Here is a 72,089-nt window from a genome sequence, read left to right on the forward strand (position 1 = left end):
TGAGCTGGCACTGGGAAACCAAGTTCATGTGGGATAAAAGGGAAAGTATAGCTTCATGGTGTTCTGGTTTTTGGGTTATGAACTCTTGCAGATATGAAGGGATGGGAAAAGTATTGGTTTGGCTGATGCTAGGAGAGGCACAGGGATTGACACGATGCATATCATTGGAAAGGTAACGTCTCTCTGCATTCTCATTAAATGGAACCAAATTTTTCAAAGTCTCTCTCTGGAGGCCTGCCATCGTTGTTACTGTCAGCGGGATTAAGGGCGGCTGCTCCCTCGTCCCATCAAGAAAAGTTCTGCACCTACCACCGCCTCGCCTCTTGCTACCTCCGGCTAGTCTCCGGTCATCTTGCCTCTGCTGCCCTCCTTTGTCCCTGTTGCCTCCGGAGCTATCACAGCAACTCCTTGCATCCTCCTTTGGTTTTAGGGACTCAGCTGCTCCATCCTCATAGTCCTGCTTCTGGAATAGCATGCCTGCTTGCCGTATAAGTCTATCATCTGGGGTTGTCCCTCTTATCTCAGGACCGCAACTGGATGTTTTCCTTCGTCCTCCTCTACTAGGACCACTTTCCATAGCTACCTGTCCAGAAGTGTTAATACATCTTTTATCTTCATGTCCCAAGGTGCTACAAGTGTAACAGATCATGGGTAACTTCTCAAACTTCACCACAACCACCTCCGAACCACCACTGTCTCTTCTACATTTAATACGAGTCTTAAGAGGCAACCATATGTCGACATTAATTCTGGCCCTATAGTAATGAATGTGCTCCCCGAAATGCACCCCTTTCACTTCCATCAAAGTTTCAATGTCGCCAATACTACTTGCTAGCTGAACCAATGAGTTGGTTTCTCTCATCTCCAACGGGACTCCATGCAGCTGTACCCAGAATCTGCGGTGAGAGAACGTCCAATTTTTCTCCTTATTCCATTGTTCCAAAATTAGAAGGTTGCCGGAGACTGCCCACGGTCCTTCCCTAAGTATATAGTCTCTATCCACCTCCTGTTCAAATTGAAAGAGATAAATTCGCTCATGTAACATTGATATGTCGACAGCATATCTGGTATTCCATATACGGGGTAGACCTTCCAATACAACCTGCTTTCTATACGGCCTTCCCTCCAAGATGAAACCTACCAGAGCATTTCTTTTCTGCCGTGAAAACCTATCCTCCGTTTCTCTGTCTATCACAAAATCATCGTCTGAGTCGGATGAGTCTTGGTCCGGTGTATGTATCTCTTCAGTATATCGCTGATGTGAAATGGATGGAAGGGATAGTTGCTTCCCATCACGCTGCCTGTTTCTTTCCATATCTAAAGAGGAGTCACCGAGAGAAGAGGATCAATACGCACTCACAACCGGTAGGAAAAACACTTACTCAGGAGGAGACTTCACGCACTCAGGCGGAAATAACAAGGATTCTCTAGCAACTGCTTGTACACGCAACTGCTTGTACACGTGATAAGAAGCTCTAATAAATGTTATATTAGCCACGCACATCCGGCGGAGGTGACACGCACACAGGTGGAGAGTTCTTCGTAACCTGGAAAAACTTCTCGGATTATCAGCAACAAAGAGGCTTCCCTGACCGGGGAACCTACTCTTTCAGCTTCAAGAGAACATTACCGAAATCTCACCCTGTTCTTTTCTCCGATCAAAATGCCGTAGCTGACAGAATATCTTCGAATCCATAGAGAAAAACCCAATAAAATCAATCAATCAATCTGAGTCAATTTGGATCGAATGGCGAAAACCCTCGTCCACAAAGCAGAGAAAACCTTTTCGATGCAAACAGGGGAAAAAAAAGCGGGAACAATATCCATTTCGAATTTTTATGTCGAAGGATGACATAGCAGTTCCAACCTTAGCTGACACAATCTAGAGAAATGCCACTGATTTGACATGGGTCCTGGCTTTCCCTCTCACTCACTCAAAGTATTTTTAGGTAAGAAAACATTAGTGAATTTCAAATGGCTTTCTAAAAGATGCATCTGATAGATTAGAATCCATCATTAAGATTTCTTCCCTTCTTAATCACTAATATTCTTACTAACCTCAACTTATGTTAAATAAATAAATATATAATTTTTTTCTTTTCAAACTAAGATTTGTTGGAATCAGCTTACGCATCTCACCACATCCACAAAGGGTATCATTTAGAATTCAGAGCTCTCTCATTTTCTACTTTTAGTTGAGTGCTTGAATTCAATTTCTCGATTATCTGAATACGACACTAAAGCTCTAGTCTTATTGGTTGTGGTTATCTTACTACACCCAGTAAATAGTACTGGCATTGTCCCTTCTAGCCAATTCTGTAAAAAGGAAAAAGGATTAAAAAGTTCAGGTTTCTCTTTCCCCCTCACACTCCTGATCGAGCTTATACAAATTTGGTTTCTCTATCCGAGAAATTGCACTAGTTCTACATAGGAACATGAACAACAGAAGAATTACACCCATATTAGAAGCTCAAGAAGCCAGTAAGAAAAGTAATCCCCACAACCAGAGAGGATGACCAATTGATACAAAGTACTTAACAATCAGAACCTTGCGGACATTTTTATCTAAACACTGCACCTCTAAACCTGGATACACTCTTCTGTACCTCTCCTTGATATAATAAAAGCACATCCTAGCTAATTCATTTCCATGTAGGCCACACTCCTTGCAACAACTAGACACCTTGTTATGCCCATGGTGTGGTGCCCCCTAATGGAATCTTGCCACCTATCCTTGCTTCCTTCAGCTAACTCCATCCCTACACATCCAACTGGGCCTGATCCCCATTGCCCCCTCTATCTCCTGCAGAGGGCACCCTACAATTTTTCTTGATTCAATCTATCAAAAAGGCAACAGGTTCAATACTATAGGAAGGGTCCACCAACTAGAATACAAACATTCTTTTAGTTAATCAAGGTGATGCGTCCAAAATCTGCTCAGCCCTTAAATATCCTCGTGATGACCTGCAAAACGAAAGCGTCAGATGTGGCCCGACCGTTGGGGTCGGGAGTCCACCTCCGAAGGCTAAGTCAGTTGATGAACTTAATCACAAACGGCTCTGCTAGAAGCACAGAGCTAAGGAATGAAGAACTGGGAAAGGTGATCTAGATAGCAGATCGCTGATAGTTTTGGTCTATCAGTATGTATCTGAACCTGAGTCTCAGATAGTATTCTTTTCGATCCCCTCACCTTGTATGGTAGTGAGGTTTATATAGAGTGTACCTTCGAATCTCCTTCGTTGGATGCACTTGAGCCTTCTTCGGGTAGTCGTTAGATCTTAACAGTTAGATCCGTTGAGCAATAGACTTCTACTAGTTTGGTCTAGTAGAGGACTCCTGAGATAACCTTTAGGTTATGTGATGATTATCCCTTCGATAATGATTATCCGCAGCCGTCAATTAGAGTTTGCCATCATTAGGGTGATTACCCTAATCCATAAGTAGGATTAGGGCACGCCTGCAGCCGAATAAGCTTTCTTCTGGATCCGGTTCGCTCGGGAGCGAGTCGGTTCTCTCCTTCTCGACCGGGGTCGAGGGTCGGCCCAGGTATGAACCCGGTCTAATCATAATCTCTCCGTATCACGAGCCCCCCAGACAAGTTTTTGGTTGATCCCGAGGGCTTGGTTTTTAACTGGGTTTTTCGTCAGGTGATAATCTTTGCGTGCTTCATTAAATGTCATATCACATTTAATGCGGTGGTCACTTTTCCTCGAGCGTTGTGAGTGTAAGGCCACGTATCTCCTTGCAGTTGATCTGTCATGGCTCACGTCATCCAAGCGACGGTTTCCGAACGCCTATTTTGGATTCGTGAGTTCAAACTTTCAAAACGTCTTTCAATCTTGATCGTTGATTTTGAATCAATCTCGATCGTTCAGATTCCCGAACACTTGTGCGGGAGTTTTAAAAGCAGTTCGTTGTCTTCGTTGGTTTCATTCTTCCTGTCTGGAATTTGAACCTTTGTTGTCTGTTTCGCGCCTTCTTGCTTTCAAGCTTCTGCCTCACTGAATCAGTAAGTTTACTGGTCTTTTTCTTTTTGTAGTTTACTGAAACAAGTAATGGCAGACGATAGGGCTTCTCTGGTACCTAGTGTTGGTAATAGCAGTGAGGCTTTTGCTTCTCCTGCTCCCGAACAGTCGGATAGTGATAACAAAACCCTAACTGTCCTCTGGCGCGAGTTTGCTGAAGTTTCTCAAAAAGGTTTAGAAAGAAAAACTGAAACTTCTCCCGTCCTTCTCGAGTCTGGATCTTCTAAGATTATCGAGTCTTCTAGGCAGCCTTAAACTTCTGGGTCCAATGGTGGACCTGGCTCTGTTCCCTCCATTTATAATGAGGAAACCCTTCTTTCAGCTATCCAAGATTTTGATTTTCCTTCCTCTTATCAGGTTAGGGCTCCCCACCCTGATGAGAGGGTTGATTCAACCCTTTCGGGTGAATTTTCTCTGTATATAGATGCACTGGAAAGCGGGGTTCGCTTTCCCTTTTTTAATCCTTTGTTCTCCGCAGTTCTGAATCATTGGAACATTTGTCCCGGAATGCTCCTCCCCAATAGCTGGCGTCTCATCGTCGGCTTCTTGGTTTGTGTTTTGAACTTGGCATTATGCCATCTCTTTCTCTCTTTGTACATTTTCATGTTCTTTCTATCTCCCATCCTCCCGGATGGGTTTTTCTGTCCAAACGCAATAAGGCTGAACTCGATTGGAGGGGCAGCATCCTTGTCAAAGGAACTTGCCCTTCTAACCACAAAAGATGGCGCGAACGATACTTTTTCTGTCGAGCGCCTCCATCAGATCTTAACTTCCCAACCGCCTGGAGGAGGTGTACTTCTTCTTCCGAGAATAACCGAGGCCTTCCCTTATCTAGAGAAGACGAGGCGGCCGTCAGGAAGATCAAATCCATTCCATGGTATCAAGAGATACATGGACTTGAAGTGGAGTATAACTCCATCCTTCAGTACTGGGGCTTGGCTCATTGTGAGCTTCTAACCACCATCCTTTAATTTTACCGAAGTGATATGTCTTTAATTCTGACTCTTGTCATTCTTCTTTGCAGTGCCTCCAAGAATGAACCCTGAGAGCCTGCGGGTGAAGGCCGCTAGGGCCGTTGTGACAGCCGAGCAACGATCGCCCGTGAGCCTTGACCGTAGATCAAGAGGCTTCTGTTCCCTCTCCCGACCCCTCTTATAGGGGTATCGGGAATATCGAGGCCCGTGGCCGATGCTTCGGGTAAAGGGAAAAACCGATGGTTGAGAGGTCCAATATCTCTTCCTCCGCCCGAACCAAAAGGAGGCATGACATAATTGATGCTTCCTCCAATAAAAAATCCAAAGCTTCAACGGATTGTGAGGAGATCTTCACCCCCCAGTGGACCCTGAAGCTGACCGACAGGGTGACTCGGGATCCCGAGAAAGCTGGAATGGAGCTCCCTCGGCCTTGCTCCTTCGATCGCCGAGGAATTTGAAGCCCTGGATGACACCTCCCTTGTTAGTCAATCTACAAGGTACCGGTCTTCTTGCTTACTTATTTTTTCATAATTTCTTATGACTTCTTCTGATATTTTCCGCCTTCCCAGGAATGATATGTTGAGCTTTTATCAACACATGGAAGCATTGAGCAGGGTTGGTCGCACCAGCTCCTTGCTACAAACCTGTGAAGAGAATTTGGCCAAAGCCAATTCTGAAATAGACCAGCTGACTGCAGCTGCCGTGGAGCTGCAGAAAAAGCATGAGGAAGAAGTGATCTCCCTCAAGGAGGCCCTCGAAGCTTCGAAGATTCGCGCTCTGCTGCCGAGCGCGAGGCCAGGAAGCAAAAAGCAGCTGCCACGTTGTTTGGTGACAGGCTTGAATTCAAAAGTAGGGAGCTCGAAGAACATCTGAAGTTGGCGATCCCTAGCAAGCCCGAGCATATAAAGCTAGAGCTTCAGAAGGAGTGTGTTCGGAAATACCTGAACAGCGTGCCTTTCTCCGAGCTACTAGGTATCTACAACATTCAAGCTTATCGCTTGGGGCAGAACGATGTTTGGGAGCGAATTCTCGGATCAATCCTTGCCTTCGACACTGCTCCCTTTCGTGAGGTGTGCCACAAAGAGGTCTTCGGGAAAGTTGGTATGGATCTCCCGGACTGGGCTCAGGAAGAAGATGATCCTTTTCCAGCTGACCCTCAATATGAGGCATATTTGGCTGACGAGCCGGCACTTCCAGAGGAGAAATCACAAGCCGAGTCTCAAGTTGCTGTTGTAGAGGACTCAGCCGATGCCATTCTTGAGGAAGGCTCTTCTCATGATCCTGAGAAAAGTCCTCCCGACCGGGTCCCTCGGGCAACAATGAAGAAAAGGCTTAGGGAGTTATCTTTTTGTAAAGATTTACCCTCTATTTAATGAATAGACATTTCTTTTTCATGTTGGCCTTTATATTTCCCCGTCTCCTGCCGAAATCTTGCCTTGAAAATCAAAGTATTAATGATAAAACTTATCACTTAACTTTACATTCCTCGCCGAATAATAATCTTGTAGAGATATTGTGAAGATGCGTTTCGGAAAGATGCATTAATCTTCCCCACTACTTCATTTATTGCAAAGTCCGCACGTTTCCCTTCTGCGAAGTTCAAACATTTTCTTGCTTTTGTATACCATTCACTGTTTCCAATGAATCGGAAATACATCAATTATTTTAATGGCGGTGCGACGATTGGAGGTATCTCTGCATCAAGTGCTCGTTTCCACATGTTTCCATGTGGCATCCCTCCGACCGTTGATCTTGCTTTCTGCGGATTTCGAAGCGACATTTCGATCTAGGTCGTCGGTTGTCCTTAGCCTTCAACCGTCGTCTTAATACCTGAGGCTATTTAAAGCCTTCGTGGGTACTCTCCATCTATCCTGCTATCTGCAAGTTAGATTTGCTAAAGTGCTAAAGCGACCTTTCGTCCTTCGGCCTGCTTCCGTATTCCTCGTACTCCAACAATAGCTCTATCAACTTCTGAACAAGTGAGTTTCTTGATTACTCATCTCTTTCCCCACTTCCCCCTTGAGTAAACTGCATAGTAGTTATACTTGGGGTTTAGTTATTTGGTTTTGTCGGAAGTGATAAATAACTAGGGTTTTCCCCCTTGTTGTCGTCGTTTTATTTCTGTACTGATACGGCTTGTTTGTTTGCATAGTGGCTCCCAAGATCAACCCGAACTTTATCAGAGCAAAATCTTGCAAGAAAATTGTTCCGTCGGTGGTGGTTGGGGCCAGTGAGGTGGTTTCAGCTAGTGAATCCTCCAAGCGTAAGGCGACTGCTGCCGGTGAATCTTCAAGTCAGATTCCCACAGTTTCTATTGATGCCGTCCCTGCGCCTCCTTTGCCCGAAGTGATCGCTCGTCTTTCCCAGGAAGATCTTGATCACTCCGTTGCCGATGGTGCTGCCGACGCCCCTGCTGGTGAGATCGTTGGTGCACCCCTGAAAGAGACTCTTCGGGCATCTGAGGCAACTATGTTGGCGTCTGATGAAGGTGTGGTCCCAGCAGGTGCTGCTCCTATTTCCCATTCTAATGCTTGTTTGGCATCCTCCTCCTCTCCTTCCGAGTCGGAGGATTTTGCCACTAGGAAGCGCCGTCGGTTGACAAGTGATGCAGCTCATCCTTCTCTTGGTGTAGCTCATCCTTCTCATCCTTCGTCTGAATTAGTGTCAAACGAGTTTGACAGAGCGTTGGAATGGTGTACTCTTGCTCGAATAATTTCTGAGAGCGCAGTTCTTTCCAAACTTCCAGATGAAGTCTTTACGAAGTCACTGGTGATGTAAGTCTTTCTTCATTATCCTCTGATTCTGAAAAATTACTCTTCTGCTCCTTCTTAACTCGGAAGTTGTTTGCAGGAGTCTTGCTGGTAACTTCCACAACCAAGTGGAAGCCATTTCTAGGCTCAGTAGGTTGAGCAATGAAGTTTCTAGGCTTCGGGAAATCTCCGAAGCTAAAGATGTTGAGATTGCTCGCCTTCGGAATCTAGCTTGGGAGGTGGCAGGAGAAAAAAATTCGATGATTGGTCGTCTTCAGTCGGACTTGGATGATGCCAGGGAGAAGATCCGGCGATCGGAGCGAACAGTTGGAAAGTCAGGAGCCAAAGGATTTGAAATGTTACCTGAAAGGCAAGCTGTCGTTCCTTTGCCCGAATCCCTTCCAACTGATGTTCGCAGAGCCTGCGTCTTCAAGTATTTACACAGTAAGCCCTTTGTTGATATGCTGAATGCTTATAACTTGCAAAGGCGCATCGGGATGGTGAGAACGAAGTATGGGAATCAATATTAAGGAAGGATCCTCATTTTGATACGACTCCCTACAGTGCTGTTTGCCATCCTGAAGTATTTACCGACCTGGGTATTCCTCCTCCCGACTAGACCAAGGATAAAATTGATCCTCCACCTTCCGATCCAGATATTATGCATTATCTGGAAGATTCTCCAGTTTATTCTCCCTTGAAAGAAGTCAATTATGACAAGCTTGTCCTGAATGCGAGTTTGGTCGAGGACCATACTTCTCCTAGACAAGCTGGACAAAGAATATGAAATTGCGGAGGATTTTATGCATACCGAAATATTTTTTGTAATCCTCACTTCTTCTCCTCTTTTCCTTGAATCCACACCAATGGTTGACTCATATGTTTGTTCTAGCAAAGTCGCGTCGATCTTGTATAACTTCTTAACAGTCACCTATGATGACTTTCTTTTTTGACCGAAGATTGTATCCAGCTCTTGTAATTGTTTTGATACTGGCCCCTTTAGATCTTTCGAAGGAATAAGAAATTAACTTTATCTTGAACTTTGCTAGCCACTTGAATCGCTGTTGCATTAGGTCTTAGTTGTTTGAAACAATGCCTTTACTTAAGGATTTCCGGAGAAATACAATAAGTCTGAGAAAGAACTCACTCGGGTTTTAAACCGATGCCTTTACTTAAGGATTTCCGGAGAAATACAATAAGTCTGAGAAGGAACTTACTCGGGTTTTAAACCGATGCCTTTACTTAAGGATTTCCGGAGAAATACAATAAGTCTGAGAAGGAACTCACTCGGGTTTTAAACCGATGCCTTTACTTAAGGATTTCCGGAGAAATACAATTAGTCTGAGAAGGAACTCACTCGGGTTTTAAACCGATGCCTTTACTTAAGGATAATTCAAAAATTCAATAAGTCTTGAAGGAACTTACTCGGGTTTCAAACCGACGCCTTGCAAAAGGAACTCACTCGGATTTTCATCCGATGCCTCGACTTAAGAAAGTCCAAAAAATATCCATAAGTGTTGAAGGACCCACACGAATTTTCATCCGATGCCTTATAGTTGGATCTTGTTCTTGAATGTGGTGTATGATGCCCCCCAATCAAAAGATAGTTTGTTGAAAGCCAAAAATGATTGAGTTGAAAATGATTACATCGCGAACAAAATTGAAATCATCATCAAGGATAAAACTTTTTGAGATGCCTAGCATTCCACGAACGATCCAACTCTTTCTGGGTGTTGATGTTCTTCACCTGTAAGCTCTCCCGAACCGACAGGTTTCAAAACCATATAAGGTCCTTCCCAGGAAGGGTCCAATTTTCTTTGGTGATGCGGGTCGGAAGCTAGGGTGTTTCTCAACACCAAATCTCCAGCTAAGTACCGACGATTCTTCACTCGAGTATTATAATGAGACGCTATCCTTCTTTAATAATGTTGAGTTCGTGCTATTGCCTTTGCCCGAACTTCGTCCAACAAATCAAGACTATCAAGCAGTCCTTGTTCATTTGCTTTTTCCTCGAACTCACGATCCCGTAATGTCCCCGCCATTATCTCCACTGGTGCCAATGCTTCGGATCCATATGCCAACCTGAATGGAGTTTCTCCTGTGGGTGTTCGAACCGTAGTTCTATAAGCCCATAGTACATTATGCAGTTCTTCGACCCAAGAAGCTTTGTCAGCTTCGAGTCTTCTCTTTATTCCTTCCAATAGCGTTCAGTTAGTAACCTCTACCTGTCCATTGCTTTGGGGGTATGCCACTGAGGACATACGATGCTTGATCATATATGTTCCACAGAATTGCTCAAATTGTGGACAGTCGAACTGAGTACCATGGTCAGTGACGATAATCTTTGGAATCCCAAAGCGATATATGATTGATTCAAGCACGAATTTCTCCACTTTTTTCTCAGTAATTGCCGCCATGTAATCGGCTTCTACCCATTTTGTGAAGTAATCAATTGCTACTATCGGATATTCCCGTCCGCTTTGATGCCTTGGTGAATTTGCCCATGATATCAATTCCCCACATCGCAAAGGGAATGGGATTTAGAATTGAAGTCATAGTTTCCGCCGGGCGCTTCGACATCTTGTAGCATGAATTTGACAGAGTTACCACATCGACGAACGTATTCCATAGCAGCCTCTTGGACCTTAGGCCAATATAAGCCAAGTCTCAGAATTTTGTGAGCCAGGGCTCGTCCACCCATGTGAGCTCCACAAATTCCTTCATGAACCTCAGCCAAAGCTGATTTTGCTCCTTTGGGGCCTATACATCTCATAAGGGGTCCAACATAAGATCTTTTGTATAGTCTACCATTCTGAATGACAAATCTAGCTGATCGAATCTTGATCAACCATGCCTTTATTGGATCCTCAGGTAATTTGTCATCCCTTAGATACTCGATTATCGGATCCATCCAGCAACGTTCTGCTTCAATATAAGAAATTTCTTTCTCATGATAACTTGGAAAAGTTATCTCTTCAATGTAGACCGAAGGGTCTAGATTCTTTTCTTTGGCATTGGCTAGTCGGGATAGCTCATCTGCCACTGAATTTTCATTCCTCGAAATATGAGATATCTTCAAATTCCGAAATTGGTTTTGAAATGCCTGCACTATCTCTTGATATTTCTACAAGCGTGGTTCTTTAATACCATACTCCCCCTGGACTTGGTTGACTATAAGTTGAGAGTCACTATAAATAGTAACATCTGCAATAGATAATGCTTTTGACAACCGAAGTCCCGCTATCAGAGCCTCATATTCTGCTTCATTATTACTTGCTTCAAATGCAAATCTCAAAGCATATCGAATAATAAATCATGCTGGACTTTTTAATAGAATTCCAGCTCCTGCTCCATCTTTATTACTCGAACCATCCACATATACCTCCCAAGTGGTCGGTATAATGGGATCCTCAATGGTGGGTTCCACCGGTGCAGTAGTTTCTACTACAAAGTCGGCTAATGCCTGAGCCTTGATTGCAGTTCTGGGCTTAAAGCTTACTTGGAACTCGCTGAGTTCAACCGACCAGGACACCATCCTTCCAGACAAATCAGGTTTATTAAGAACTTTACTAAGAGGAAAAGTTGTAAATACCTCAATTGGATGAGCCTGAAAATATGGCCTTAGCTTCCCGGCGGCCATCATGAGAGCCGAGCTCGCTTCTCAATCTGCGAATATCTTGTCTCCACATCTAGCAACACGTGGCTTACATAGTAAATCGGCCACTGTTTTTTATCTTTTTCACGAACAAGTACTGCACTAACCGCTAAAAGGGACGTCGCTAGATATAGCTGTAATATTTCCCCCTTCTCTGGTCTGGAAAGAATCGGTGGTTGTCCAAGTGCTTCCTTTAATTCCTCAAAAGCTTTCTGGCACTCTTCAGTCCATTTCGCTTCCTTACTGCCCTTTAGGTCTTTAAGTGCCTTGAAGAAAGGCAAACATTTTTCTCCAGACTTGGAGATGAATCGATTTAAAGCAGCAACTCTCCCTGTTAAACACTGCACATCCCGAACAGTTTTGGGAGCCTCCATATCAATCAAAGCTTGTATTTTGGCAGGATTAGCCTCAATTCCCCTCTGTGATACCATGAAGCCCAAAATTTTGCCCGAGGAGACTCCAAAGGCACATTTTTCTGGGTTTAGCTTCATTTGATATTTTCGCAGTACTGAGAATACCTCAGTCAAATCTGTAATATGATTTGCTTTTATAAAGCTTTTCACTAGCATGTCGTCAACATAAGCTTCAACATTCTTTCCTATCAGCTCTTTGAAAATCTTGTTGACGGCCCTCTGATATGTTGCTCCTTCATTCTTCAGGCCAAAAGGCATGACCTTGTAATAATAGCTTTCACGATCAGTCATGAAAGCCGTATACTTCTCATCCTCCTTATTCATAAGGATCTGATTATACCCCGAGTAGGCATCCATGAAACTTAAAGTTTCATATCATGCAATCGCATCTATCAAGAGGTCAATCCGAGGCAACGGGTAGCAATCTTTTGGGCAAGCTTTGTTAAGATCTGTGTAGTCTGTACACATCCTCCACTTCCCATTCGCCTTTTTTACCATTACCACGTTGGCCAACCAAGTTGGGCACTCAATTGGTTCTATGAAACCAGAATTCTTAAGTTTTTCAACTTCGCTTCGAACGGCTTCATACTTTTCAATGGAGAAATTTCTTCTTTTCTGTATCACTGGTTTCGCCTTAGGATCTATCCAGAGTTTGTGCTCTGCAATGGCCCGATCGATTCCGGGCATGTCCTCAGCAGACCATGCAAATACATCTTTATTCTGTTGAAGAAATAACTTCAACTCATCTTTAAATTCTTCCAGCTGTTCAGACCCGATATAAGTAATCTTTTTCTCATCCTCGGTACACAGCTGGATTTGTTCCAGCTTCTCCACTGGTTCGGGTCTTTGCATCTCTGTCTCTTCCCGATCATCTCGAACTTCTATGGGCAGGGCAGTTACCTTCCTCGGGCCCTCCTTGTCTTTTAAATAGGCAACGTAACACTGCCGAGAGATCTTCTGGTCAGAGGAGACTTGACCAATTCCCATATCAGTCGGGAATTTTATCTTTAGGTGCTTTGTCGAAACAATAGCACCTATCTTGGATAAAGATAGTCGCCCGAGGATCATATTATAAGCTGACAGTTCCCGAACCACCAAAAAATTGATTCGGACGGTTGTTTCCTTAGGAAAACTTCCAATGGATAAATCCAATTGGACCGATCCTTCCGCCACTGTAAATGACCTTGCAAAACCATATAGATGTGTGGATGAAGGTTTCATCAAGTCCTAATCCACCTTCAATTTTTGATACACTTCGTAGGAAATTAGGTCAGCTACAGACCCTGTATCAATCAAAACTCTATGCACTTCCCGTCGTGCAATCTCTACCTTGATGACTATAGCATCATTATGAGGTAAACAAACATCTCTTTCGTCTTCCTCGCTAAAAGTGATAGAATCTTCACCATTCAGCTTCTTTTTCTTCTGCGTCTCTCCGGTTCCAACAAATTTGGATTTTGTTTTCAGACTCCGAAGTGATTCGGGCTTTGGTCCCCCGAAGATGGTAAGGATTGGTGACCGAGTAGCTTCAATCACCTCCTTGCCCTTCTTAGATTTCGGGGCCTCCCTTGATCGTTCCGAACTAACCGAACGATCCCTTTTAGGAGCATCCGCACGTGGCTCACGTGGCTCCTCCCTTCTTCTGCTAACGAAACTGGACAGATGTCCCTGAGATATTAATCTCTCAATATCTGCCTTTAGATGACGACAGTCATTAGTATAATGACCATAGTCCTTGTGGAATCGGCAATACTTTTCTCGATCCTGCTGCTCTCCGGGTTTCAAAAGAATTTGAGGCGGCCACTTTAAAATATTTTTTCTTTTGAGGATATTTAAAATATCAGCCCGAGGAGCATTCAATGGAGTGTACTCACTTTTACCGGGGGACCTTTGGCGCCAAGCCAGAGATTTTCCAACCCGATCACGGACATTTTTCTTTGGCTTTCGTCGCTTCAGGAGCCTTCTGTTCCTTATTGGAGACTTTATTATCTCCTTGGCGCGCATCTAGAATCTCCATGACTTCAGCCTGCTTCTGGCATCTCTGTACCTAAGTTGCAGGCATATCTTGTAGTAATAACTCCAGGAGTTTCCGATTAGTGAGTCCCGTGAATAGAGCAGTTTTGGCTACTTGTTCATCCAAATTTTCTATCTCCATCGTCACTTGAATCTTTTCAGAAACTCTCTGATTGATTCATTCTTTCCTTATTTGACAGTAAACAAGGTTTCTTCCGTTTTCTTGACCTGTATTCCACTCTGGAATCACCCTATGAATTGGCGCGCCAATTCGTCAAAGTTTACAATCCTTCCAGAGGGGAGGTTCGAAAACCACTTTTGTGCTGCTCCAGTGAGAGATGAACCAAAAACCCTGCATAAAATTTCATCAGAATTACCTGAAACTGCCATGGTCTGTTGGTAATAGCCAATGTGAGCTGTTGGATCTCCGGAGCCATCGAATGTTGAAAAGGTAGGCAAACGGAAGTTACGGGGAAACTGATATCCCGCAATTGGCTCGGCAAAGGGAGTCTTCCGAATGACTGAGTAAATATCCTCCGTTATTCTTCCCTTAGCCAACTGCCCTAATTTCTCATTGATGTTGGCCAATTCCTAACCAATCTAGCTCAGGTGATCTTCAGCAATATGATCACGACCTTGACTAACATGATCATCCCGTGCTACTCGATCATCACGAACAACCCGTCCTTCCCGAGCATTCCGCTCATCGCGAACTGCTCGATCATCACGAACGGTTCTTCTGACAGTGGGTGAGTGAGTTCTTACCCCTGTATCCAACCTTGTGTTTGAATCAGTTGTACTCTCTTGCGGTCTGTCGAACCAATCGTCTCGCCTCGGTTGATCATCAATCCTCCTAAGTCCTCGGTCACCTTCACGAAAACTTTGATAGATATTCCGGTCTTCAGCCAATCTCTGGTCACGTGGCAATGCTCGTCTCCCTGAATCGCGTTGATCAGGTTCTTGTGGTAAAACCACTCGTCTGGTGAGCATGCGTAGTGCTTGGCTCACCTCCAAGAGTTGAATCTTTACCTGATCCAATTGATCTTGGAGTGTATCAGGAGGAGGATTACGTCCTCCCTGGCCACCATCTACCTCGATAGGATTTTGGCTTTCCTGGGGAATATCTAGATTATTCACTCCAGGGATCTGAACACCGGAATTGCGTTGTGCAGCGGCTGCTGCGGCTGCTGATCTAGTCACCATGGCTTTTCAAGTTGTTTCCCACAGACGGCGCCAATTGATGTGTCCAAAATCTGCTCAGCCCTTAAATATCCTCGTGATGACCTGCAAAACGAAAGCGTCAGATGTGGCCCGACCGCTGGGGTCCGGAGTCCACCTTCGAAGGCTAAGTCAGTTGATGAACTTAATCACAAACGGCTCTGCTAGAAGCACAGAGCTAAGGAATGAAGAACTGGGAAAGGTGATCTAGATAGCAGATCGCTGATAGTTTTGGTCTATCAGTATGTATCTGAACCTGAGTCTCAGATAGTATTCTTTTCGATCCCCTCACCTTGTATGGTAGTGAGGTTTATATAGAGTGTACCTTCGAATCTCCTTCGTTGGATGCACTTGAGCCTTCTTCGGGTAGTCGTTGGATCTTAACAGTTAGATCCGTTGAGCAATAGACTTCTACTAGTTTGGTCTAGTAGAGGACTCCTGAGATAACCTTTAGGTTATGTGATGATTATCCCTTCGATAATGATTATCCACAGCCGTCAATTCGAGTCTGCCATCATTAGGGTGATTACCCTAATCCATAAGTAGGATTAGGGCACGCCTGCAGCCGAATAAGCTTTCTTCTGGATCCGGTTCGCTCGGGAGCGAGTCGGTTCTCTCCGTCTCGACCGGGGTCGAGGGTCGGCCCAGGTATGAACCCGGTCTGATCATAATCTCTCCGTATCACAAGGAAAATACAAATCCAATAAAATTTATTAACTTTCTATGAAATAACTCCGGAACACAAGTCCCTTCAGTGATAACTACACCTTAAACATTCAAAGTTACAAACAGAACCTGAAGAAGAACAGATTGAACAATTCAACACCAACTAAGAGACTACAAAATCAGTAAGAAATCAACTCAACACCAAAGAACTAGTGAAAAATTCTAAGGAAAATGAGGTCATTCTAATGATTTAGTGTAGAAAACTTCCACTAATATCATTAACCATGAGCCCATCAAACTTTATAATGCGTTATCTTTTTATGAGCGTCACTCAAATAACATAATCATCATACACCAAATAATTGGATCACTTGTCAAATGGTACAATCACATCTTACACTGTAAGCAACCAATCAAAGCAAATACAAAAATTACACAAGGATAAACAATGACAAATATATCATAGACTGATATCGACAATATATACTGCTTCACCGTAAAGACAAACTTGTCTGCTTTATACACCACCACAAAGAAATGACTTATTCTCAATGCTATGGAGAAGTTAAAATGCAACTCTAGAAATGTTCCAATCCAATATCACTAAAACTTAAATAGGGATGCAATTCTCAGAATATAACAAACACCTATTGCATGATTATCATTGATCAAAATATTAGAGATTGGAGAAACTACACAAATAATAGAAATAACAGCTATACCAACTATCAGCCAGCAGCCAACTAGTAATCAAACTATCCCCTTGACTAACCAACACTTAATAATACTCAAAAAACCTCCAAAACAGATAAATATGAGATAATAAATGCAATCAATCGATGACAAAACTTGACATGCAGATTTCTAACCCAGATGCAACTAGAACACATAACCAAAATAACAGAGAAATCTGAAATAAAAGCTACTCTATATGTGCCTTTGATTTGGTAGAAGCCGAACAACAAGAAGATGCAGGACCAGGTTGATGCAAGACTGTTGATTCACCTGCATTTACAAGAAAAACGTTAAAAAACGTTAGAATGGAAAACCGATAATACCAAATAGAGCTCAACAATGAAGCTCAACAACAGAGCTCACGAGACAGAGGCAACGGTAGACTCACCTAGATGTTGCAAAGAAGAAGCTCGACACTGCACTTGTGATTCACCTCGATGATGGAGCTCAAGGATGAACTTGAGATACGGTAGCAGGAGCTCAATCAAAGCTTCACCAAAACAGAGACAACCACGACTTCATTTTGCAGAAATGGGAAGAAGATAACACTGAATGGAAGCCAAATTGTAGCTTAAGAAGGCGATGGAGCTCAACCTGAACTACGGTAGCAGGAGCTCAACCAAAGCTTCACCAAAACAGAGGCAACCACGACGCCATTTTTCAGAAATGGGAAGAAGAAAGCTACGAATGGAAGCCAAATCGTAGCTTAAGAAGGTGATGGAGCTCAACCTGAACTACGGTAGCAGCAGCTCAACCAAAGCTTCACCAAAACAGAGGCAACCACAACGCCATTTTTCAGAAATGGGAAGAAGAAAGCTACGAATGGAAGCCAAATCGTAGCTTAAGAAGGCGATGGAGCTCAACGAACCCAGCACTCGAGCTCGACGGAACGGAAGAGAACCTCTTGAGGTGGTTTCCAATGAAATCACGTTTTTACACTAAAAAGCAGGTTCCAATAGAATCATGGAAAAACCCTGATTCCGAGTCAAGTATGAACCAAATGGATTTTTTTATTGGAATCATGATTCCCTGGAACCTGATTCCAAGGAAACGCGGAACCAAATGCGGCCTTAGGGTTTCCATAATGGAATCTTCATGATCAACCTCCATTGGTTCTAGGTCAGACCCAATGGGTTCAAATGAGAGGGTCCACAACAGTCTCCTACCTTGACTTTGGGTCTTCAGACCTATAACATAGATTTCCGGATTAGGGTTTGTGAGGGATTTCACACTTTCTTTATTCCTTGGTTCCATAGGAACCTTCGATAAGGATCTATACTCTTTCTACATTTTCCTATCTAACTTTGCACAACTATCAATATTTAGCTCTTAAGAGATTCAATGAGTCACACCACCCCACCCACTGGTATCGGTTGTGCCCGACAACCAGTGGGTACGATCTATCACAGGATCCCCAGTTTTATCATCAATAACAATAAATGCAAGTAATAACAATCAAGAGCAAGAGCAAATTCAAACAAATAATTAAAAAGAATTACAAGAGTCCAAAATACTCCAAGGGATGAATCAAAGAAAGAAGTCAAAGTAATCAAATTTCAAAATTTGTCGAGTTCAGCGGAAGCAAAAATAATAAACTAAAACAAAATGTCGGATGACCTGTCCCCGCCTGCCATCAACGGGTGTTGTAACCGCACTCCAAGCACTCATAGGAGGTTTCGTGGCAAACATCTCCGTATCCCACTGACGGTACCACATTCTCTTCATAGGAGTGTGCTCCGAAACGAACCATCTGTACAATATATAATGACATACAAAGAAAGGAATGACTTTTGACGAACTCAGTAAGGATAACACATCTCACATACATATCGAAAATATATCGAAGTAAGCATATATGCAATATATGAATGCTACTAAGTTCTAACTATGCAAGTCTCTAAACGGTTAACATGCTTTAAGATATAACACCAGCCCTCCTCTGGGTAGGTCTAGTCACTCTAATCCCTCATGGATTGGTTACCTCTGTTGGGATCCCGGGTAAAGGGGTTCCGTCCTCATCAATTAACCATGGCTGGGGTTTAGGTCAACACTCTCTTACCACGACCATTGGCATGAGTACTGGCGCATGTCGGGGTTTCTAATCCAATGCAAGGTCATACAATAACATACTACATTAAGTCCAGATACTTTCCCTATGGCACCAACCAACTTGGTTCCGTTTCCTTCTCTACCTAGGAATGAGAACCCTCACGGACTGGCTACCACTGTTGGACTCCATTCCCTAACTCTATGGTCATTCACATATTGTTGGGGCTGATGCTCTCATGAGCCCTCATGACTCACGGGCGCTCCTTGGATGTGCATGAGCCCAAACTCTAACATATGCAACCCTATCAATGCATGATCAACAGTGGACCACTGAATCTCCGCACTGACTGGTTATCAATGTAGGATGAAATACAGTCATATCACTATTTTCATGCGTCACTCGACTTCAATTCCCCTACAGAAATGGTAGTAGCATGTAAGGGTACCTAGCCATGCAATCTAGACTCCCTATGTATGTCATCCAGTAGTCATGATAATGCTAGGGTATCGGTGAGCATGTATCCCATACCACAACCCCCTAATATCTCAAGCAATGGATACCCTTCTAGCACAACTACATCACATCATCAACCATTATAACATAATTATTCAATCTATACCACAAAGTGATAAAGTATATAAAAACATCATTTACATCATACATTCAATTACAATTCAATGACTTATACAACTACAGCAAGTTACATAAGCAATGAATAATATAAGAATTAAACAATTCATCATATAGCATATCATTGTATATAAATAAGAATGTGTCCTTATCTATAATTATGTAAAAATCCTAAAAGTGCAAGTAAACTTCACTCACAACAATTCTAACAAACTCAGAGAACACCTAAACATAGAGTTGCAAAAATATATAGAAGATATGAGTCAAATCAAATCAAGGACCAACTTCACAAAGCTACTGTGACCCAGCCGGTCGCTTGGGGCAGTTGGTTGGGTCAAGTGACCGCCCTTGTTATAGACAATCTCGAAGTTCGAAATTCTGACTTTTGATCTCTTAATTTTAATATGATTTTGGGAAGATTTAAATCTGAATTTCGTCCTTAAGAAGTCTACAACACAAGCATGAAGCAGCAACCTAAAATTCTAAAAATTCAATATTGAATTAATCTCCTTTGATTAGATCTATCCTTTATTCGGATGCAAAGATCCGTTTTCGGACAAGATTTAATGAAAATCATTGATGGGGAATATAACCAATACAATTCCGTCACCACCAACTTAAGGGGAATAGATCCACACCACCCCAAAAGATGAGGAAAGAAAATAGAGAGTGTGGGGATCACTTACCTCTACTAGATTCACAAAACGGATGAAAGATTGGATCTACTTCGCAAACCACGCTTCTCTCACCTTCCAGCACATGTTCTCTGCTTTCTAACTATCCACAGTAGCAATCCCGAGTAGAATAATGAGTAAAATGGTCGGGGTTTTCTGTATATATGGAACTGGGGGCAAATTAGGGTAAAAATCCCGCAAGCATACCTGGCGGTCGCTTGGGCTTCAGAAACCGCCCCCTAGTACTTTTCAATACTTAGGTGCTTTGCTCAAGGGGTTGATCCCCAACTCAAACCTAACCCTTAACAACATGTGGGGAAGATCTTACCTTGATTACGGACATCTTCAAACATACCTTGACTCTGTCTGGAAATCCATTTTCCCAGTAAGGCAAGTTCTTCATTAAGAGAATCCAGATTCATGGATTCAGGATATGGATCATGGACTTCAATCCAGATATTCCACAACTTATTCCAACTTGACCTTCGGGTTATCGGACCTGAAATATGGATTTCGGGTTAGAAAATACGGGGGTTGTTACACATTGATTATGCATTCTACGTTTATGCCAAAGGATTCCATTGCATAAACATCCCCTTCTTGTACTCGAATGCATCAACATCGTTCCAAGAGGGTTTGAGACATGCTCTTACATGCATTGATCATTCACTAGTCTTCCTTCTCACTTGGATAATCCCTTTGCCTTAGTTCATGCTGGAACATATCCTGTTGGATGAGCATCCCTTTCTTGTACCGAAACGAGTCACCGTCATACAAATAGGGTTTGAGACTCTCCATCCATCTTCTCCCTTCTACTTGCCCATAGCCCTTATGAGGGTCTCACTATCCCAACTGGAGCCAAAATGTATCCCATTGCAAGAGTATGCCCTCTCGGTGTTCGCCGTCATACAATGAAGTGTTGAGATTCTTTGCCGATAGGTTTTTTGTTTTCCTTCTATCCCACATAGGATCCTATTTTTAGGTGAGACTACATGATCTAGACCTTTATTTGATATCTAACTTTTCTAGGACATTGTAAGAAGTTATCCCTTAACCTTGAAAGGTTTTATTAGTCTTCCATTCCTTAGTCCTAGATCTATAAGGTCTATTTGATATTTCTAAAGTGCCCCTAAGGTTACATTTCTTTCATGAACATGATAATGTCTATCTTACCTGAACATAACTAGTCATAACCATGTCTCTCCCATTTATAAAGGCGGTCCTATCATTTCCCTTTCATTACCATAACTATGCATTTTTCATTCTTTATTCATTTCATATCATTTCCTACACATAAATATAATATCCCATTTTCATTTTGCTTACACTACCTCATTGTCTTTCATTCCATTAGCTTAACATATCATTGCATACCATGAACATAAAGATGTCATTACCATTGCATTGTCATAACCTTGCCATTTCCTTTTCAACACATAAGCATGATATTTTCATTTCATACCTATGTTGTAACATGTCAATTTCATAATTATGGGCTTCTTTCTTTCTTTCTTCTTCTTCTTCTTTTATTTTTCCCCCAACTTTCTTATGGTATAGCTTTCACATTTCTTTTTCAATATATGAACATACGGTTTTCATTACATATGTATATAATAACATTTCATTTCATACATATAAGCATGCCATTACATCTCTTAAGCACAGCTAGCCATGTAATTCCATTCCTTAAGCATCGTATATAATGCCGGTTTCATTATCATTATCATTTCATTACATTGCATCAAACATCATCATCACATTAACCCTTTCCCATTCATAAATATACCATTTCATGGATCTCATTACACACTTACATTTTATAAGCATCATCATGTATCTTCATTCATTAACATTAACATATCATTATATCACCGTGTAATTTCATTCCTTAAACATGCTGTGTAAACACCATATATATGCATCACATCATTGCTATCCTATCAACATAGCTATGTCATAACATTATCTCTATAAGCAGAATCATTACATATGTTTACCAGTTGACCTTGCATCAATCATCTCAAAACATAACTAGGCATCATACTAAGCATTTGTCATATGTAGACTAGCGATGGAGTTTCACTTACCTCATGTAGGCACTTCCATCTGATCCAGTTGAATTTCCTCCTCATCCTATCCCTTGGTCCTTAAATTTCATAACAATGTGAAATCATTATGTTAGACTAGGTCTACTCAGCTCACAGCCTATCAAACCTAATGGTTTAACAACCCTTGTCATATCTGTCCAGCCGGTATCTGATCCATCCGAGTACCCGAGGGAGCGATCCACAGTATCAAGATTAGGTTCACCGGCAATCACATACCATTACACATAACAACACAATCATTAGCAAGAAATAATCAAATTCAATAATTATTTAATATTTAGAATCAAGAATATTCAAAGGATCTCAAACGGAACTCAATTAATGCAGAAGCGTAATTAAAACTAAAAAATTGTTTGTCCATAAATGAAAAGTCAACTAGGAAAGAAAGAGGAGTTTAATTCTTCCAAAGTTAACATCAAGTATGTGTCTTTAATTAGGTGACAAATATGATATTTAAATATCTTAGTCTCTCTAATGATCTTTGTCTTCCTAAGCGCAAGACTAAGCTCTGTAATGGGTCACCATGCACGTCATCAATCCAGTAATCTGGTATGTCATATGCATCGGTCGCTGGTGTCTCACACTCTTCGAATGTTGAGGAATCCTGATCTACAGCAAGGTCTAAAAAAATATTTCCATGAGGGATGTGTTCCAAAGAACTCAACAAGTAATTCAACAACATATGAGTAACAACGAAACCAAAGCATGAGAAAGTGCAAGTATGATGATAAGATCATTGACTGTAATGCAATGAAGTGCTTCTATACTCTAACAATGCTAGTCTCTATTTAGTGAACACACATTAAGATATGATAGTAGCCTCCTCTAGGTAATCTCACACTGACCTCTCACGGAGTCTCATCGATCTTGAGTGTCCCCAATGAGGTATAGGGATAAAAGTCTCTCATCGACCATGGCTAGGGATTAGGGCCACACTCTCTCACTGATGCATCCAAAATCTGCTCAGCCCTTAGATCACTGAAAGATGACCTGCAAAACAATCATCAGATGTGGCCCGACCGTGGGGGTCGGGAGTCCACCTCCGATGGCTAAGTCAGTTAATGAACTGATCACGAAGGCTCTGGCTAATTGCAGAGCTAAAGTATGAATACGATTCAGTTACCTTCTTTGTACATAGGTTATGATTTATATAGTGTGTACCTTCTAATCTTGTCCGTTGAACTCGATCGAGTCTTCTTCTGGCGATTGTCAGATCTTGACGATTAGACCCGTTAGTGGGGTGATGGACAACTTCCCTTGATAACACGATCATTTTCTGCGGGTGTGGCAACTATCCAAGTATGCACGATCGTCTGCTTCCATGAGTGTTGATAACCATCGCCTGATGGGCTATCCATCCCGAGAATCTCGGACTCGTGCTTGTCTGCTGATCATGTAAGGTTTCTTCTTTAGCACGCTATCTTCAAACCCAGTTCGTACGAACCTAAGTCGTTCGGTTCAACCAGTTCATCCCCGACCGAGGTCAAGGGTTGAACCAAGAATGGACCCGGTTCAATGATATTTTTCCTGTATCACTCACCACAACCATTTTCATGAATACTGGCGCGCGTTAGGGTATTACCTAGCCCAATGCTTAATCTTTTACTTTAACATATTACTAAAGGTTTAGATATCTCCCCTCATATATCTCGCCTTCTTGGTTCAGTATCCTCCCAAATCTAGGTTTGTTGTATTCTATGGCACCAACCAACTCAGACTATGCACCCATAACCTTATTGGTCTTCTACATATAATGGGGGGGGGGGGGGAGCTCTCATGTCCCGTCATGCATCTTGCCTTCTTGAGTGCCCACAAGCTGAACGTTATTATATGCAACCCTCCCAATGAGTGGACCCCATGGCAATGTTGTGTCCCTCCCTCATGCATCTCGCCATCTTAGGTGCTCACCAACCAAATACCACTACCACGGGTCACTTGACTTCAATTCCCTTGCCGATAGGGTCATAACATGTTAGGGGTATTACTAGCCATGCAAGTAGACATCCTAAGAGTGCAATTTATATTACATGTCCATACTGAGGTTCTTGGGGGCAATGGGCATGCCACAACCTCATGTCAAGTCTATGCATATCACTGATATTTCCAAGCTCAATCACAACACATCAAAATTCAGTAAGCAAGAGTAAAACATGACTTTAAGAAATTTTAGAATATAAAGGGAATGAAATAATCATATAACAACAGCAGATCATTCATTAAGCTTGTTCAATATGAAAATAAATGTCAATGTTAAACATACATGGTTGAGTTCTTCATTTGTCAATAGATTTGTGACCTTTTTAAAGCAAATCAAAAGATGGCTTAATACAATCCAAATTATCCTAATTAATCAATGGTTAAAGTTAGAATTAACCTAAGAAGTCAAACATTGAATTAGAAACAAAAAACCAAAACTTTATCAAATCTGCTTGGGATTTGTATAGGAGAAAGGTAGCGACAGTGGACTAGGCAAATCTGATTTTGTAGTCGAATTTGCTACCTAAGCAGCCAGGGTTATGTTCGCACATTTTTTAGGAGAAAATCCCAATGGATGATGTGGTCATGGCCAAAGGGATTCCCTTGGTTTCTCGCATTAGAATGTGCTTGGGGGCTTTAGAGGATTTCACTCATATTTTTCTCCTTTGCCCTTTCGCTCGCAGCTGTTGGGAGAACTTGGCAGCAATGTTTGGAAAGGTTTGGGTGGCACACAGACTTCTCTTCTAGATACTATTAAGTAGTGGAGGCAGCAGGATAAACCATCGCCTCTAGGGGCTGTTTGACTGCATGGGTGTCTTCTCCTTCTATTCTATTTGTGGTATGTACACAATAACAGTAGGTATGAGGAAGTGTTAGCTCTCTAAAGAATGGGTGATGCATTAGATCCATTTTGGTCTGGCTTATCATGACTATGTGATTGATGGAATGAAGGTCACACTAGAGGTTTTTGCCCAGTCGAGGGCAGTAGAGTTGAAACTCAATATTAAGTCTTCCAGTCTTCCTCAAGAAAATTTCTGGGTGCCGCTGCATGCAGGGTGGGTTAGGCTGAATATAGATGGCTGCCCAGCAATAGAGTTGAAGCTCAATATGAAGTGTTCTAGTCTTCCTCAAGAAATTTTCTGAGTGCCGCTGCATGTAGGGTGGTTTAAGCTAAATATAGATTGCTGCTTCTTGGTTAATCCTGGCAAAGCAGGAGCTGGAGGGGTGTTTAGATGCAGTTACCGACTGCTTTCTGTAATTTCAGAACATTCCTGGGTGTTAAAACCAACTTTAAAGCTGACATTGAGGCCTTCATGTAGGATTTGGAATGGGCAAAAAGGTTGGAGGTGTCTTGGCTATGGATAGAGTGTCATTCAGTGGCTATGGTGGTGTTGATACAACAAAGAAAAATCCCTTGGTTCAATTTGCAACGATGGAAAGGCCTAGCATAGTTTTTAGCCAGCAAGGATTGGAAGATTTCCCACTGCTATAGGGAAAATAACAAGGTCGCTGATTTCTTGCCAAAGAGGGCTGCCAGATTGGGTAATTTAGAGTTTAATACACCCTGGACAGCAGCAATAAGGAGTGAACTAGATCTAGAGGCAACTGGCCGCTCTAGATTCAAGTTCTAATTTCTTTTCTCTTGTTTTTATCTGAGTAGGAACTTGAGCGGTTGGGAGTACTAGGGGTAAGTGAATGTTGCAAGAATGAGTGTAGGTTCCTTATTGTATGAATAACATTGTACTTTTTCACTTTTAATACGAATGAACCTTTTAGTAAAAAAAAAATCATAGAAGAACATATTACATACGATAATACTTCTTCCCATTAGCATCAAATTATGGCTTTTAGTTTCATAGATCTTATCTTCTTGTTTGAGGATCTTTCCATTACAAGGTTGGCTGATGTATGCAATTGACGCTTCTCAAATAGCACCTTCCACTTTCTCGACTGTGTATCAATTTGTTCATGCGAAATAGGGAGAAGGTGAAATTCAAAAGAAAAATAGAAAAGAAGGTTAAGATAGAATTGGGATATTATTTGACAAATTATGCTTAAGGTTCCAGCTGCTTGTGAAGAAAGTTTACCTTATTCAAAAGGTTTATTAAGATATTATTTGACAAATTAAGCTTAAGGTTCCAGCTTGTGAAGGAAGTTTACCTTATTCAAAAGGTTTATTAAATAAATAAAATATACGGCTTATGTTGCAGAGCAACAGTAAAAAGTTTCAGAAGGAAGAAGAAGAAGACAGAGAGGAGAATTGAGAAAGCTTAAGGAAAATACTTCATTGCCTTTCTATCGTATGCTCATACATTTATATTACTGAGTATAGAAGAAGCTACTAGAGTCGAATATACTCGAGTGGGTTATATCAAAACAGAATTTGTTATAACCAATCACATGGCATAGTCTTTCAAAAAGGTGGGTTGTTTGGTTACACGATAGCTTCGGCGTGGAGGAGCCCTTGGTGGATTGGTTGCTGATGTAGCTGCTGGTGTGGCATCCCTTATAGGTTGTATCGTATCATTCCTTTCCCCATCAGATGATACCTTGTCCTCAAGGTTAAATTGGGGAAAACAACTTCCAAAGACGGTGAAGTCTATCCAAGTTGCGTCTTCAAGTGGGAAACCCATCCATTGAATGAGAAACTGACGTATGGTACTGCCGTGACGCAGAATTTGTCGTTCTTGAAGAACTGCAGCTGGAGTTAAATCATGTGGTGGAAGTGCAGGAGGAGCTGAAGGCGGTGGAGGAAGACCGACACAGGGTTTGAGCACAGATGCGTGAAAAACAGGATGGATTTGAGAATCGAGTGGAAGATCCAGGCGATAGGCGACCTTACCCACTCGTTCGGTAACCTGAAAGGGGCCATAGTAACGCTTGCCCAACTTTTGATTCAAATGGCGGGCGACTGTTTGCTGGCGATAAGGACGAAGGCGAACATAGAGCCAGTCGCCGACAGCAAATTCTAAATCCCGACGCCGTTTATTGGCCTGCAATTTCATACCGTCTTGAGCCTGCGACAGATTGTGCTTGAGATCAAGTAGAAGCTGGTCGCGGGTCTGCAATTCATCATCGATCGTGGCGTTCAACGAGGAGCGAGGCAGATAATGAACCACAGATGGAGGTTCGCGGCCGTAAAGTGCTTGAAACGGAGTGGTTTGTATTGCAGAGTGGTAAGCAGTATTGTAAGAATACTCGGCCCAAGTTAAAAATTTCGCCCAGCAATGAGGATAGTCGGAGACAAAGCAACGGAGATACATCTCCAAGGTCCGGTTGACGACTTCATTCTGGCCATCGGTCTGTGGATGGTAGGCGGTGCTGAGGGAGAGGGTGGTGCCATGGAGTCGATGTAATTCTTTCCAAAAATTACTGAGAAACAGAGGATCTCGATCACTTACAATAGATCGGGGAATTCCATGGTGCCGAACGACCTCTGATAGGAATGTTTCAGCAATGATGTAGCTGGTAAAGCCAGTGGCGAGTGGGCTGAAATGTGCGGACTTTGTTAAATGATCTACCACCACCATGATCGCTGTCTTGCCACATGACGTTGGCAACCCTATAATGAAATCCATGGAAATTTCCTCCCAAACCCTTTCTGGAACTGGCAGTGGTTGGAGGAGTCCGGTTGGGCATGTTGGGGGAGTTTTATGTTGTTGACACACTTGACAACGAGCCACAAATTGTCGTGTATCCTTGGCCATTCCTGACCACCAGACATTTGCTGAGAGCCTCTTTAATGTGCGAACATAACCAGCATGACCTCCGACCGGTGAAGCATGATTATCATGGAGAAATTGCTGGCATAGGGAAGAATTGGAAGGTAAGACCAACCTATTGTTCCGTAGTAAAAACCCATGTCGAAAAATAAATTCAGAAGCAGTATTGTAGCCTTTGTGCAGGTGTTGGATAATTTGTTGAAGTTCGACAAAGGCCTCTGTCTCCACTCTAAGCTGCTGTAACCAGTCTGCTTTGGAAGTTACTGTGAACAGAGCATGGAGAGAAGTTGCGGGACACCTAGAGAGTGCATCTGCACCTTGGTTCTCTCGGCCAGGACGGTACTGAATGTCAAAATCAAAGCCGAGCAGCTTAGTTAACCAAAAATGTTCTTCAGGTGTTTGAATAATTTGAGCATTCAATTCCTTTAAGCTTCGCTGGTCAGTGCGGATGATGAATCTATTTCCCAAGAGATATTGCCGCCATTTTGCTACCGCCTATGTTATAGCATACATTTCGCAAGCATAAGTTGAGGCAGCCTGCATTCTAGGGGACAATTTGCGGCTGTAGAAGGATATAGGCCGCCCCTGTTGAGAAAGAATGGCGCCAATTCCAGAGCTAGAGGCATCTGTTTCAAGCATGAATGGGTCGTGAAAATTTGGTAATGCTAATACAGGTGCCGTTACCAGTTTATATTGTAAGGTGCGGAAAGCCTCAGCTGCTACAGAAGACCAGTGATAATTGCCCTTGCGCAGAAGATTGGTTAATGGTGCTGCCAAGTTTGCATAACCTTGAATAAATCTGCGATAATAACCTGTTAAGCCTAAGAACCCGCGTACCTCCTTGATATTTTTCGGAACTGGCCAAGACATGATTGCCTCAATTTTCTGCGGATCCACAGCAAGACCCTTGCGAGAGATGATATGCCCAAGGTATTCGACCTCTTCGGTGCCAAACACGCACTTGCTCAACTTGGCAAATAGTTGGTTCTGTTTGAGAATTCCAAGTGCAATTTGAAGATGACGGAGGTGATCTGTCCAACTGGTACTGTAAATGAGCAAGTCATCAAAGAAAATGAGAATAAATTGTCAGAGATAAGGCCGAAATAGATGATTCATGGTGGCCTGAAATGTTGACGGAGCGTCGGTGAGTCCGAAGGGCATCACAAGAAATTCATAGTGTCCTTCGTGTGTGCGAAAGGCTGTTTTCTCAACATCTGTAGTGGCGACTCGAATTTGATGATAGCCAGACCCTAAGTCTAGTTTAGAAAAGAATATAGACCCATGAAGCTCATCAAAGAGTTCAACTGCTGTGGGGATTGGAAATCGATCTCTGATGGTTACTGCGTTTAGTGCTCTGTAATCCATGCAGAAACGCCAAGTGCCGTCGCATTTCTTGACGAGAAGAACGGGTGAAGAGTAAGGACTTATACTGGGGCGGATGATACCTGTGCTCAACATCGCCGTCACCTGTTTCTCAATTTCACTTTTCTGGAAGTGAGGGTACCTGTAGGGCTTTACGTTAACAGGGTTAACTCCAGGTTGAAGATGAATGTGGTGTTTGTGGGCCCGAACCGGTGGTAGCTCCAGTGGTTCTTGAAATATTTCAGAATATTGATCCAGTAAGAGTTGAAGCTCTTGGCGTGAGTGATGTGTGGGCTGAGTTGCACCATGATCCAATTCAAGTTTGTATAGAACGTCATACTCATGGGCTGCAATAAGCTTTCTTAGCCCATGAAATTGCAATTGCATTGGTACCTCTTTTGTAGCCCCTGTCAACACCACCCTTTGACCAGCATGCTGAAAATGCATCGTCATGTGTTGATAGTCAAAAGTAATGGGTCCTCGCTCAGCCATCCACTGTACCCCTAAAATGAGATCAGCGCCATAAATGGGTAACACATGAGCTTCAAGAATTGAGGAATAACCCTGGAGAGTAAGATTGATATTACGAATTATTCCTTCCCCTGACATGCAGTTCCCATCTCCCACCACCACAGAGATGTTGCGAGAAACCTCGATCGTCAGATTTAGGTTGCGGGCTATTTCACTTCGGATGAAGTTATGTGTGCTTCCACCGTCAACGAGAACTTGAATGGAGCGTCCCAAAACCGTGCCTGTCATCCGTAATGTGGTTGGAGAATTGACTCCCATCATGGAGAATAATTCCTGCACCTCTTTTGGTTCCGCTACATAAACAGGATCGGAAGACACCACAGTGGTTTCCTCTGGTTCATCCCCTTCTTCAAATTCTAATAAGTAGAGTTGCCGTGTTTTGCAGCGATGTCTCGGAGTAAAAGGATCCTCACAGTTGTAACAGAGTCCCTTCTCCCTTCGGACTTGCATCTCTGTTGGTGTGAGTCTTTTGATCGAGCTCTTTTGATCGGCCATGCCCCCCCCGGATTTTTCAAAATTTGGATTAATTCCCTTCAATTTTGGATTTTTTATATTAATCTTCTTCATTTTTTCAATTTTTTCTCTTGTCACATGTGAAATGTCACTATTTGGACCCCCCCAAATATTGAGAACAACTTTAAATGTAAAATAATGGGTATAAAAGTCAATTTCTAGTTAAAAACCTAATTCCTCAATTCCCACCCCCTCCCCCCCCCCCCCCCCCCCCCCCCCCCCCCCTTCTTCCTCTCCTCTCTTTCAACGTGGACTAAGGAAATTTTTGAAAAAAATCTTATTAGATATTTAAATGTCATTTATAATTAGAAACTAACCCCAATCCTCCCTCTCTCTCCTCTCTCCTCTTTTTTTCCTAATTATTCTCTTAAGTTTCTTTCTTCCTATTTATTCTTCCCTTTTAAAAGCGTGGGTTAAAGAAAATTTGGGGAAAAAATCTTCCCCACAATTGGGTACTCTTTTAATTAATAAATTAATTAATAATTTTTTTTTTTTTTTATAATTTTTTTTTTTTTTTTTTTTCTAAATTTTTTTTTTTTTTTTTTTTATAAAAAAAAAAATGTCTATAGTTAATAAGGTAACTAAGTACCATTGGTTGCATTTCTTACCTTAAAAAAAAAAATATTGGTCACAAAAAAATTTATTCAATAAAAAAATAACAACGAGGACCCAACAATAGTGTAGCAAAAATATGGTGTAATGACTTCATTCTTGCCCCCAATATTGAATCGCCCCAGCTCTTGGTAGATGGAAGTGCTTTGTTAAACCCCGGTGGAGTTGGTAACAGCGGTGGTTTTGCAGAAATCGGAAGTACCCGCGAGTAGTTCCTTCTTCCTTCCAGCAACTTATGCTCATACAACCGAGCAAGTCCCACCGTTTCTGCCATATCTGCAGGTCTAGCTGCCATAAATTCATGTCGAATATCAGTTTTAAGGCCTGAGACAAAACAACTTACCAGGAAATCGATGGGAAGTCCCGTGATCTGATTCGCCAGGGCTTCATAACGAGATTGATATTCTGCTACTGTTGTGATCTGAGTGAGTTTGGCTAATGTAGCTCGAGGATCGTCGAATGGAGTTGGACCAAACCTGCGAACGATAGCTAATTTGAATGCCTCCCATGATGAGAACATACCGGACTTATACATCCATTGGTACCACTGTATTGCTTCTCCATCCATATGGAAGGAAGAAATTCGTAATCGTTGGTCATCAGGTGTGAGGTGATAATCGAAAAATTGCTCTGCCTTGAACGTCCAGCCAGTGGGATATGTGCCATTGAAGCGAGGAAAATTCAGTCGGATTGTTCGAGTTTGAATCGATCCAGTCGCCGGTGTTGATGGGATCTCCGAAGAAGATCCAAATCGATTCTGAGATACAGGCGTGGATGGTGACCGTAGTGCTTGTTCAATCCTTCCGTCGATTGCTGTTAACCGCAAGACTACTTCAGAGAGTGTCATTCTCTATTCAGTAAGAGTCTCATGTTGGGCATTCATCACTGCCTGCAATGCTGCTAGTTTCTCTTCGTGTTCTGCTGTTGTAGCACTAACATGTTTCACAGCTTCATCGATTTGCCCCATTCTCGTTCTCTCTGTCATCGATCCGGCAGGTCGGACCAATGTTGCAGAGCAACAGTAAAAAGTTTCAGAAGGAAGAAGAAGAAGATAGAGAGAAGAATTGAGAAAGCTTAAGGAAAATACTTCATTGCCTTTCTATCGTATGCTCATACATTTATATTACTGAGTATAGAAGAAGCTACTAGAGTCGAATATACTCGAGTTAGTTATATCAAAACAGAATTTGTTATAACCGATCACATGGCATAGTCTTTCAAAAAGGTGGGTTGTTTGGTTACACGATAGCTTCGGCGTGGAGGAGCCCTTGGTGGATTGGTTGCTACAAGAAAAAGGGCCTACGGCGGCGTTTTCAAAACGCCGCTGTAAGTCTAAAAGTGCAGTTGTAAACTTTTCCCGGCACTTAAAAAACGCGACAAAAAATGCCGGCAAAAGTACTGCCATATTGTTACGGCGGCACTAAATGCAAACGACGGGAATTGTGACTTATGACGACACATTTACCGGCATTTTCTAAAAACACCGTTAAAAGCGGTTTATTGTGGCATTTGCTAAACGCCGTTGTATGTTATTTTTGTCGGCGTTTTTAGAAAACGCCGTTAAAAGTTATTTATTGCGGCATTTATGAAACGCCGCCATAGGTATTTTTGCCGGCGTTTTTTAAAAACGCCGTCATTTGTTACCTATGCCGGCGTTTGTAAAACGCCGGGATAAGTTTTTTTTAATTAAAAAAAATTGATTCCAAAAAACCAAATTCAATTTTACAAATATAAATGCGCCACTTTCCATTATACATATACCCACAATCTAAAATGTAAGCACAAATGAAGATCCAATTCTACCAATACAACAACTCAGCTTGTAAGCATAGATGAAGACCCAATTCCTTTGTATTGGCCACACAACACTTAGCAGAAAAGTTACCACACAACCATTAGTACAGTTGTACAATCTAAAAAATGAAAGGCAAAAGAGTACAAATAAAAATAATAAATCATAAGATCAAAATTTGAAATAAATTAAATGTCCAAAGAGTGTTCTGCATCCAAAAATCAAACATATATTTATTTTGAATGATGAAGAGTTGACATCCCTTTTCAGGGAATGTAATACAGAGAATTGGGAAGCTTAAATGTTCTCATGGCACCAGGAAGCCCCACAAGGCAGGGCCACTGTGATTCAACCATTCCCAGATACAGTAGCCTTCATGGATCAGCTTCTTCCTCTGCTCTGCCTTGAACTCTTGCACTGTCATGCCATTGTTCTCATAACCCCTATCATAAACAGACGGTGAGAGACACAACTCATTGAGTTAATGATTGATCTTGATTCTTGATAGAAGAATATAAACTTCTGATTCAACTAAGTGAAAGGATAGAACTTCACCAACCTCAGAATGAGACCAGACCACCCAGTGCAACCAACCTTGAAGAGGTTATCAGTTGTGGGATCCCTGAGGTGTTCTCCTCTTGAAGACATTAAGAAGATCTTCAATCCTCTTCGTTTGATCTCATTGAAGAGGTTCATCGAGTGCTTCAGAGCTGGAGCGTTGCTCTTCCACACCCATTTCTCAAAGTCTGTAACATTGAACTTCTCTCCTCTGAAAACAATAATTAGTTATAGAAATTGCTAACAAAGGAAAAAGAAGAAAAACGTGGAAGATCTGATAAAAGGTAGGAAATGGAGCCCAGATCAAGAGCTCCTATGTACAGTACCTGTGGCGATGTTTCTTGAAGTAAGGAACAGTGGAAAGAAGGGTATCATCAATATCAAAGATCCAAGCATCTTTGCCATCACCAGTCAACTTGAAGTTTTTGCTGAGATAGATGGTGCATTCTTCCAGTGCTTTCTTTGAATCCACCTTGTATTGAGTGGAGGTCATGTACTTGCCGATGTAATCTGTGCATTCTTCAGGGACAACTCAATAGCCACGAATGTTATGGAGCTCAACATTGATCCTCCAAGCTTCACAATAGTTCTTCAGATCTTCAGGTCATTTGAGTCCTTCCCTATCTTCGACTGGTTCAAGATATTCCAGTTTGCAACTGCTACACCAACAACGAGACTAGAGAAGCACAGCAACAAACCCAGATTTCTTCCCATTTTCTCCTTCTTTATGATCAAAAGACAAAAAGGATTCTGGGGGTGGATCAGGAGAACCGAGCTTTGGATATTTATGTTGGTGGATTTCCAATTTTCAAATTGCACCACATGAACCTGCAAGTTGCAAGAGAGACAATCAAAATTTCATTTCTATTCTGGGGTTTCTTTAAGCACCACATGAGAAGCTTACTTACCCACAACAGCAACCATATCTGTGACTGAGAGTCCTTGGTCTATGAACTTTGCAACGAGAGTAAGAAGACCCTGATCAGGTGTGGGGATGTTTGAGACAGCAAGGCTGTAGCTTGCACTTATGGAATCCTTTCTATCTAGTGGTACATCCCAGTAAGGTCCACCAACCTAAGAAAACAAAAGATTTACAATAATCCATAGGCATCAAAAGATTACTTTGACAAAAAAGTACCTATAAAAGCTGCTGCAGGAATGCAATATAAAAAACATTCCGACTTTAATAAGAATGAAGTGAAACTAAGCAATATCCTAAGTTCTAAACAAGAAAAATTAAAATGCTAATTACTTAACCGCATTGGCATATGTCACATATGTTTAGTATATACCACATAAAGTGTTTATGTTTAATAGATATACATCATGAACATAGAAGAGTAACTGGTCCATGTCTAGTTGATGAGAACTCACAGTAATTAGTCCAAATGGCCATGATTGTGACACCTAATTCCCTGGCTTTTATGGGTGCTCGATCATTGTCTGCTCTCTACCTAACCACTGTTAATAAATAGCACCAATAAGATGCCCATTGTGCTTGTCTCACCAGAACTTGAACCACCATTACCATCAGTTTTAAGGATTAGCTCTAGAAGTAATGGAGAAATGATGACCTTAGAACCATTTTCAATCCTTCTAGTTGCCAAGATATTATAAGAAGAGGAACAGAATGAGTTACCAACTAGTTCAGTACAAGCATATGAAATTGAAAGAAAGCTCAAATATCATAGATGTCTCTAAATTATAAGAAAATGAAGTTGATGCTTGTATCACATGCCAAAGGGCATAGTAACCCATGAGATACTCTTCCAACTTCATTGGTGTGTCACCTTCAATCTTCTTTGGTCTTCGGCCTCCATCCAACATTAAGTTTCTTTTCATACTTGGTGAATCCTTCTGTGTTTCTTGATGTCTATTAATTAATTTACCAAGATGTTATACTTGAAATATAAAAAGGAAAATGACACATGAACTAAACATATCTATCATCTGTGAAAGTAAAGTTAAAAACGGGTGCAACTTACAGAGCTGATCATAAGAGTCATGATCATCAACACCTAGTCGGCACTTAACACTGACTGAGGCATTGGAATTGGCTGCAATTGCTGACATAGCCTCCCCAACAAACTACCCTTACAAACACCAAAATGCATCAAGGTTAATTAAGAAAGACAAATTGACAATCTGAAACATGTAAAGTCATGACTGCAGTGTTCGAAATAGAAATTTAATCATATAAGTAATTTGCACCTTTGGATCAAGCATAAGACGCACACCAAAGCACCCATGACCTGCAACTTTTCCGTTAGGGCACCCACAGCTGTTTCATCAACTCTAAGTGAAAATACAAGAAGAAGAGAGGCAGTTACATGTAGAAGAACCAATGATGCAGGTGGAGATGGAACCATTGACACTAACAGAAACACCAGCAGTAGATATTGCCTGTGATGAGGTTCAATTAGAAATGGCTTCGCATATGCGAGACTCGATCGCAGCTGAATTGTGGAATGACTATATGCTTGATTGCAAAACACGTACTACGTCTCCTGCTCTGCTTTTTCATAGAGACATGGACGGCAAGTATATATATGATGAATTGAGACTAAGGAGACCAAGATTGCCACTTGCATATTCCAAAGTGAATTGATTAGATTAAGAGAGAGAGAGAGAGAGAGAGAGAGGACAACACATAAACCAAAACCAGTGTGAAATTGGGAGCCAGAGTGGATCCTTAATCAGTGAAAGCTTACCTGAGTTTTAGAGGGGGAAAAGCCCTAGTTTCAGGGGAGCGGTGATAACATCTATCTCATCCCTGTCGATTTCTCTGACCTACTCGACGATGCCATGATTGAAACTCGCATGAGCCTTTCAACTTCTCGTTCCCTCACTTCTCTCCAAGAAACCCTAAACCTCCTCTCTGCAACTTATCGTACCGCTGCCTTTATCATTGATAACTTCACCACTAATGCTTTTGATGTAGCCAAGGAACTGAAAATTTCCTCTTACCTCTTCATCGCCTCCACAGCTATGCTTGTGTCTTTGGCGCTTCATCTGCCAAAGCTCGACGAAGAAATCCTAAACCGAGGGAGCGAGAGAGATGATCTGAGAAGAGAAGGAAAAAAACCCTAAGCGAGGGAGCGAGAGAGACGATCTGAGAAGTAACTTCGTCTTCCAAACTGAAAAAAGCGCGGTGTTTTGGTAGCCAAAAATGGGCGAGCTATATATTTGGGAGGAAATTTGGGTTATGGGGGAAAATGCCGCATATAGGACGGCGTTTCATTGAAACGCCGTGAAAAGCATGAAAATGCTGCATCTACCGCGGCGTTTCTTTGAAATGCCGTGAAAAGCATGAAAATGGCGCAACATGAAATGCTGCTAAAAGTGAAATATGGGCGCGGGCTTTGGCGGGAGGAACTAGGGCAATGACGGCATTTCTAGAAATGCCGCTAAAAAAATGAAATATAATTAGGGCAACGACGACATTTCTAAGAAATACCACTAAAAAAGTGACACATAATTAGGGCAACGACGGCATGCACTAAAAAAGTGACACAATTAGGGCAACGACAGCATTTCTAAGAAATGCCACTAAAAAAATGATACGGAATTAGAGCAACGATGGCATTTCTAACTGAAAAAATGACATAGAATTGGGCAACCGCTAAAAAAGTGAAATGTGAAAGGCTAACAAAGTGACAACATACGACGGCGTTTATAAAAAACGCCGTGATAAAATGACATACAGTGGCACTTTATAGAAATGCCGCTACATGTTACCATACAACGGTGGTTTTGCCGCTATATGTCAATATACTACGGCATTATTAGAAAACGCCGCTATATCCTTATCCGAAGTGCCGCTGTATGCCCATCAGATCTGAGGTAGCTGCTGGTGTGGCATCCCTTATAGGTTGTATCGTATCAGCTTATGAAGTAAGCCTACCTTGAATCAAATGTTCAATTGGATTCAAAGGCACTTCTTGATAGTTACCCCTAGAGCTCTGCCGCAATAGTCCATCTCCATAAGCTAATTGTTTTCTTAGAACGAAGATTTCAAATTTGAAATCTATGAGCCCTGTTTGTTTGTTGGGTGGAAAGGAATAGTGAGAGAAAGTTTGATTATTTTCCTAGGAACAAGGCAAATTGCGTGAGTTTGTTTAGGTAATAATAGATGAAGACTTGATTGGCTGTGGGGAGGAGAATAATGAAAACTAGTTAAATTATCAAAACACCCTTCAAAGGTAATTAAGAACAATAGAAAAGATCCCTAAAATGTGATTTTTAGCATCTACTACTCACATCAATGTAATTGTCCTTAATTCCTCCTAAAAATATAGCATGTGTCCCCTCTAAAATCTGATGGTGTATTTTGGATTGGAAAAATATTGTCCTCCGCTTATATGTAAATTCTCTATTTACTCTTACTTCCCTTTCAAAAGTTTAACCTCTAATTCACCTAAAAAATGAGTTATTATCTCTTCTTTTCCTGTGATGGGATTGGGTGATCAAACTCCTATACTAGAAAGTCATATACTATACTTTCACATGTCAATCCTACGATACAAATGGGTATACATGCATGATGAGGATAATTCCTTTTACATTACGTGAAAGAAAATTGGGTGAATACTATGAAAGATTTGGCCCTTTGGCAACGACCAATGTCTTTTAGTGAAGATGTCAGGGCTCAATTTTTCATAGTGGTACATTTAAAAACTATCCTGAGGATGTAATGGAGGTGCGTGCAAACTTATCCGGATGAACCTCATAACCAGAGGAAGGAAAAAAAAAATAGATCAATTTATTAAAGGATAAATCATACACAATTGCATTATATTAATTATGTAAAAAATAAATCAAGAACAACCAACTTAACTAAATATCACATTGAAATAGGATTCAAACTAGGAAGTTCCCCGAAGCAAAAAGTTGGTAATACTCAGTACAATTGCAGATAATTGTTTGAAAGTAGCATTCTCTACCGACAATGGTGATTTCAAACCAGGCTTCTCCTTAAACCCATCTTCACAATTCGAAGATGCATCGAACACAGAACTCATTTTGATATTCGCTGAGCTATAATCCTTAGATTTGAATGCAGTGACTACTTCATCTATTTTAGATTTCGCATCAGAGTAATGCGTTTTACAATCCTGTAACCTTGCTTTGACATCCAAACTGAATCTTCCACCATTCAAAAGCTTATCAATCTGTGAACCAATCTTCGTGGCATTCGTTTTCGTTAAACTCAATGAGATAAACCCTAATCCTTGAAGACTTGTACTGTGGCTCTTGCGATTTTTTCCAAGAGCTGCAAAACAGAAGCCATAATTAATATTCTTGTTACCTTGAGCAGCTTTCTGACATGTTTCAGTGACGATATCAGCATCAACTATGGCAAGAAATAAAGTGAGAACAAATAAGAAAGCCAAAGAAGACTTCATTTTGTTTATTTCTTCAACTTTAATTATCTTTCATAAAGATGATAACCAAGATTGACTATTTATACTGCTAAGATCTAAAACAAGTGGATCTAGCAAAGCAATTGCATGTAACCTCCCAACAACCATGCATGCCTAGTTATCTTTTAATAGAAAGCGATTCAAAGATATCTATCGTCCAAAGACAACATCGACCCAACCATATTACTGGAAGTATTTTTGCAGTTGTTGGAAAAAATCATCGATAGGTCTAGAATTTAATATTGGGGGAGCTCAATAAATTTTCTATCCATTTTCTTTATCATTAAAATTTTTCTTCAACAAGGGACGAGCAAGTGCACATATTTCACACATGAAAAGAGGACAAGATGATTTAAGAAATATACAAAATACAAAGGATCAAAAGGGAAATTTTCTAAAAAGGGCAGAGGGGGGCACAGGTCGAAGCTTGGTCCAAGGGCAGCTCTGTCCTTGGACACATTGGCCTAATCCAACGGAACTCTTAAGACAATGACCTGATGCCAAGATCAGATGCATATAAAATCCACCGCTTCGCCTAGCAGCACGATGCTTGTATTGCTCTCCCACAACCCCTTTTTCATCAATTCGCTCAAAAGCAGTGAGCTACAGTCAACCTAGTTAGAGAATTTGAATCGAGGTTAACCCATTGCATCCTCCCATATCTCTTGTGCAATCCCTACTGGTTAAGATTGAATTAGAATAACTAGACAGTAATGCCTTAATTTGCAGCTGATTTAGCTTAAAAGTTAGCCACAACATTTGTTTCTCTATAGCAATGAGTGACTTTTCAATCTATTGTTCCTAGATATAGATAGAGTTCGACCAGCTCTGCGGTGCAAACCATGGCAGCTTCTTTTTGGACAATAAATAATGCAAAAGCCTTATAAAAACTTTTCCACCCAAATTTTCCAAAAATCAAAATCCTTTGCTATTTCAGTCCTCTTCCACTTCATCTTCAAAATCAGTCATTTTACCAACGAATAATTGGCTCTGAACACCCATCGAAATTTAGTTTCACCCATTAGTATACTCCAAGAAGTATTTCATATATTACTTTTCAATCCTTATATATGATATGATTAGATTTGACTTCACCCAAAACAAATTATACTTCTCTTTCTCTTTTTCCTTTGTTGCAAGACAAAGAAGAAATTACCCCCCCCCCCCCCCCCCCCCCCCCCCCCCCCCCCCCCCCCCCCCGTCCCGTTGCGCGGGAAACTAGATTGAAAGAAACAAGCAAAATAAGGACGAGGGTGAGTTAGCCACCAAGTACTAGATATCTTTGGCCTAAAAGCACCCAATGTCAAGAAATCCACAAAGAGATTATTTTCCCTTCTGACTAAAAGGAATTGAACCAAATTGAAGTATGAAGCCAAGGCTCTAATTTCCGTAACAATAACAGCAATTGGCAAGCTGCTGGGACTCAAGTTCAAAGTCTTAACAAGTTCCAAACACAGAGTAAATTGAGAATGTTTCCCACACGACCTAAGCATGCATGTGCTAATGAGGTGGTAAAATAAGAGAATGTGTTCCGCTTTCCTTCCTGTCATTCCTTCTCTCTTCTTGTCCTCTGACAAAACTAGTTGTCAGAGTTGCAGGTTGGAAAAGACTGAATATATCTATTACAGAGAAAACAAACCAAGAGTGGTACACAAGAGAAGAATACAAAGACTTACCAACCAAGAAGAAGATGCTCTGAGAGTAAGAGTAACCGCTGAAAGCTGCAACTGCGAGCAAGGATGAGGCCATCCCGTAGCGCTTCGGCCTCTATCACAACCACCGAAGGAGATTTAGCAAACACACATTTGGCCACCACAAAGGAGTGATTAGAATAAAAAGTTACGCATGCTCGAGCACCTTCTTGGGACTTTGGGTTCCAAGAACCATCTGAGAAGATACAATTGGTACCATGGGTCAGATCCATCTCAAAGGAGATCGGCTGAGGTAACGTACTCAACCTTGAAAGAGATGGTGCTTAAGGAAGTTATAACTTCACCACTGCTCGCAATGCACAATATAGGACATCGTTCACCAAGGGATCTCGGTGCTTGAAGGCAACCGCATTCATTTCCTTCCAAATTTTGCCAATTAATTTGAGGCCAAAGGACAGAAAAATACTCCTCTGAAGCGATATCTTTATAAACCTGGCAAAAAGAATAGACTTGATTCTAGGAATTGAACTGCTTAGATAGAATTTTAAGTTTTCTTTTAATTTCAACTGATGGACCTTGAAATTGAATAAGCTAATAACATATTGTTATATCGAACCCTTTTTGAGACTTATGAAGCGGTGCAGACCATACGAACCAGGGTCAACTAGGTTCAACCTAGTCCTTTTGGCTCCAAACTAATCTCTCGGCACTCCTCGGAAAAGGATTTCTGGTCCAACCATTTGGTGGCAATTACACGCCGGACACATGCTTGACACATCTCCCGGCCACAACTCGTCGGTAAGATCTTATACCAATAAGTATCTTTATACAACTGTATGCATGCTAAGGCTTTAAAGTCAGCATTTAATGTGTCGTACCTATGCATCTAATGATCTGCGCTTATCAAGGGATAAGAGAGCATCCCAAATTCTTCTAGGAATTGCTTCAAGTCGTTTTATCGGGGCTCAGAACCGATGTATTACATCTAGATTCAGAGATATTTTCAAAATCCTTAAAGAGTGCTTGAATCTAGTTGCTTCAAGCACAAGCAAGCTGAACCTTCACCTTGGATCTCCCCTTGGGAATCAGATCTAGCCATCCAACAGATGTCATCCATCTTCTCCATGGAACCTTCTTTCCGGTATAAGAACGGTCACTCATACCTACTCTGGGTAAGCGAAGTGAAAGACTGAAAAATTATGCTACACTAAGACTAAAAATAAAAAATATATATATAAAAAAAATAAATCCCATTTAATCTTGCATTAACTCCGGCACCTACCCAAGAGAACTTCACTTCTTTGGGCATTTACGCATCCCTGTGAGGAATTGTTATCCAGAATCTATCATCGGAGGCAGCTTCCCATCCACAGAGGCAGCCCACTCTCACATGTTTTTTGTGGTCTACAAATTCCAAGTTCGGTTCGCTTCATGGTTGAACCATAGCTGATATATTTTAGAGCAACACATACACAAAGCTGGTCTTTATTCACGTCATATATAGCTAGATTCTCGATCTTTTTAAAACAAGATAGCCAGGGAAGCTTCATTGAGGAAGTTAGTAAGAGCCAGTACAATTGCAAAGAGTTGGTAGAAAGCAGCATTCTCTACTGGAAATTGTGATTTCAAATAAAGATTTCTCCTTGAACCCATCTTCACAAGTCAAAGATGCATCTAACACTGAAACCATTTTGATATTTGTTGTGCCATAATCCTCAAATTTGAGTGCATTAACTGCTTCATCCATAGTTGATAATGCAGCAGAGTAAAGCTCTTATACAAATCTGTAATGGTTTTTAACATTTGAACCGAATTTCCCATTTTCCAAGAGCTCTCCAATCCATGCGTCAATTTCCATGGCATTTTCTTTGGTCTATCTCAAAGAGATGAGCTCTAATTCTTGGAGATTTTACACTATGGCTCTTAGGATCTTCTCCGAGAGTTGCAACACAAAAATCATAATTGATATTCTTGTCACCTTGTGCAGCTTTTTGGCATTTCTTGAAATCGCTCTGGCTTCAGCCATTTCCCTCTGATTTAGGGAACCAAAACCAACCAACATTAGTCACCCAAAATAGGACATGAATATGAATATATTTACAAATGTCACATTAATAAATAATTGAAGAAAGTAATCTACATACAAGAGAGAAAAACAACAGATTAAGATAGGAATGCAGATTAGTGAAATGTAAACTTAAAGGATAAAATTGAAGGAAAGCTATAAGGTTGAGGATGTGCGGAAAATTGTGAGATAAACGGTAGATTAAGATGGAAATGTAGATTCAGTTGATTTCTTCGCTAGTTATTCACTAACTTCATCCATCTCCTTTGATTTCTGAAATCAACTTAGCAGACATAAACATGCAAATAATTAATAGAGTGACTGATGGTTGAAGGTAAGGAAATAACATGATTCTATAGACAAAGAAATTGCAGAGTTAACAAACTTACAAAATCAATCTCCAATAGTGGGTTTGGATCTGAAGGTAAAATAACAAAAATAAAACAACTTGGAGAATATTCTCGTGCTTGGTATTTGTCTTCTGTGGTGAAGAAGAGGAAGAGTTTTCTTAAGTTTATTGGATCTCAATCGTTATTGAAGAATTAGTGGAATTTTTATAGTTATATTCAAATCAAATTCCCACCACTTTGTAGTTATCCAAAATTAAAGAGTTTTCCAAGATGAGCACGATAAAAATAAGGAATTGAACACTTTACTTGTAAATCTTGATTTAAAATTTTTCTAATAAGGAATTTAATTATTAAAGATTTTTTTTTAAATAAAATAGAGAACAAAAAATAAGGAAATTGAAAGATTTTGGTTATGGATGTATCATTTCTTATTGTTTCAATGGAATTTATTTTGCTACTGTTATAAATAATATTTATTATGGATGTCTATTACCCCAAAGAGATTGTACTTCCAATTGAAGATCTCAACTACTTCAGGATGCAATATTGGTGAAAATCACAACCATCTCATTACACAATGTTGGCAGCCAATATTTCTATTCTATGCATCTTCTATCTTGGGTGGCAATCTATTCTTCCATATCAAGATTATCTTATTGTGTGTGAGAATCATATATTGTATTTCTTTGTAGACTATGATATTACCGTATCAGAGAAGATGCTAGTTCCATTATAAATATGTAATGATTAACTCAATAAAAATGTGGAACTGATCTTATCTTTCTTCTTTATATTCAATATTTTTTTTATTTTATAACACGTTATCAGCACAATTCCGCTCAAAGTAATTGTGAACAACTCCGCTTAAAGTATTGTGTTTTGAGAAGAAAGACAGCAGACTATGTACCTCCTCGTGCATTTTTGTAAACAATGGAGTTACATTCTCCATCTTGAAATATAAGTGCATCGTGATAGAAAAGGTATGTATTTTATTGAATATAAGAATCAAATAACATATTAGGTTACCTTAACAATTGTGGTTTGTCATTAACCAATTTAAAAATAAAGATTTTATTTAGAACAAATTACACTGGCACCCCAAAATGGAGGCCTTAAAGCACTGACACCCCACTTTATGTTTTAAAAATACATAGGTCCTATTATGTAAGAATGGTTATTACTTGGTTAGTCATATCTATACAAAGACTACTATACCCTTGACTTATTCTCCAAGAAATCTATTTTCATTTATTCCAAAAAAAAACTAACCCTGTGCACGATTGGGATCTCAACGGTTTCACTTCTCATTTCTCCCTCCATTCAAACATTCTTTCATCTTCTTTCTTTCTTCTTCTTGTTTCTTTTCTTTTTCTGATTTTACGTTTCTGGTTTGCTGCAAGGAAGAGGGGACAGAAAGAGAGAGAGGCCATTTCACTTCTCATTTCTCCTTCAACGGTTTCACTTCTCATTTCTCCCTCCATTCAACCATTCTTTCTTCTTCTTTCTTTCTTTGGCATTACCAGTAGGAGAGCTTTGATGTTGACGTCGGTGAGCCTCTCTGCCTTCTGAGTTTTCCCGATTCGTGAAGATCACATCGAGAAAATCAGGTTTCCCCTTACGTTCATGAGCAGTTGCTTGGTGCTGCTTAATCATCTTTGAAATGAGAGCATCCCATTTCTTATGAAGCTTCTTCATGCTTCCTTCAATTCCCTATAAATCCATCCACGCAATTGAAGGTATGAAATCACCAATATTGAAAAACCCAGTAGACGTCATGAGCTCAACAACCATGTCCTTGAACTCGTTCGACTCGTCTCCCTTCGTAGCAAAAACTCGGCGACAACAACTTAGCCATGGCATAAGTCAACCATCTTAGGCACAACAACGGGTTCACCACGACGAGCTAACTCACACATGGCTCTTGTCATATGACCGAGTTCAGCAGAACGGACAACAACCTAGTCTTCCAAAGCCTTGCCGCCGAGCATGTGGAGGTTACTGAGCTTGCGGAGCAGCTTCCAACGAAGACCATGTCTTGCGCGTCATAGGCGATATGGGTGGCGCCGGCGTTGGGTGGGCGGTTGGAGAAGTTGAGGTCAAGTGTTTTAAGGAAGGCACGAGCAGCGTCCGGCGTGGACGCAACCGCCATGCAACAGGTGCCCATCTTAAGGTACATGACAGGGCCATGTTTCTAGGCAAGATCAAATAAGTGCCCTTCAATCTTTTTCTTTTAGTTTTTCAGATTTTAGTAAGGGCATTCGTGGAATTAAAAAAAATTAACAATGTGTTAACAGTTTTACTAATAGAATGGACTAGTGTGTTTATTGAATTGGGGTGTCTGTGTTTTTTAAACATAAAGTGGGGTGTCAGTGTTTTAAGACCTCCATTTTGGGGTGCCAATGTAATTTGCTCTTTTATTTATTTTACATAATGGTTGTTAGTCTTGCACCACAAATATTGTTAAATGCACCTGAAGTTGCAATATTTGAAACTGTAAATAAATACAGTTCTACAGATGCACATGAAGTTGCAAGATTTGAAACTGTAAATGAGTACAGTTCTGCAGATGCACTTGAAGTTGTAAGATTTGATATTATAAATGAATATAGTTCTGCATATGCACTTGAAGTTGCAAGATTTTATATTATAAATGAATATAGTTCTGTAGATGCACTTGAAGTTGCAAGATTTGAAACTGTAAATGAATACAGTTCTGCAGATGCACTTGAAGTTGCAAGATTTGAAACTGTAAATGAATATAGTTCTGCAGATGCACTTGAAGTTGCAAGATTTTATATTATAAATGAATATAGTTCTGCAGATGCACTTGAAGTTGCAATATTTGAAACTGTAAATGAATACAGTTCTGCAGATGCACTTAAAGTTGCAAGATTTGAAATTGTAAATGAATATAGTTCTGCAGATGCACATGAAGTTGCAAAATTTGAAACTGTAAATAAAACAGTTCTGCAGTTTTTTTAAATTAATTCTTTACTGAAATTATAAGGAGAAAATATTATTCATGAAAATATGCTAACAAATTTTCAAGTTTCAGATTTGTTGTTACAATAGTAATATTGTAAAAGGAGTTTTTAAAAAAATACTCTAAATGATATCATACCTATTTGTGGCTGAGTAAAATAATGGACTATAAATGAAAAATCATGAAGCTCATCCTATTTATGATTCATTCCCTGAAGTGAATGCAACAATTCATGATAAACCTGAAAGAAGGCAAAATTATAGTCCATGGTCATACTATGGAAGTGGATGAAGCAAAAGACGGAATAATTACCGATCTCATGATTGAAATAAATAAGAGAATAATAAAGATTCTCAATATAACTCTTCAAGGAATGAAGATAATATTTGTTAAACATGTATCTGTCATACTCCACAATATTTAATTAAGCTTTGTCAAACCTTAATTAAAGAAATAAAAATAATGTGGAGATAAATTGGGTTTTTCAAAATCATGATACTTGAGCAATTTTTGCCTATAAAAGATATGATTTTGATGGCCTCACAGATACTACACATCTAGATGCTGTAAACTCCTTTGAAGATAATAATTGTAGATTTGATTATGTTATTGGAGTTCAAAAAAAAAAAAAAAAATTTGATATTATGTTACTTTGTAATTCTTTTACCTTCAAATCTCATCTCATATGTTAGTTTATCTTAAATTTAATATTTTTCCTATCTAATTTATTTTTATTGATTTCTATATATCTTTTGATGTATTTTGTTTCATTTTGATAAAGAATGTAAATATTCTCTTATATGCTATGAAGCATATTATACTGAGAGAAAAATATACATATTTCTCTTATTTGATGATGCGGAAACTAATGTTCATATAAAAATTGGTAGTACAACATTGATTGAAAGCTCCGAAAGAGCTAATCTATTATTATCTGAGAGATAAAATTGGCTATAAATACTTCATTATTTGTAGTAAGTCTCAAAGAAATTTATTAAATTTTCAAGCTATTTGCCAAAATGATTATTAGATTGAAACTACAAATAATGGTAAAATGAATATCTATACAAAGGTATTAGATATTTTCTCCCAATGTATATACACGAATATCGCATGGTTGAAACACATGCTTGGGTAAATCAAAAGAACATTGATTATGACAGTTTTATTATTTGGCCTAATCGGTTGGACCATCCCGGATCAAGTATGATGCGAAAAATTATTGAAGATTCAATTGTCATCTATTGAAGAACGTTCTGGTTCTTCAATTGAGTCAATTTTCTTATTCTGCTTGTTCTCAAGGAAAATCTATCATTAGATATTCACCAGCTAAAGTTGAGATTGAACATTCTACGTTTTTGAAACGTACAGAGAGTGATATATATGGACCCATTCACCCATCATGTGGACCATTTAGATAATATATGATTTTAGTAGATGCATCTATAAAGTGGTCACATGTATGTTCATTATGAACTCGCAATTTGGTGTTTGCGAGATTGTTTGCTCAAATAATGAAATTAAGAACATAATTTATGGCTTATAAGATAAAGACAATTTGTCTTAATAATGCTGATGAATTTACATCTCAGGCATTATGATTATTGTATAACAACTGAGATCACAGTTGAATAGCCTGTTGCTCATGTTTATATCTAAAATGATTTGGTAAAATTATTTATTAAATGTCTTCAATTAATAGCTAAACCATTATTTTTGAAAACAAAACATCATTTGTACGCATCAGGCCAAAAGGTTGTCATAAATTCTCCCTATTACAATTGGTTTATGGTCAGAAGCAAAATATTTATCATTTAAATTTTTTTTGGATGTGCGGCTTATGTTCTAATTGCTCCACCACAGCGCACAAAGACGAGTTCCCAAATAAAGTTGGGAATATATGTTGGATATGATTCTTCTTATATAATTCAATATATTGCCAATGATAGGAGGTTTATTTAATGAATTAATTTTTTCAACATGATGGAGAGAGAATAAACAGTTGGAAAAAGATATTGATTATATGCATTATCATTATCTCATTAGATCCTCACATTGAGCACTGTGAACTTGAAGTTCAAAGGATAATGCAATAACAAATATTATGAATCAACTGCCAGATTTTCTGACCTGCTAAGAGTTACTAAATCTCATATTCCAGCTGTAAATGCTCCAATTAGAATTGATGTCCTAGCAGGACAATCTATCAATGCAAATGAAATTAAACCACGTTTAAAATGTGGAAGATCAATCAGTTCCAAGGATAAAATCCTAGAAAATAGAAAAGAAGCAAATGATCAAGATGGTCATAATATGGAGACAATTGATTATGAAGATTCTGAAGACATAACATTCTATAAAACTCCAAAAGAGGTTCAGGTACCTAAAAATAATAAAGAGATCTCGATTTGTTATATCATTGTTGGAAAAAGATGGAATTGGAAAGATAAAGTTGTCGATAACATTTTTGCATATTATGTTATTGTTGAAATAATGCAACAAAACGAGGATCTTGAACATAAATTTGTTGATGAATATAAATCAAGAAATGATTGGCCAAAATGTACAGACGCAATTCAAGTAGAATTAAATTCGTTTGAAAAAGTGGATCTGTAGTCCAACATCTAAGATATAAAGCCAGTGGGGGTACAAATGAGTTTTCGTGTGAAAAATGAAATGAGAAAAATAATGAAATTGTAATATATAAAGCATGAATTATGGCACAAGAATTTTCGCAGAGGCCTGGCATTTATTACATGGAAACATGTTCTTTTGTGGTGGATGCAATCACCTTCAGATATCTTATTAATCTGGCAGTATATGAAAATTTTGACATGCGTCTATTGGATATTATTACAGTCTATTTATTTGGCTCACTCAAGTGTGAAATTTATATCAAAATCCCTAAAGGATTCAAAATACCTGAAGCACATAAAAAATTCCTCGGAAGTTTGTTCAATAAGGCTTCAAAGATTATCAAGGCATCTATGGTATAATCTCCTTAGTGGATATTTAGTAAATGAAAAGTATAAAAATAATGAAATTTATTATTATGCCTTTATTAAAGGATATGAATCTAATGTTAATAAGTGTATATGAAGATGATTTAAATATCACTGGAACTCCTGAAGAGCTTCCAAAAGCAGTATATTATTTGAAGAAAGAATTTGAAATGAAAGATCTTGGAGAGACAAAGTATTGATCATTTAACGAATAGAATATTCGTTCATCAATTAACTTCTATAGAGAAGGTTTTGAAGCGATTTTTACATGGATAAAATATATCCATTGAGTACCCCAATGGTTGTAAGATCGTTTAACATAAATAAAAAATTCATTTTAACCCCGTGAAAATATGAAGAACTTACTAGTCTTGAAGTACCATATCTAAGTGCAATTGGGGCATTAATGTATCTTGCTAATAATACACAATCAGATATAGCATTTTCTATAAGTGTATTAGCACGATTTATCTCTTCTCCAATACGAAGACATTGAAATGCTATAAAACATATATTTCAATACATTCGAGAATTATTGACATTATGTTATTTTATAAATGTGGACATCAACTAACTTGTTATGCAGATGCAGGATATTTATTTGATCTACATAAAACTAGATCTCAAACATGCTATTAATTCACAAGTGAATGTTAATTATTTCATGGTGTTCAACAAACAAATTATAGCTGTGACTTCTTCAAATCATGCAAAGATAATACTGATTTATGAAGTAAGTCAACAATATATTTTGTTAAGATCAATGATACAACACATTCAGGAAGCATGTAGTCTTCTACTAGAAGAAGGGATTTCAACAATATTATATGAATATTATGTTGCATACAAAGCTCAATTGAAGGGATGATACATCAAAGAAGATAGAACGAAGCATATTTCACCGAAATTCTTCTTCACTCATGATCTTCAATGAAATGGTGAAATCTATGTTCATTGAATTTGCTCAAGTGATAATTTAACAGGTTTATTTCTTGAGGCGTTGCCTACTTCAAATTTTGAGAAGCTGGTATATGATATTGGAGTGTGCGTCCTCAAAGATACTTAATGATGTTTTTATCAGGTGGAGTAAAATACGTGCTGAACTCTTTTTCCCTTCACCATGGTTTTGTCCCACTAGAGTTTTCCTGGTAAGATTTTTTTAATGAGGCAGCTACTAATACGTATTATTTAGATATGTATACTTTTTTTCCTTCATAAGATTTTTTTCCACAGGGTTTTTTCTTAGTAAGGCTTTAACGAGGTACATTATCTTTTGGTGGACATCTAAGGGAGAGTGTTATAAATAATATTTATTATGGATGTTTATTACCCCAAAGAGATTGTACTTCCAATTGAAGATCTCAACTATCTCAGGATGCAATATTGGTGAAGATCACAACCATCTCATTACACAATGTTGGCAGTCAATATTTCCATTCTATGCACCTTCTATCTTGGGTGGCAATCTATCCTTCCATATCAAGATTATCTTATTGTTTGTGATAATCATATATTGTATCTCTTTGTAGACTCTGATATTACCATATCAGAGAAGATGCTAGTTCTATTATAAATATGTAATGACTAACCAATAAAAGTGCAGAACTGATCTTATCTTTCTTCTTTATATTCAATATCTTCTTTATTTTATAACAGCTACGAATTTATTGAATAACATAAAATTCAGACGGTCATCAATCTTTATCTTGAATGAACACAATTATTATTATTACTATATCAAAAATATATCTATCTTTCTTTATTATTAAAATTTTCAAATAAATAAAAGGGACAAACCCAATGAATAAGGAATTATCAAATACTATTGTGAATGAAATTATTAAAGAATTTTGGGCATCCTTTATTGCATCCTTCAAACAAAAATTTAATAATCAATTTTGGTTTTGGAATGTAAACAATTATTATTATATCTAACAATGAATATTACCAATAAGGAATTTTGGGCATCATTTATTGCGTCTTTCCAATAAAAGAGACGATGATGGGGTTTCAATAGGGGTGTCAACAGTTCAAGTTGGGCTGGTTTCGGGCAGAAAAACATTTCAGCTGAAACACGGTCCATTAAGAAAATAACAGTTTCAGGCCGGTGCGGTTTGGGTTCGGGCTGACTAAAGGTTTGGGCTAATGGTAAGTTGAAAATATAAGAATCTTTGATGTGATACCAAAAAATTTATTAGATATGGTTTTTCGATAGATTAAATTATAGCCTATGATTCAAGGTTTCAATTTTTGTTTTTTTTAGTAACAAATAATGGTTTGCTATTAATCTTTCTTGTAAGAATCTTCGATGTGACACTTGGTTTGGTAATTACATTAAGTGTCATGATAATTATTAGTTATAAATATATGTGTTTAACATATAATTTACATCTCATGCTTTATTTTATTATGTATTAACTTCCTCATATTATATCTATACTTTCATAATAATTCAGTATTTTATTGGTCTAGAATCTATATTGCTTATAAGCACAATCATATAAAATTATAATGTTGTATTACTTATAGAAGCTTATGCGATTGTGCAACACAAAGTGTTGCCTTGACAATTTAGTGTGTCATTAACCAACTTCAATATGATAGTTTTATTTATTGTATTTAGTGATTGCTAGTCTTGCACCATAAACGTTGTTCAATGATAGAATATTTAAGTTAAATATTTAAAACATTGTTTATTATTAGTTTTCATGTTTTCAATGATTTAATGGTCATAGAGAATTACGCACTTCATTACTTCAATATTGGAGCATGTTGTAGCTATATATTATTGATACACATGCATATATTACTTAGTATTAAATTAAATTTATTTTAATTTTTATTCTTGTCTAAAATAAACTTGTAGCATGTTAAATCTTATGAAACTTGAATTTATTGGCCTCAGTATAACAGGCAAAAACTACTTATCATAGGTGCTTGATGTTAAAATCCACATTGATGCTAAAGGTCTTGGTAATACTATTGTTTTAAAAAAAAAATTGATTAAGATAAGGCAAATGCCATGAATTTTTTTTTTCCTTATTTTTATTAATGATTGAAAGTTAAATATCCACTTGAGTTGTAAAATAATTTAAAAATAAGGTATAACCATTAAAATATGGTAATTCTTTCTAAACCTCACTATGAATTGATGTACTTGAAGTTGTAAGATCTTAAAATTGCAAGTGAATACAATTCTATGGTTTTTAAAATTAGTTTTCAATTGATATTATGTGGAGAAAGTATTACTAATAACGACTTACTAAAAAAAATAAAAAATTTTAACTTTTCATGCTTCAAATCTACTATTACAATAGCAATAGTATAAAGAGTTCTAATAAATACTATGAAAAATATCATGCCTCTTTGTGGCTAAACAGAATAATAAACTATGAATGAAAAATTATGAAGTCGTCCTACTGGTTCTGCTCGATTCCTTGAAGTAAATGCAGTAATAATGACAAGCCTAAAAGAAGACAAAATTATAACCATGGCAATGACCCTAGATGAGATAAAAAACGGAATAATTACCGTAATTGTGATAGAAATAAACAATAGAACAATAAAGATTCCCAATGTAACTAGAACAATAAAGATTCCCAATGTAACTTTTTCAAGAATAAAACTAATATTTGACATTGATATGGTATAAAAGATCATTGGGCATATATCTGTCATACTCCATAACATTTTGTTAAGATTTATCAAGTTTCAATAAAAATAAAAAAGAAATAATGTGGAAATGAATTTAAATTTTTATTCCAAAATAATGATATTAAATCAAATTTTGCTTATAAATATGATGATCTTGATGGTCTCATAGGTATTATACATTTAGATGTTATAAACTTCTTTCAAGATAATAATTCAAGATTTTATTATGTTATTGTGGTTCAAATAAAAATAAAATTAATGTTATGTTAGTTCGTTTCTTTTAAATGTAATATTTTTTGTAATTTTATATATTTCTTTATGTTGATTTTCTGCATATCTTTTTATATAATTTGTTTCATTTTAATAAAAAAATATTAGGGTAATTTTCATATGGACCCCCTGAAGTTTGGTCCAAGTCACTTTTAGTCCAATTTAAGTTTTCTTTTGCATATGGTTCCCCTGTGGTTTCAAGAAATTATCAAATAAGAACAAGCTTAACAGAATCCATTAGTTTAATAATTTTTGTGACGAAAATACCCTTGTTTTTTTTCTTTTTAATACGTTTCTTTCTTTTATTCAAAGAATAAATGTAAAAATTTCATTTTTATAGTGAAAAGAATCTCTTAGACACCACGAGGTGAGACCTACCCGTCTTCTCCGTCGTCGGCCAAGAACCAGCCGCTGCTCAGCCCTTGTTGCTGCAGCTGACTTCGAAGGCTTCAAAGAGGAAGCGGAGAAGAGCCCCTTGTACCGATCAACCCTTTCGGTCTTTGGTCCCTCCTCCTCCCATCACAATCCGATTTCGAAACTCATCATGGCCTGCCAGAGATGGCCACTTCAGCTCCGTCGCTGCCTTCTGATGCCTCTCCCAATCTAACCAGCCTATGATTACTGGGACGAGGATGAAAAAACAGAGAAAAAGAAAAAGGGAAGAACATAACAGTTTTGGTTCAAGCTCAAGCTTCAGATACAGTAATACAGGAAAAAGCCAAAAAAAAAGGAGAAAATCAAAACACAAGTGGAAAAGGGAAAATACATGTTTCAAAAAGTCCATTTCCAAATTTTCATCCTGGGCTTAACCTTGCAAGTCGAATCAGAAGATGAAGTCAAAGTCGCAGTAGTTTTTCCTTTTGGAACAGTTGTTTTGAGCCCATCATAAACTTCGTCGTCTTCAAATTTCCCATCTGAACCTTCACCTTCGTATCCAACTGAATTGCCATGGGTATCCGTCCCTTCTTCAGATCCGATTTCAAAGAAGCTTCCGATGATGAGTCCAGATCTCTACCGGCGCTTGTTACCGTTGACCTCAAAACAGTCAAGTTCTTGGTTTTGTGGGTATACACCGGGAAAGTACCATTACCAACATCGACGTTGCCGAAGCTCATGGTGATAAGGGTTGGATCGTATAAGAAAACAAGCTTCTTGTTTGGGGTTCGAGTGGAGATTGTGAGATCGATCTTGGAGTTGAGTTGAGAGGAAGAACCGTCCTTGGAGGTGGTGACGTTGAATTGTGAGATCCGAACTATAGTCACAGAGAAAGTGGGTAGGTGAGGGCGGTAGAGAACCCATAGAACAGCGCTAGCGATGGCTACAAGCATAATCAAAGCTATGATGAGGAGGGAAGTCCAGAGACAACAGATGCAGCAGCAGCTCTGCTGAAGGATAGAACGGCGAGGAAATACTAGAGATCTCACCTCGTGGTGTTAAGAGATTCTTTTCACTATAAAAATGAAATTTTTACATTTATTCTTTGAATAAAAGAAACTTATTGAAAGAAGAAAAAAAAACTAAAACAAATAAATCGAAAAAAAAAACAAGGGTATTTTCATCACAAAAATTTATTAAACTAATGGATTTTGTTAAGCTTGTCCTTATTTGATCATTTCTTGAAACCACAGGGGAGCCACATGTAAAAGAAAATTTAAACTAGACTAAAAGTGAATTGGACCAAATCTCAGGGGTCCAGATGAAAATTACCCAAAATATTAATATTCTTCAATCTTCAATACTTTGTTAAATTAAAAGAATATTGATTTCAATAGCTTTATTATTTGACATAACCAGTTGGGTTATCTCAAATCAAATATGTTACGAAAAAATATTAAAAATATATGTGGTCATCAATTGAAGAACCCAAAGATTATTTAATTCAATGAATTTTATTGTGTTGCTTGTTCTCAAGGAAAATTTATTATTAGACCATCATTAGGTAAAGTTAGAATTGAATCTCCAAGTTTTTTTTTTAGAACATATACAAAGCAAAATAGGTGGACTCATTCACCAATCATGTAGACTATTCATTTATTATATGGTTTTAATATATGAATTTACAAGATGATCACATGTATATCTATTATTAACTACCTTTTAGCATTTGCAAAATTGTTTGCTCAAATAATCAGATCAAGAGCACAATTTTGGAATTATATAATCTAGACAATTCGTCTTGATAATGCTAGTGAATATACATTTCAAATTTTTAATGATTATTGTATGTTAATTGCAATCACAGTTGAATAGCTTGTTGCTCATATTTATACCCAGAATGGTTTAACCGAATTAATAGCTTGGTCACATGTATTAACTAGCTTTTAGTATTTGCAAGATTGTTTGCTCAAATAATCAGATCAAGAGCACAATTTTCAAATTATACAATAAAGACAATTCATCTTGAAACTGCTGGTGAGTATACATTTCACACTTATAATGATTATGTATGTTAATTGCACTTACAGTTGAACAGCTTGTTGCTCATATTTATACCCAGAATGGTTTAGCCAAATTATTTATTAAGTGTCTCCAATTAATAGTTAGACCATTACTTATGAGAACAAAAATCATTGTGTATTAGCATAGGGATATATGATTTTATATACAACATTGTTTGTACGTATTAGGCCAACTAGTTATCATAAATTCTCCTTAATACGATTGGCTTATGGCAGCACTTTGGGTAAGGATATAGTGGCATTTTGCACTGTATGTTAATTTATAGCAGCATTTCCCCAAAAATGTCGTTGTATGTTAATATATAGTGGCATTTTTATGAAGCGCCGTTGTATATCATTTTGTCATAGCATTTTTTCGCAAGTGTTGTTGTATATCATTTGTCACATCATTTGTCACGGCATTTATCTAAAGCGCCGTCGTATATCATTTTGTCACGGTGTTTGTTTACAAGCGCAGTTGTATACCACTTTGTCATGTCATTTGTCACGGTGTTTATTGAAAGCGCCGTTGTATGTCATTTTGTTATGGCGTTTCCCTAAAATGCCATTGTATTCTATGTCACTTTTTTAGCGGCATTTCCTTTGAAATGCCGTCGTTGCCCTAATTCCTCCCGCACAACACCGCGCCTTTTTTTTCACTTTTGGGAAGACAAGGAGTCGAAAAACGAACCCCGCTCATTCTCTTGCCCAACCCCGTTCAATAGCTCTCTCTCTCTTTCTCAACCACTCTGGTTCTCTCGCTTCGACAATCATTAGGGAGCGAGATCCCAATGTTCATGAGCCTGATTCTAACCTCCAGTGCATGGGCTGCTGCTTCTCGATTCACTCACTCCAAGAAGCATTTTGAGAGATCGAACTCGAGTTGGAGCTTTCGTCAGTTCAATTAGATACTGGATCAGAGCGAGCATTCTAAAACAAGACTTCTACGGGTTGGAGCTTTCATAGAGCAGTCTTCTATAGCTTGGGTTGGAGCTTTCATAGAGCAATCTTCTACAGCTCGAGTTGGAGCTTTCAAGGAACATTCTTGCCTTTGGTCTTTCATCCTCGAAACAAGCCTTCTTTGTCTCATATCATATCACTTTATGCTTTGTTTGTGAGACTATGTTATTTCTGCTATTATGGAATAACTTGCCTTGCTGAGTTTCTTTTGAAACTCACTCCTTTTTGTACAATATCTTTTGTTAGATTATTCTACAGGTTTTGATGGCTATGAAGCGCAATATGAGGAAGCGCAAGATGAAGAAGCGTACCATACGCAAAGTGTTGGCGATTACGAAGATTACTGTGAGGATCCCTCGAGTGGTCTTTCTTGTTACCAGGATTAGCCCTACTGTGGAGTGGGAGCGTCTGAGCGTAATCGATAAAGTCTATGTTTATGAGGACATCCTTTATAAAGTAGAAAAGACTCTAGTTTAGTTAGATTATATCTTTCTTTCTTGTCTTTAGAATCAGTTGTAATCCCATTTGATTTTCGAACTACATTCCGCTGTACTCGCGGAGTGAGATTCCGCCTCACTCTACTTTTGATTTATATATCTATTGGTATCTTTTCCGCACTCTGATGATTATCTCGTTACCTTACTTTGATTCATTTGAATAATATTGTTAACATTGATTTAGTCTTGTTCTTGATTATATTGTTGTGAATGTGGGAGGCTGATTTTACTAACTACTGGATCTTGTGGACTGTGGATCATACACTCGGGTATGCCAGATAGGGTACTGGCTGGGTGGATGTGACACTTTCCTTTTCTGTCCAGCCCAGATGGGCGTTGAAATCCCCAATACACATCCAAGGGTGTGATCTGTTCACAACAAGCGATTCTAGTTGTTCCCACACTAATTGTCTCCTGTCCTTGAGAGGATCACCATAGACGAAGGAAACAAAGAAAGAGGGTTCATCTAATATGGAGATTTTTGCATCAATAATCCTATTAGATGCTGACAAAACTAAGATCTTAATGTGTGACTTCCAAGGAGCCTCTCCTTTTCTTCTGGCCTTGACTAACCTCCAACACTTTGGCCCTTGTCAATTTCCTGTCACTCTGCCATTGCCCAGTCCAGAAGGTTGCGAATTTTTGGTCTCTCTCAATCCCTCACAATCCCTCTAGTTCTCTCTCTCTCTCTCTCTCTAGCTCTCTCTCTCTCTCTCTCTCTCTCTCTCTCTCTCTCTCTCTCTCTCTCACAATCCCTCTAGTTCGCTCATTGTCTCTCTTGCTTTTGCTCGATGAAGCTTAAATAAGAACAGAGCTTTGTTTAGAGATTTCGTTAGGTATGATCCATCAACTAATATATTAGAAGTTGATGAGAAGAGCTGATTCCCGGTGGTTTTCACTCATGAGTAGTAGATATGTGCCCAAGATTTAGACGCGAAAGCTGCCTCGTTTAGCAAACTCCCTCATGCGTCTGGTAATTCCATTTTTAATTTCTTTCTTTTCGTGTTCTTTGGCTATCTTTCTTTGATTGTAAAATTGTTTGTTGAGAAGATCAACTCTGCTACAATTTAAAGCCACCCAAGAACTGTAAATACTCAAATCACAAAAGGACTCAAGTAAGTTCTGCACAAACAAAAGTTCACTTTCTTAGAGAAAGAACTAGAATCATTGGGAGTCCATGATTATTTTTTTTATTCTACATTTGTTTTATAACGATAGTTGTCATAAATTGTTTTTTATAATCTCAACAAGCTCTGAGGTTCTTCTTAGTTCCAGTGGATCTGATGAAAAGTTTCATTAATTGCAAATTGGATTACTTTTAATGTTTTCCTTGCCCTTCCCATCAAAATTGTATGCTCTGCAATGCTTCAAATGTAGTAATGATTGGATTTGGATGCCATGATCCTTGTGAAAGCAAAGCATAGTGAACCATCTGAGGTTCTTAGAAGCATCTCTGCTTTCATCTTGACCTAAATTAGGGGATCTGATCATAACCTTACACAACCACTCTTTCAAGATCAAAGAGGAATGGAACTCTAAATAGATTTGACTGTTGCTTCCCATCTGCCCTTACCATTGTGGGCTTAATCACATCCTCCAATAATCCACTCATATCTCTTAGGATTTGCTTTTGATTTAAATTTAGAGGTTAACCTTGTTGTAGATATGTTTAAAACTTATTTAATACTATTTTATACTTTTATATGTTTTAATCATGTCTTTTATCCTATGGTTTTATTTAGTGCCACATCAGGTTGAGAGGAGCTGATTATATCGTTTATATATAGTAAGGGCCTATGTGATATTAATTTGGGTGGATCGAACCCTGTGCGATGCGAATTGAGCCTAAACCCTGTTGTGACCCTGCCATGATTATATAGATATCCATATTAATATTAATAATTTCATGTGACTTGGGACTTGGGGTCGTGGGTCATAGGCATTGATCTGGAAGGCCCATTTTGTCATGGGCCTTATACCGGAAAGCCCACTGCTGGGTGAAAAGGTGGAGATGCCATTAGAGATGCATTTTTCTATAGGGAGGTCAGCTGGATAGGTACCTTCCTGAAGGGAGTTGAGCTGAATAGGTACCTTCACAAAGAGAGGTGACCTTACCCTTTCACCCACAGCCTTTGAGGCTCTATATAAACCGATTTTCGAATTCATTATGGATATTGAATTTCCTCCTTCTCTTTCTCTCTCTCTCTCTCCCTGTTGTTATTCTATTAAGCAGTGAACATAACCTGATTACATCTTAAGTAACCTTTCTGGAGTGCAATCTTAAAGGTTTGGGCTGACTGATCTTGGGGTGAAGATACAATTAGAACCCGTATTACACAATTTGGGGTGTCTAAATACCTTAAAGAAAGTACCTCTAGTATGTTTCAACTTTGAAGAAATATTGTGATTGCAACAACAGTTCAAGTGTGTGTGCAGATTCCTTAACTGGTTTCAACAAACCTTATTTCTCAAGTAGATGTCTGAACCAATCTGAAGTTGGTTCATTGAGTCTGTCTTTCCAAAGGAGTGTCGTGGAGTCAGAGAAAACAATCTATATAGTAGATGTTTTCATTGTTTAATTTTTGCTGAAGGTTCTAAAAGGATTCAAAGTTTTCTATCCAAAATTTGATTTGAACAATTTAAGGTATTTTTCACTATTCAATTTCAAGCATACTTAAAATGATTATTGTAACTTGTATTGGGTTAGACACTTATGTTGTCATATTTTTCAAATGTAGGGCATAAAAGAAGACGAGGGGGTACCACTGGCAAAAAATCAATGAAAGGGTCGAGAAGAAAGATGTAAGTCTAGATCAAGACAAAGTTATGGTTGGGAAAAAATAATAGTTAGACGTCTATGTACATAGGGATACTCGCAAAGGATCCAATCAGGTTACCATTGAACTATCCAAATTGGAGAAAGGTTCCATTACATCACAAATTAGATGTGTGGGCCAGACTTAAGGTACAATGACATCCTTTATTATCTTATTTATGTTATTAATTCATGGGGTTTGACATCTACTAACGTATCTTCTTTATTAGGATAAATTAAATGTGTCAAATGAAGGTCGACTCATTTTTTTTAAATGAAGTTAGACCATGTGTCTGTGAAATTTAAAAGTAACCGCAAGCGCACGGTATCGTGTAGCTAATGGGTCGATCTCAAGGAGATATACCACTTAGAATTCAACTTCTTAATAGTAATGCGAGAGTGGAATGATTCAATTTTTGTTAACTAATTAACTAAACTAAACGATCCTAAGCTATACGTTTAATGCAATCGAATTAAAACGAAAAATAAATTAAACACAATCAATGCATAAATAAAAGACAGGAAAAAAAATGCGAACAATAAAAATAAAAAGGAAAATGGAAGTGATCCGAGTGTCAGCTCTGGATCGAGGGAAGGGGAGTATAATAATATTAATGACTTTAACCGTGGACCCTTTGCCGTAACTTACAGTCCACCGATTGGGGGAATGGATATTAAATAGAAAAAGAAAAAAAACAGTGCAGAAAGTAAATAACAAAACAATAAACAAAGCAATAAAAGGAAAAAGAAGCCTTAACCAAAGAGAGGCACGACTGTAGGCATCTTTGATCAAGGATCTAGGGGAAGGAAGAACAATAAACAGTGCTGAAAGTAAATTGCAGAAAGTAAAATGGAAACCTTAACCAAAGAGAGGCACGACTGTAGGCATCTCTGATCAAGGATCCAGGGGAAGGGAGAACAATAAATAATGTTGAAAGTAAATCCTAAATTAAGAATATGGAGGGGTAGATAGAAGCAGGAATGGAGGGAGGAGAGAAGATTAATAAAGAAGGTTACTTACTTACGAATTGAACAAATGATTCGAATCTCAGCCAACCCTAACAACCAGATCTAGATCTAGAATGAACTAAATTTGCAATTGCTAGACCCAGAGAAAAATGAATCTAAAAACTTGAAACTTGAACTTGAAACTTGAACTTGAATTGCATTACATAAAAAAATTAAACCTAAACAATGAATCTAGAAATTTAAATCTCACAAATGCAAGCAAAGAAAACTAGAGAAAGCCTAAATAAACTGAAGAGAGAAGAAAGAATGCTTCTATGAAGCTCTAGAACATGTTCTCCTTTGATGGAGTATGCTCTCCTTTTATAGAGTTTACATGAGATATGAGGCACGACTGAATTTGAATAAAATCAGGGTTTCTATCTGACTCAGCCAATTAGGGTTTTGACGTACTAATCGCGCCAACTTAGAGAGATCAGATGCATAATTCCACCGTTGGATTTGAGGTTTAAGTAGTCGTGAAGCTCTCCTCAAAAAATCAGCACGATCGGACATCGGATGACCATTCGATGAAGGGTTTGATCGAAACTGGACAGAGGCATTCAAAAACGAGATTTTTGCTTCATCCTTATTTGAATATAATTCTTTTTCCTCCTTTTCTTTCTTTAATCAAATCCCAAATAGAAAATAAGATATTGAAGTATGCAAGGACTCTTTTTTCCATGTGGACTCTCTCAATAATATCTCTGTAGATTTGATTGATAATTTATAATCTCAGCCGTAGATCAAATTTGCCTTCTTTATCTGTTCAATATTTCGGAGTTGGCCCCTAATCACACATCTCTAGCCCATCATGCTCCAGATCAGGCCCATTTTCGCATTTGAGAATTTGAATGGACTTCTTGACGTGTAAAATTGCATGATTCAAGCCCAAAACTCCAAATATTTGCTTAAATCGTGAAAATCCTAAAATCTGCAAAAACAACATAAAACCCAAGGTAACTCCACTCTAAATGTATAAAATGCATGCTTTATGGCCTAAGATTTTACACATAAATGTGCTCATCAGATTCCCCCACACTTAGACTAAGCTTGTCCTCGAGCAAAAATTAAAGAAAAATAGAAATGTAGGTAAGAAACTAGTGCAACAAAATAAATCCTAACTCACTTTCGTAGGAATCACGGTTACACTTAGCATGTGCAACTGGCCTTTAAATCACTAGGTTACCCCTAGAGGACGAGTTTTGTTTCGTGGATGTTTGCAGTGAATGTACATCCAAAATTCCAATTTTAGCTCAAAATAAAACATTGCAAATTCTAACTCTAACAATTGGTAAGTACTCATACAGGATCAATAGCTATGACAATTTTTCTCACCATTGATTTAAGATCCCCCACACTTGAACTTTATTACCCCATATTGATTCTTGAGACTTAGTATATATCTCAATCAAAGACTCACCTTATATCTTTCAAGTGCACATCTCCTTTAAGCAAAACCACTCATAAAGTAAGGGGACCTAGGACTAAGGTTTTGAAGTATTTTTGACCAAACAATTTTACCAAGGCATTGATGACACTTGTATTTATCTCTCTCTTTTCTTTTGAGTAGTGAACTCTACATTACTCCACTACGGTTGGCTTGAATGACATGGTGGAGCAAACACCAGAAACCCAAGTTACTTTGTAGCTTTGCTTTGCATATACCCACATAGACAGTGATGCGAGAGTTCTTTTCAATAATCTCCTTCCTAAGAGTTTCGATCAAGTCACCTTGATTCCTGAGTCAGAGTGCCCTGTCTATTTCCAAGGAATTCAACTTTCACTTTCTACTCTTTTTTTTTTTTTTTTTGGCGCCATACACAAAATTGATCTCAACTCTTAGCCAAAGAAACAAGGACCCACAAAACTCATAGATGGTCCAACGCCTTAAGTTAAGGGCCTTTTATTTTTCTAAGGAAAGTCTCATCTCAACATATATACAAATTACATTCCTCTCAACAGGTTTTTTATGTGTTCATGATGGGTACCAAAATCACTCTCATTTCACACATCATAGCAATTGAAAGTATATGTATACTAACCAAAAGTCAAAGTTAAAATCTACAACAAAGCTATACCCCCCCCCCCCACACTTAAGTAATGCAATGTCCTCAATGCATGCATGCTAAACAAGGAAGACAAATGAGGGGTATACCTTTCAGTCAAGATGTGCTTATCATGGGAATCTTTAGTCTTATCTTTAATATCAATGTATGATGGGGAAGGTACTCCAAATAAGAAAAACCGTGAATCGAAAAATCATCTCTAAAGATCTCAAGAAAAACATTCACAATGTTAAAAAAAATTCTCATCATACATTGAGGTTCTCTAGAAGGTTTTGCATCTTTCATAAGACAAATATGATGTTGTTCAATGGAAGAGCTTAGACCTTTGATATGAGTGACAAACCAACCCAATGTTTCTCTATTATCATTCAACAGTGTGATCAACTCTTTTGCTTTGTCAAAAGTTAAATCAGAGACAACAATGATAGGAAGATAATCATCTTGTCCCAGGAAAGCATACTTCAAATTAGAAGGCAACTCTTTCAATTCTAGCTTGGGGGGTTCAATTATTGAGGGCTTGGGAATGGAGATGGAGATGGATAGAGGTTTAATAGGCTCCAAAGGTGTGTGAAAATTTAAGACTTTAGAAAAGAAAGTTTCACTATCATCATCCAACATATCCATACATTCTTGAAATTCAGAATCAAAATCAATCTCAAAGTTGGTTACCACATCATTAGGAAAATCAAAAGATTCCTTAAGCATATTGATCTCTTCTTCTATTTGTGGTTGTTTCCCTATCCTGAACATATTAAACTCTACAGTTTGATTTCCAAAAGATAACCATAAGAGGCCATTTCGACAATTGATTAATGCATTACTAGTAGCCAAAAATGGTCTTCCTAAAATTATTGGGATTTCATCCTTGATTGAAAAAGGTTTAGTATCTAGCACAATGAAATCAACTGGAAAAGTAAATTCTCCCACTTTCAGTAAAACATCTTCAACCATCCCTTTAGGAATCTTAACTGACCTATCTGCCAACTGAAGAGTAGTTCTAGTTGCTTTCAATTTTCCCAATCCTAGTTGCTTATAAGCATGGTAAGGCAAAAGATTCACACTTGCACCAAGATCAAGTAAAGCATGTTCAATGTGTGTATTGCATATGACACAAGCTATGGTGGGGCTCCCTGGATCCTTATACTTGGTTGCTACAGGTTGAGTAATTATGAAACTAATGTTACCTGCCAAGAACGCCTTTTTGGGAATGCTAGTGATTCTTTTATGAGTGCATAAATCTTTCAACACTTTTGCATAGGCGGGGATCTGGGATATGGCATCCAAAAGAGGGATATTCACTTCTATTTTTTTGAAGACATAAAGAATTTTCTCCATAGTTGTAGTCTTCTTCTTATTAACTAGACGACTAGGATAAGGAGCCATAGAAACATAAGGACTCTCATTTGAAATTTGCTCTTTTCTCATAGTTTCTGATAGTGGTTCACCAAACTTAGGTACTGCTAAAGCAACTGGCTCATCCTCAACTTCTATGGGTTCCTCAGACAAACTATTATTAGGAGATACTTGAACATTCTCCTCATCACAGTGGTCACTAATCTTGCTCTTTTCATTAATATGTGACTCACCTGTTAAATACCCTTTCCCACTTCTCAATGCAGACACAAAATTAATAGAAGCTAAAGAAGAATGGAAGGATTCAACTTGGTTGACTTGATTTGGTGGTCTTTGTTGAATCTGAATCCTAGGATTTAACTCAGGTGGCTAGGCATTTTACCTTTTTCTCGTTCAGACAAAGCACTTGCAAGAGTGGAAATTTGTTTTTCCATATTATGCATAGAAGTCATGAAGGTGTTGGAAAGTACTTCCATATTCTTCTCTAAGGAAGAGAAACGAGAAAACTCTGGATTGTTACCTCTGTTGAAACTAGGTGATGATTGATTTTGTACAATGTGAGGCATATGAGGCATAATAGGTGGATTGACAGGCCTAGCTAAATTGGCATTCTGAAAATTAGGGGCTTGAGGGAACTGGACATTTGGATTATGAGAAAATTGGGCACTTTGTTTTTGAGGGGCACCAAACTGATTTTGTGTGGAATAATTGCTTAATCCATTTTGGTTTTGCCCTTGAGACCATGAAAAGTTAGGATGATTCTTCCACCCAGGATTGTACGTGTTACTGTACGGGTTTGGAAACATTGCACTGACATTCTCATGTTGGCCTCCAGAATAGCTAGGACATTCCTCAATTACATGTGTAGGAGACTGACACCATGCACATAGCAATAGATTTGTCAATAAAATGTGCTTGACTTCGTGGTGGTGGTGCAACTTTAACTACCAAAGTCTCTAACTTTTTCAAAAGATTATCTATTTGTGCTTCCTTATGAACTTGGCTATCAACAAAATATCCCCTACTAGTCCTTTCAGACTCTTCGGTTGACTCCCATTCTCTAGTTCTATCTTCTAGGTCTAAAAGAAATTTCCAAGTTTCGAAATCATTAGTGAATGATGTAAATCCTGTGGGGCACATTGATTCCAAAAGTTGCTTTGTTTGGTAATCGATACCCTCATAAATTATTTGGCATAAATGCCATAATTCTATACTATGGTGAGGGCATTCTTGGAGAAGGATTTGGAATCTCTCCATTACCTTAGCAAAGGACTCATTGGGTTTCTGACGAAATTGAAGAATATCATTTATTATTTTATTCGTCTTAGAGAAAGGAAAGAATTTCTTCAAGAATAGGACAATAAATTGTTCCCATGTGATAATGCTATCCCTAGGTAAGCTATAAAGCCACTTTTTGGCTTGGTCCTTTAATGCAAATGTAATAAACCGTAGTCTTACAGCATCATCAGTGAGTTGTTGTACCTTCATAAGGACACAAACCTCCTCAAACTCCCTAAGAAACAAATATGATTCTTGATCAGGTAACCCATGAAATTGGGGTAACATAGACAGATAATGGGATTTAAGTTCAAAATTATTACCCCTCACTTCAGGTAAAAGTATACAGGAGGGTTGTGTAGATCTGGTTGGATAAAATCTATCTCTAAGACTCTTAGGTGGAGGTGGTGGAGGTAGACCTTCCATGGTCAAGGTAGACACTCGGACAATTCTATTTGTAGAATCACAAGTCCAGACACACATGCGCTAACCACCTAATGCAATTAATGGCTCTTATGAAAGAATGAGATTTTTTTTTAAAAATAAAATAAAAATAAATTAACTAAAGAATAAAAGAAAAGAAAATAACAAAAACGAAAGGAAAGTAGTGAATTTCCCACCACAAAGATTGAAACAATGATTCCAAAGCTGTAAGGTTGCCGTATAGCTGAGTGCTATATAGGTTTGACAGCAAGGGAACCCGTATAGTCTTCAGAGCCACCTACAATCGAATCCTGGGGATTCTGCAGTAGAGTGGGGACTACTATATGTTTTTGTTTCTACTCAAATTAAGAGTAATATCTTTGAAATTTTTTTTTTAAACACATTGCTTTACCTAACAATGAGAAAAATAAAGTGGACTAATACCTCCCCGGCAACGGCGCCAAAAACATGTTTTTTAAATTTAAAAGTAACCGCAAGCGCACGGTATTGTGTAACTAATAGGTCGATCTCAAGGAGATATACCACTTAGAATTCAACTTCTTAATAGTAATGCGAGAGTGGAATGATTCAATTTTTGTTAACTAATTAACTAAACTAAATAATCCTAATCTATACGTCTAATGCAATTGAATTGAAACGAAAAATAAATTAAACACAATCAATGCATAAATAAAAGACAGGAAAAAAAATGCGAACAATAAAAATAAAAAGGAAAATGGAAGTGATTCGAGTGTCAGCTCTGGATTGAGGGAAGGGGAGTATAATAATAATAATGACTTTGACCGTGGACCCTTTGCCGTAGCTTACAGTCCACCGATCGGGGGAACGGATATTAAAGAGAAAAAAAAAAAAAACAGTGCAGAAAGTAAATAACAAAACAATAAACAAAGCAATAAAAGGAAAAGGAAGCCTTAACCAAAGAGAGGCATGACTGTAGGCATCTTTGATCAAGGATCCAGGGGGAAGGGAGAACAATAAACAGTGCTGAAAGTAAAATGCAGAAAGTAAATTGCAGAAAATAAATAACAGAAAGTAAATTGTAAAAAGTAAAATGGAAACCTTAACCAAAGAGAGGCACGACTGTAGGCATCTCTGATCAAGGATCCAAGGGAAGGGAGAACAATAAATAATGCTGAAAGTAAATCCTAAATTAAGAATATGGAGGGGTAGATAGAAGCGGGAATGGAGGGAGGAGATCCTTCACGAGGACGCATTATTCCTGGAAGGGGAATTCGTCAAGGAGATCCTCTCTCCCCTACTTTGTTTACCTTAGTCTCACATGCCTTTAGTTGTCTCTTCCATCATGCTCAGAATTCTAATCAATTATCAGGAATTAGAGTTTGGGGTCGTGATCCTGTGGTTTCTCATCTACTGTTTGCAGACGATTCTCTGATATTTTCAGAAGTGTCTATTGAAGAGATTTACCAGCTAAAGGATCTCCTTCAGCTTTATTGTCGCGCAACTGGTCAAGCCATTAATTACAAAAAATCTGAGATTACTTTCTCACCTAATACACCAAGTCGTTTGAAGAGATGGTTTTCTCGTGTTCTAAGAATGTCCTATACATCAGGTCCTAAAAAATATTTAGGACTTCCCACGGATTTTGGACTTACCAAATCCTCTTTATTTAAGGACATTACTAGTAAGGCTGCAGGGTGAATTGATGGATGGAAGTCTAAATTTCTTTCACATGCTGGCAAAGAAATTCTTCTTAAATTTGTTGTATCCTCTATGAGCAATTATGCTGCTATGCGTTTTAGATTGTCTGCGTCTCACCATCAGGAGGTCAATCGGCTATCTTCAAAGTTTTTTTGGGGCGAGAATGAAGGTCATCAAAAAATACACTGGCTCTCATGGGATCGTCTCTGTGATTCCAAAGATAATGGAGGATTAGGTTTCCGGAACTCATTACACCAAAATCAAGCCCTTCTTTGCAAGACGGCAGTAAAGCTATGGTCTGAACCTCAATGCTTCTTCTCCTCTTTTATGCGTGCAATATATTATCACAGATCCTCTTTCTTGGAAGCTTCACCTGATCACCGGCCAAGTTGGGGATGGAGAAGTATATTATGGGGAAGGGAGGCTTTGGTGGAAGGTCTTGGTTGGTCAGTTGGAAGAGGAAACTTGATAGATCCTTGGAGAGATAAATGGATTCGATGTGACATTGGTATGGAACCGGCCAGAGCTCTACTGAATGCACCATATAATATTTTGGTCTCTGATTTTATAGATCAGTATACTATGACTTGGAAGCTCGATGTGCTGCAAAAGTTTGTGGAGCCAATGGATGTGAGTAGAATCCTCAAAATAAATTTGAGGATTTATCCAGAAGAGGATCATCAATTTTGGAGTGCTGCGCGAAGTGGTCACTTCTCTGTTCGAAGCTGTTATCATCTTCTTAAAGCCCGCAAGGATTCTTCCATCTCTCAAAATCCTTCTACATCAAAGTAAGTTCCTTGCATACCACTTCTTCTATTCTGTGGAAAACAATTTGGTGGCGTAAGACTCTACCCAAGATCTCAAGATTCATGTGGCGTGGAAGTGTTGGAGCTTTGGCGACAGGTTACTCACTTCACTATTGTCATATACCAATAGACCCACATTGTCCTCGTTGTGGAGATTTGGAAACTATAAATCATGTTCTTCTTGGGTGCCCCTTTGCACGTGCAGTTTGGCATGGATCAAGTCTTGGTTTCTCCCCACCTCCAGGTACATCACCTAGTTTGAAGGATTTCATTATAAGATGGAATGATCTTGGATGCAGAAATAAAGAGCAATTTCGAACTTTCTGTTCTTCTGCGTCGTTTATTCTTTGGCATCTTTGGTTGGCTCGATGTCAATTGGTTCATGCTCATGGAAATATACCTCCTTTAGTTCTTATTACTAATATTCAGAGGGCATTCTCAGAATTTCAGCAGCATTCAATTTCATCATCTACCATTCAGCAAGCGCATTCTTCTTCTTTGCAGAACCATTCTGGATCTCATGATAATTTGCAACCATCTTTTATTATGTTGTCCAATTGTTTCTCTTTTGTTGGGGATCAAGATTGTTTGTTGTTTTGTGAAGCAAGTTTAACCCGGGATGGTAATACAGGAGGCATTGGTTATGCTCTAATCTCTTCAACAAAAGAGGTCCTTCTGGCTGTTTCTCAACCTCTACATTTCCATGATGTGATTTCAGGGGAACCATTAGCAATTCATCAAGCCTTGATGGATGTTATTGATCGAGGTTTTCGACGTATTTGTGTCTTTTCTGATAACCAATATGTGGTTTCTTTTTTAATTACTTAGAGTGGAAATATTCCTAGTGAGGTTGAGGGTATTTTGGATGATACGTTACTCATATCCTCCACTTGTGCTTCTTGTAATTTCTTTCATGTTTATCGGGATGCCAATGGTTTGGCAGATTCCCTAGCTAGGAAGGCTCTGTCTATTCTGAGTAAGACAGTTTGGCCGTTATCCGATCCCTGGTTGTGTAGTGTGTTGCCAATTGGGTGGTTCCCTCGGTAGTTCTTTTTTTCTAATAAAATATATTTTTACCAAAAAAAAAAAAAAATGATTCGAATCTCAACCAACCCTCACAACCAGATCTAGATCTAGAATGAACTAAATTTGCAATTGCTAGACCCAGAGAAAAACGAATCTAAAAACTTGACACTTGAACTTGAAATTTGAACTTGAATTGCATTACATAAACAAATTAAACCTAAACATTGAATCTAGAAATTTAAATCTCACAAATGCAAGCAAAGAAAACTAGAGAAAGCCTAAATAAACTGAAGAGAGAAGAAAGAATGCTTCCACTAAGCTCTAAAACATATTCTCCTTTGATGGAGTATGCTCTCCTTTTATAGAGTTTACATGAGATATGAGGCACGGCTGAATTTGAATAAAATTCATGGTTTCTATCTGACTCAGACAATTAGGGTTTTGACGTACTAATTGCGCCGACTTAGAGAGATCAGATGCATAATTCCACCGTTGGATTTGAGGTTTAATTAGTCGTGAAGCTCTCCTCAAAAAATCAGCACGATCGGACATCGGATGACCGTTCGATGAAGGGTTTGATCGAAACTGGACAGAGGCATTCAAAAACGAGATTTTTGCTTCATCCTTATCTGAATATAATTCTTTTTCCTCCTTTTCTTTCTTTAATCAAATCCCAAATAAAAAATAAGATATTGAAGTATGCAAGGACTCTTTTTTCCATGTGGACTCTCTCAATAATATATCTGTAGATTTGATTGATAATTTATAATCTCATCCGTAGATCAAATTTGCCTTCTTTATTTCTTCAATATTTCGGAGTTGGCCCATAACCACACATCTCTAGCCCATCATGCTCCAGATTAGGCCCATTTTCGCATTTGAGAATTTGAATGAACTTCTTGATGTGTAAAATTGCATGATTCAAGCCCAAAACTCCAAATATTTGCTTAAATCGTGAAAAGTCCTAAAATCTACAAAAACAACATAAAACCCAAGGTAACTCCACTCTAAATGTATAAAATGCATGCTTTATGCCCTAAGATTTCACACATAAATGTGCTCATCACCATGCATGATAGGATTTTAAGGTAAAATTATTGAGAGAGAAACGAAAAATACCCGAACATTTATGATGTTTATCGTCCTATTAGTTCCGTAGAGGTTCCAGCAAATCAATGGGAGTACCTCAAAGTTAGGTGGACATCTGAAGAGTGGAAGGTATATATACAACTTTTTAATAGAATTCTATTTTTACTTTACCCATTTACTTATAAAATATATGAAAACCATGAGTTTGATATATGGTAGGAAATATCTGCAAAGAATAAAAGCAACAGAGAAAAATAGAATATATCTCATACAACTGGTCGAAAGAGTTTTACACAACTTGCACATGAGATGGTAAGTTTCTTATTCACATCTTGTGAAAATTCAGTAATATCATCAATAGATGTGAATTCATTTTCCCTTTTGTCATGTTTGGTTGTTTAGAGGGCTGAAGGTAAAGATGTTTCCAGAGTTAAATTTTACAAGAGAACTCACAAAATAAAAGATGGTAGCTTCATAAATCCGGCTGGCAGAGAGATTGTTGTATGATCTTTTGTTTCAATTAAAATTAGTTTATAGAGAATACCTAACATTTTCTATCATGGTATAGACTAACATATTTACATTTTTTATAGGAAAATTATGATAATAAATTAGAGAAACAACTTCCAGAGGTAAGAGACACTCTTGCTGCTCAAGATAATGCTTTTGAGGTAGTCATTGGGAAGAATGTCTAGGGCGGGTTCGTAGTGCAGGTGTAGGAGTCACACTTACTAGTCGTCACCTCACTCAGAAAGACAATGAGATGCGATTGGAAAGAGAACAAAGTCAGCAAAAAAATGAAGAGTTGATGAATGAGATCAAAGACATTAGACATGAATTAGTGGAGGAGAAAAAAGCTTTTAGTGAACTTCAGCTTGAATGACCCAATTAACTCAACTTGTAATGGATATGATTGGTTCACAAGGTTTAACCCACTTATATAAGTCTGAAATGTCTTTATGAATTTTATTTGTTTCTTTATGTTATAATTTATTGACATTTTATTTGTGCAGCTGATAATGGAAGCCGTTGAGGTCCTTGCTAGACTTGGACTGCGGAATCCATAGAAATTTGAAGGTTATTTGCATCTACCTTATGATACTCTTTTGTTTTTGTTAATATTATTTGCATTTTGCATCATGCCACCTCTTCCTTCTCTTGGTTCTAGAATTCTTCTTAGATTCCCTTCAATTTACTTCAAGTTAGAGATCAGTTATCATTTCTTTTATAACCTGCAATAACCCTTTTTTCACCACTTTAGTCTTTAGATCATCACAAATTTACCCAACATAAATTACTTCATTCTGAGATTTGGTAACCAACCCCTTAACTGATCGCTGCTACTTCCCTCTCCAATCTGGTTTTCAGATTAGACTTGGCTCCTCATATTCTATTACACACCTTTTGTTTTCTCATGTTCTGCATAACATACCCATCAAACTAAATCTTATCTTAAATTTGAAAAGGCCTGATTCCTGAAGTCACCCAACCAAGGTTCAACTTCTAAGCCAATTAGACCACTCTCTCTCAAACACCAGATTTTCCCAATTCTGCTTTATACCTCTTCAGTTCCTTATGTCTTTCTATAAAAGGTGTCTGCTGTTATAAGCCGTTCACTCACACAAGGTTCATGTTTGAATCTTTTTATTCTTCAAATTTCCTTCTCTGAATAGAAATTGTCTCCTCCAACATGGAAGGTGTTCACCAACAAGATCAAGAAGAAATACATCAACCTCTCCTTAATTTAGCAAGTAATAAATCTCTACCAAAATCACCACTGCCATCAATACCAAGAACCTCATCAAAGCCTAGTCATCAACCAAGTGATCAATTAGAGAGACTACTCAGTGAAGCGTCTCCAATTGGCCACTTCAATCGAACTGAAACTCCTCTTCCACGTTGCTGCCCCTACTGTGGCTGTTTACATGGTTAACTATTTCATGTCCATATCTACCCAGATCACCTCAGGCCATCATGGCAACCTTGAACTTGCTGCTACTTCACTAGGCAACACAGGAATCCAAGTCCTCACCTATGGCCTCATGGTATATATGTATAAATTCACACGGATTTCTGAGTTCTCTGTTTCTTATAGATAGAAAAAACTGAATAATAAGTGTTGATTGGAACAGCTAGGAATGGGAACTGCACTGGAGACATTATGTGGACAAGCGTATGGAGCTTCGAAGTATGAAATGTAGGGAATCTACATGCAAAGATCAACAATTCTTCTCATGGCAACTGGGATTCCTCTCATGATGATTTACATTTTC

At 38.6% G+C, this 72,089-nt stretch overlaps 2 protein-coding genes and 4 pseudogenes across 3 annotated transcripts; 3 read left to right on the forward strand and 3 right to left on the reverse strand.

The window, feature by feature from the left end:
• Nucleotides 1-32,371: 32,371 nt before the first annotated feature.
• LOC149002684 (acid phosphatase 1-like) lies at nucleotides 32,372-36,355 on the reverse strand (annotated as a pseudogene). Its single transcript, XR_016170367.1, has 6 exons — nucleotides 35,190-36,355; nucleotides 34,353-35,071; nucleotides 33,887-34,052; nucleotides 33,305-33,806; nucleotides 32,980-33,189; nucleotides 32,372-32,863 (listed from the first exon to the last, which is right to left on the reverse strand). The product of XR_016170367.1 is annotated as an acid phosphatase 1-like (transcript).
• A 1,488-nt stretch (nucleotides 36,356-37,843) lies between these two features.
• LOC149002685 (putative invertase inhibitor pseudogene) lies at nucleotides 37,844-40,150 on the reverse strand (annotated as a pseudogene).
• Nucleotides 40,151-53,148: 12,998 nt separating this feature from the next.
• On the reverse strand, nucleotides 53,149-54,862 carry LOC149002686 (NDR1/HIN1-like protein 13; annotated as a pseudogene).
• An 11,556-nt stretch (nucleotides 54,863-66,418) lies between these two features.
• LOC149002687 (uncharacterized) lies at nucleotides 66,419-67,687 on the forward strand. The gene is made up of 2 exons (XM_089138759.1): nucleotides 66,419-66,891; nucleotides 66,997-67,687. Exons 1-2 carry the CDS (start codon nucleotides 66,419-66,421, stop codon nucleotides 67,685-67,687), a joined length of 1,164 nt encoding a protein of 387 aa, XP_088994885.1.
• Nucleotides 67,688-67,764: 77 nt separating this feature from the next.
• On the forward strand, nucleotides 67,765-70,883 carry LOC149002688 (uncharacterized). Its single transcript, XM_089138760.1, has 3 exons — nucleotides 67,765-68,508; nucleotides 70,410-70,487; nucleotides 70,830-70,883. The coding sequence occupies exons 1-3, from the start codon at nucleotides 67,765-67,767 to the stop codon at nucleotides 70,881-70,883; spliced, it is 876 nt and encodes a 291-aa protein (XP_088994886.1).
• Nucleotides 70,884-71,506: 623 nt separating this feature from the next.
• LOC149002689 (protein DETOXIFICATION 40 pseudogene) overlaps nucleotides 71,507-72,089 on the forward strand; it is a 1,088-nt pseudogene continuing 505 nt past the window's right edge.

This window comes from Hakea prostrata, chromosome 10, assembly GCF_041222555.1.
Source record: "Hakea prostrata isolate BN-2017 chromosome 10, UWA_Hpros_2, whole genome shotgun sequence".
In the NCBI taxonomy this organism is placed as follows: domain Eukaryota; kingdom Viridiplantae; phylum Streptophyta; class Magnoliopsida; order Proteales; family Proteaceae; genus Hakea; species Hakea prostrata.

Coding starts and splice junctions, on each gene's coding strand:
- LOC149002688 (XM_089138760.1), top strand. CDS start 67,765: ATGTGGCGTGGAAGTGTTGGAGCTTTGGCGACAGGTTACTCACTTCAC. Junction 68,509..70,409: donor TTTCTGATAACCAATATGTG/GTTTCTTTTTTA, acceptor CATTTTTTATAG/GAAAATTATGATAATAAATT. Junction 70,488..70,829: donor CTCAAGATAATGCTTTTGAG/GTAGTCATTGGG, acceptor TTATTTGTGCAG/CTGATAATGGAAGCCGTTGA.
- LOC149002687 (XM_089138759.1), top strand. CDS start 66,419: ATGGAGGGAGGAGATCCTTCACGAGGACGCATTATTCCTGGAAGGGGA. Junction 66,892..66,996: donor ATTACTAGTAAGGCTGCAGG/GTGAATTGATGG, acceptor TATGCGTTTTAG/ATTGTCTGCGTCTCACCATC.